Source organism: Talpa europaea (genome assembly GCF_964194135.1).
Source record: "Talpa europaea genome assembly, chromosome: 6".
Lineage (NCBI taxonomy): Eukaryota > Metazoa > Chordata > Mammalia > Eulipotyphla > Talpidae > Talpa > Talpa europaea.
The window spans coordinates 61762959-61835047 of NC_140072.1; the positions used below are offsets into that span (position 1 = coordinate 61762959).

Genomic DNA, 72089 nt, shown 5'->3' on the forward strand with positions numbered 1-72089 from the left:
CAAAAAGCAACTGGAAGTGGAATCTGAACTGTGGAAAAAAGAAATGAAAAGGATCTGAGTTTTCTTTTCTGGAGATTGGAAGACAGATTTTGATTTCTGAATTAGGTGGCGAGGCTGGCAGAGATTATTTCAGCACACTGGTTAAATACTTAACATTATTTTCATACCTGAAACATTTTTCATAATCCTTTAACTTCTAAAGGATTTTTTTAGTAGTTGTGAATTATGATAATGAATAATTTTAGTGAAAATGGTTTTAGGTGTTTCAATTATAAGGAATGTGTTAAGAATGAAGCCTGTGTACCTATCATGAAGATACTAGTTAAAACCAGTAGGAAGAATGGTATTAGTCTATTTGGATCAACTGTAGTTATTTAATGCAGAAGGAATTTATAGTAATTATTTTGTTTTTAAGTTTTTTAAAAAATGGCTCTGTAGTGAGCCATTGAAATCCTGACTCAAGATTTAATCAGTCTTCAAAAATTTGCTCTTCTGTCTGGATCTGGTAGAGTCAAGGAATATTTTAACTTTATTTTTTTGGCAGTATTGTGCTTTGAAAAAACCTTTTAAGAATTTGAAAGTAAAAGTAAGTGAATCAGTTCTATTATCTGTCTGACGGTGTAATTTCTTTAATAACCATAGCCTTACTTTCATATAATTTTTAACTAGAATTTTTTGATAAAAAAGAAGTAAAAATCAACTAAAACTAAAAGGGAGTAGTCTTATTGTTGGTTGTCTTGATGACTTGGAGTTGTTGGTGGTAGTGTTTTGAAAAAATTAGGAAAGTTTAAAGAAGAAAAGTACCATTGTTTTGGGGCCTCCCTGGTGGCTAAGGGCTTAAGTAGCAGAACTTTGAAGCAATCCACAGCTACTGCAGCACGAGTTTGATCCCTGGCTAGGGAGGTGACCCACATGGCGCTCCTCCTGCTTCCCCCCAGCTGTGTATTTCAGTGGATCTGCCTGTTCTGTACCCCACTCTGTCTCTGGTGAATCTGCTCACCCTCCTGTACTTCTGGCCTACACCCCAGCTCTTGTATGCATAAATAAATAAATCTTTAAAAAAATAAAGTAACCGTTGTTTTCATTATCTAGAATATGATTTCTTAATGTCTGGAGAATCACATATGCACTCCTTTGGATAATTGTTTCCAGTTGCTATCTAGAATCTCTACAAAATACATATTAAGAGTTTTACATGAATGATCTTGTTAGGATTATTTAAAATATCTGAAATTTCACATTTATAATTTCCTCATTTCACCCTAATTAAGTTTAAAATGGAAGAATACTCGCAGTTCATTACTGCTTCATCAAATAAAATTTAAAGTTTTTTTAAGTGTCTCAAAGATGGAAGAGGAGCTTCGAGTTCAAGTTTTCTCTTGCTAACTATTTAGTTGGCTTTAAGGAAAATTTTGCCTTCTGAGTAATTTTATTTCCTAGATGTTTCAGGTTTTTTTTTTTATTTTTTAAAGATTTATTTATTTATTTATTTATTTATACAAGCACTGGGTACAGTCAGAAGCGTGGGAGGGTGAGAGAATTCACCAGAGCCAGAGCGGGGAGCAGAGCAGGCAGAAGGACCGAAGTACACTGCTGAGGGGAGCGGGTGGCAGGAAGAGGTCTGCGCGCCATGTGGGACCCTCCTCTGGTGGCCAGGGAGCAGCCGGGGATCGAACCGGCGCTGCAGAGGCTGCGGGCAGCTTCGCAACCCAGCGCTCAACCGCTGCGCCACCGGGGAGGCCCGTTTTTTTTTAAGTTTTGAATAATTTACCTGTGTGCTAACATCTTGTTATCTTCACTTACTAGTAGTAATCCTTTTGGCTGTGTGTTTTTCTCTCCTTGGCAACTTTTGGCTACTTATATATGGTGGTTTTACTGTTTGCGGTTCATTTTTGGTAGTTAAGAATAGCTACTTTTGGGCCTCCCTGGTGGTGTAAGAGGTTAAGCACCACACTATGAAGCAGTCCCCAGCCTCTGCAACAGGAGTTTGATCCCTGGTGGGCCAAGGAGAAACCCACATGGCGCAGCAGACCTCTCCTGTCTCGCCCGCTGCTCCCCTCAGCAGTGTACTTCAGTCTGCCAAAAAAAAAAAAAAAAAAAAAAATTGACTGCTTTTGCTAATGTCATCTATTCTTGTTTCCAAACATGAAAATGTTGTGGTTAAATAAAATGCTCTTTAAAGTTTTGAGTTTTTTTTTTTTTTTAAAGATTTACCAAAAACTGAAATTTGAGTATTTTAAGAGGAAGAAAATTGGAAAATGGGTGTGGATGCCATGCATGAAATATTTTAGATGTATAGCTTATCAGCTTTTACCAAACTCTTTGTCTGATGTTTTGGAGTTTTCAATAAGAGATGTAGGCAAAATGTCCACTTCTTTTCTTACAGGGAGAAGGAAGTGGTCAAACTATTCCTCTGTTGGCTAGTAGAAGGTGGGACCTGAGGTTGCTGTTTTGATGTCTGGAGTGGAATTTAGCAAAGGAAACTTAGGTCTTGACTTTTCTTTGGATCCTCCCTGTGACTATTTCATGTTATAAAAGGTTAATGATGGAATGATCTTTGGGGAAAAAGTCTTGAGACTAGAAGGAGCCAGTGAACAAATGTTTGTTAGCATTTTGGCTGGCTTGAGCATGTGAAGAAATAGGGTACAGAAAAAGTAGGAAATAAAGTTTTCCTTGGTGCTTTTGTGGCTCTGTATGTCAGAACACACCTGCTCTATGAAATCTGTGGTCATGGTAGGTTTCAATTAAGTTTTCTCTCTCCATGCTTATAGATTTCTAATTCTGACAAAGTTACGTTGTCTGTCTCTGTGCCCTGTGTGCTTTGGCTCACAAAGAGCGACCACTCTTTGAAAGCATCATTTTTTAAATAACAGCTTCTGTGAGTACCACTTGGCTAAGATCTTTATACAGGGCACTATTACGTATTTGTACCTCACACTATTGAGTTTTACAAATGAGGTTGAGTGAATTATATAATTGGAGTTTCATAATAACATTGATGGTTTAACTTTTCTGAATCTCTTCCCTTTGTATAACAGTTGTACTTAAGTGGAATTATTCTTTCTCCTTTCCACTCTGCTTATAGGTATTTTCAGAAACTTGATTTAGAACAGTTATCCTTAATCCATTTCTGATCATGTACTGCTGTGAGCATTTGATGAACCCATGGGGCTTTGTGCCCTGTGTGCATATACACACTCATAATATTTTGCGTAAAGTTGCAAACTGTCCACACTCCCTGAGCCTGTTTATGAACCTGAAATTAAGAATACCTGATGTAGGGGATTGAAAACAGAAGAGAATGTTTATTACTGTTCTTTAAAAATGGGGGCACCTGAGAATGAGAATGACAGCTTAATTTTAAATTTGGTATCCTAATTTGTTTTAAAGTGTGAGATTTGTTTTGGTCATTTAGTCTGTGCTTTTTTTTTTTTTTAATTGGTTAACTTTCCTTTCTCATTTTTAGTATATTAATTGTTTTCAAGAGTCTTGAAACAAAGGTACACTGAGTTCATGGAACATTAGCATTCACATTAAGAACAGTAACTCATCTCCTTGGTGTCTTTACTACCTTAAAATCCATATGGATGTCGTTAAGATAAATACCCAGCAAAGTCTAATATAGTCAAAGTGGATTAAGTGGAATTTATAGAAAAGGTTGAATAGTCAGATTTATAAAAGGACATTTGAAGCAACTTGTGAAATGTACACTGTGAATGATTATTTAGTGCTTTATTTGCAGGTTGGTGTCTTAACACCTATCCTGATGAAGAACAATTGTATTCTTCACTTACTAAAAAGTTAATAAAGTTTGAACTCCAAAATAAGTATTTTTACCATGCCCTTTTAAGCTGGACTTACTTATTTACTACTAACACACTTTAATGTAAGCAGTGAATCATGCTTGTCTTTGTATTTAGTCTGGTCCTTTGTGCTAGTTCATGTATGGTTTGATTCATTTTGATAGGTTTTATTTATAAAGACATTTTTATCATCTTAGTATATAAAATATCTCATTGACGGATGTGGTGTGATAAAAAGAACATAGCATTTGAAGTTGTAAACCCTGGGTTTAAGTTCATATTGTCATTTCCTCATACAAGCAGTTCATTCTTTTTTGAGCCAGTTTATCTATAGAATCTGATTGGTAACTTCTCAGTTCTGAGTGAACTGTACAATGCTAAGCAGATATTATTTGACATATATGTTCTAGTTAAAGATGCTAAGATATGTAAATGATTTGTCTTCAATTTTTTTTTTTAAGATTTATTTATTTATTTATTTATACAAGCACTGGGTACAGTCAGAAGCGCGGGAGGGTGAGAGAATTCACCAGAGCCAGAACGGGGAACAGAACAGGCAGAGTGACGAAATACACTGCTGAGGGGAGCAGCGGGTGTGGCAGGAGCCATCTGCAAGCCATGTGGGACCCTAGCTGGCGGCCGGGGATCGAACCGGTGCTGCAGAGGCTGCGGGCAGCTTTGTAGCCCAGCGCTGAACTGCTGTGCCACCAGGGGAGGCCCTGTCATCAATTTTAATGTTTTCATCATACATTTATTTCTGTCCTCTAACGTTTTTTTTCACTATAGGTTTTTTCATTGTTCCAATGAATGTACTGATGTACACACACACATACATTTAATATCACCTCAAAGAAAGCTTGGTAAGGAAACAGCCAATAGTTGAAGGTTTTTGTGGTTTTTTTTTTTTTTAATTATAAAACATGAACTTTGCTCCCGGTGCTTACCGATTAGTTAAGATAACTTAGGCTCAGACAAGCATAATCAGTAGAACAGTATCAGCACAAATTAAATCTTGTGATACTTTTAAAGAACAGGATGGCATAATAATGCAGAAGATTTGGAGGCGGAACCTATGATTTCTGTTATTAATAGAATGTTTACTTATGTTTGATTTAGCTATAGAGAACAGAACACCCAGGAAGTTCTCCAGAACCCTGGATACTAGCCTTGTGGTAGGGTCAACAGCTAACAGTTTGACTTCCCATTACCAACCAGAAATTTTATTTATGTACACTATTTCTCTTGATTCTTTGAAGAAATAATGTCCTAGCTTTACAGAAGAGACAGGCAAAGAAGAGTTAAATGACTTGCCTAAAAGCATTCAGAGTAAGCAGCAGAATTAGAATTTTTAACTCAGGAGCCTGTGATATTAGTCCAGCTATACTGCTGCCAGTCTACCATGGTTAATTTCTGGGAATTTAAAATTTAAATCAATTAATTAGGCCACTAACCTTTTTTGTTGTCAATTACCTTTAAAATTCATAATCAGAGAGGTCTTTTTTTAAAATATTGAGAAGGATTTTAAAGATATGTTGAATAGGCCTTTGATGTTTTCCTTCTCTTTTGTTAGACTGATCCTTAAAGCTTTTTTAGGCTTGCGGTTAATTATTGTCTTGTCTCCATTTTCAGTTTTTCTACCTTCATGACTATTCTTGAATATTTATATTTAGAAATCATGACCTTAGGAGTCATGAATATCTTTTTTTGTAAGTAAAGCAAAGAATTGCTGGAGAGGACACACTTGCTGCAGACTTTGTTACTATTTTATTTGTTCCTGACTTTGGGAGTTGTGACTAGTGGAACCATAATTTTTATAAATATTACCTGGTTACTTTTAAACTTCTACTTTAGATAATACTGGTGAGCTCCTGTGGTACTTTGACACCCATCATCTGATCAGAAGATTTGGATAAATAGCTTCAAACTTTTAGTACATAACTCTTGAATATTCTCAGTAAGCTACCTCTTAGTTTGGGGGGTGGGGGGAAGGAAAAATAGTAATTGCCACTTAGTGTGCTCCTGTACTGTGCCAGACACTGCTAGTTGTTTTAGAGGCATTATTTCTCATCCTGACAAGGAGTCTAATTAGGTGGTAAAGGTTAATAATTGAATACTTTGCCTAAACATCTTATAGGTAGTGTGCCATGGTACTTGAATTCAAATGCAGGTCTTTCTAGCTCTAAAACCCATGAAGACTTTGAAAGGTAAAGAAATAAGGGACATTTACATCCCTTCCCTAGTGTTTTCCATCAAATATTAGTTATATATGTTGCAAGACTATTCTTTTGTCCTCTTGTATGACTTACTACTTCCTTCAGCACTACCAAAGTTTTCCTTATTTTCAGAAGTCCAGCTTTGAATTTTTGGAACACTGTTCTAAACAACTAAAATGGAACTTAGAAAAAATTAACCCATTTTCTCTAAATAGCAAAGGAAAACCAGCAGTTTTAGGAACTGATTATGGGAAGTTTTTTTAAAACTGCTTCGTTATTTCCTTAAATTTGGAGGAAAGGCTTTTGCCCTCTCACATTCGTGGTAATTATTGTTTGACTGTTTATTTTGACCAGCAAGCTGTTTCTGTCCATAGCTGAGGTTTATTTATTTTTGTAAATTTAATTTTTAAAGGGAAACGTTCTCTATTAAAGTTAAACAACAGAAAAGAAGCATACTACATAAAGATTCTCATCTCTTTTTTCCAGTCTGATAGTCAATTTTGAATTGTGTTCTGTGGAATTAAAGTGAATGAAGAAAGGTTGATGCCAGACACAACTACTACAACCCAAATTTTATTTATCATTCTATATCCCAAAAAATAGTGTGTAGTTTAATAATTAGTGATTTTGTTTTAAATTTGATATGTGAGCTTAGTTTTAACCTGTTTTAAGTATGGCATTTATAAAAAGGTAAAGTAAAATGATTCCTGTCATTCAAGTGAATTTGTTTTCAAGACAAAAGAGAACAAATTTCATTTCCATTGAACTTTGTAAAATAAAATAGCAGGCTTTTACCAAGGTTCACTTATATTATAGTTGACATTATGAGAGTTGTATTTTGTGGGTGATGTTTGGATAAAAATGACTAATACAGTCTGTGCTGTTTTACTTTTGACTTTTTCCCGCCTTGGTATATGTTTCTAAATGGTGGAATCTTGAAAGTTGTCAACATGTTAATGTCAGTCAACTTTATCTTGAAAATATTCACATCTGAAAATCCAAATTTTATTTCATAAAGAAGAAAAAAGTGTGTGTTCTCATTTAATCCAGAAGATTGACTTCATGTACTTGTTGCTGTGTAATAGGATTATGCCAGTGTTGTCTGCGTGCAGTCTTATCCATCTACCTATTTAGAAATTGTTTTTGTTGTGATAGACATACTGAATGAATGTATGATGGTTGTAAGTCATTGAATAAACTCTCATTAAACATTTTTCCTCCCCTCAATTTTTTTTTGATTGAACAGGTAATACATATTTATGCTAGATGGTTTTTAAAACGTGTAAAGAATATATCAATCAATTGTAATCCTACAATTTAGAAGTGGCTGTTTTTCTCCAAATCTTATGTGTATGCAACTTGTTTAAAAATAAAAATGGGTTATACTAAACAAGATGTTCTATAATATTTTCACATAGCGGTATTTTACTTAAGTCTCCTTGAGATTTTAGAATTCCCAGTAGGTTTTAGATTCATCTCCTACTTTCTGTATGCAGTTTGATAACTTTATGAAAGTGAAAATATTATACCTCAATAGAATTTTGAACCAAAATCTCTTGTACTAACTTATTTATTTATTTAAAGATTTATTTATGCATGCAATAACTGGGGTACAGGCCAGAGGTGTGGGGGGGGGTGAGAGGATTCACCAGAGACAGAGTGGGGAATAGAACAGGCAGCCTGACTGAAATACACTGCTGAGGGCAGCAGTGGGCGAGTCAGGAGAGTCTGTTGCACCGTGTGGGTAGCTCCCTGGCCCGCTGGGGATCAAACTCGTGCTGCAGAGGCTGTGGATAGCTTCACAGTGCTGTGCTTGAACCCCTTGTGCCACCAGGGAGGCCCAGTAACTTTTTTAAAAGGACATTGTTTTCTGCTTTCACAAGTCATGTTTTAAAAAGGTATAGAAAATGTTAGTATTAGAATACATAGGTATGAAGATTATGTTCAGATTATAAATAATGGGAATAGAAAATCTCCATGTAACTAAAATGACCATGAAGATTTATAGGAGAAACTAAGAACCAGAGTAATTTTTCAATTGAAATTATCTTTGAACCCCACCATCCAATTAGAAAAGCCTGTTAATTTATCTAACTTTACCCCTTTTCATCCAGCCTTAATCTTCTATCAGTCTTAGTTTATCTCTCACTGAATTTTCTCTAAATTAAAATGTAATACCTGCTTATGGTATTAAAAATTCAAGCTGTTGAAAAGAATTTTCTCTGATATTAACAATACTTTGCCTCAGTTAAGGTTTTATTTTACAGTGTCCAGCATGATTTATGATTTGATTTAATTTGAGATAAGAGTATTTTTCTCAAATTTAAAAAATATCAGGAGCTAGCATTTCAAAGAGATTGATGCTTGTATCCCTTTTGTTAATGTCCTAGGTTTTTTTTAACTTTTTTTTACATGAGACTTTTAAAAAATATTTATTTATTTATTTATGCATACAAGAGCTGGGGTACAGACCAGAGATGCGGGGGCGTGAGAGGATTCACCAGAGACCGAATGGGGAAGAGAACGGGCAGATTGACTGAAGTACACTGCTGAGGGGAGCATATGGGCGAGTCATGAGAGATCTGCTGTACCATGTGTGTTGCTCCCTGGCTGGCTGGGGTCTGAACTCATGCTGCAGAGGCTGTGGACTGCCTCATAGTGTGGTGCCCAACCCCCTGTACCACCAGGGAGGCCCTTTTTTTAACTTTTTTATCTTGATATAGATTTAGATTTACAGAGGAGTAAAATTAGTAAATTCCTGCATACCATTCACCCAAGTAATATTAGCATCTTACTTGGTGTATAGTTACTAAAATGAAGAAAGTTTTCCTCTTGCATGCTATTAGAAGCCAGTCTTTAACAACCCACATTCAAGGAAAGGGAGTCAAAAATTAGGGTCCATATATGGGAGGGAGTGGTGTTCAATGACTTTCTAGGCATATGTTAAAACCAATACAATATCCATATTTTGGGGGTCATACTTTGAGTTCATGCAAATATCCTGTTTCTCCTAAAAGCTTCACATACTAATTTTAGCTTTCATTGGTGATCTACTGGTGATTTTCACTATCTTTCATTCCCTCTACATGTGTTAATTAGAATATTTCTGTAAGGAATATTTGTCTCCTCACATTTATTTATTGACTCATGGATATTTATCTTATTCTTTGGGTTGTAATTCAGTAATCCAGTACATGGTTATTTATTTCATGGCTCACATTGTTCTGTCTGTACATTAAGAGAACTTTCAGGTTTACTGTGCCCATTTCAGGTTGACGTACATGTCCTTTAACATACGCCATGTCCCCATCCATCTTTTCCCTCTTGTATTTTGCTCAAAATATTAATCAAGGTTGTCAAGTATTTTTTAACTGTAACTCATAAAGAAACTTGAAAATGGCAAAGTTTAAAATGTTTTCTGATCTCTTAGCATCCTTTGTAAAAGGCACAATGTTAGATTTTGGATATGCAGATGATGTCATTTTACCTTCGCACTCACAGATATGTCAAGTACTGGAGGGAAGTGGGGGGCCTCCCTGGTGGTGCAGGGGTTAAAGACAGCCCTGTCATGCTGTCGCACTGCAGGATCAGCACCAAATTCAATCCTCACCAAGGAGGTGACCCATATGGTGAGGCAGACCTCTCATGTTCTCCTGTCTCGCCTGCTGTTCCCCTCAGCAGTGTACTTCAGTAAATCTGTCCTGCTCCCCACTTTCTCTGGTGAATCCTCTCACCCCCTCACCCCCCACACCGCTGGCCTGTACCCCAGTTCTTGTATGCATAAATAAATCTTTTTTAAAAAAAAGAGGGGAGTGGAGATAGATTCCAGACTACTTAGGGGGCAGAAATATTAAATATTTTAGTAAATTAGGCATGAAAAAGACTAGAGGAAGCTCTGATTTGAGTACAGGGGTTAGGATTTACTGGAATACTATAATAAAAGAAGAGGGGATTACCACTGTAACTAGATTTCTGTACTAGCATAATCCATTTTTTCCCACTTAAAATAATAATATAGCTATTACAGACTTTATTCCAATTCTTAGGAAATAAAGGAAAACTACATTTAAAATTTTACCATTTGCTAAATTACTCCTTGAGTCTTTGTAGCAAAAATCTGACCTTGTACTTTTTAATTTTAGATTTGCATATTTTTAAGATTTTTATTGTTTTATAAATTAGCGAAGAAATATCTTTTTTTTTTTTAAAAGATTTATTTATACAAGCACTGGGTACAGTCAGAAGTGTGGGAGGGTGAGAGAATTCACCAGAGAGCAGGGAGCAGAACAGGCAGACGGACAAAGTACACTGCTGAGGGGAGCAGCGGGCAGCAGGAGAGGTTTGCACGCCATGTGGGACCCTCGCCCTGTGGCCGGGGATCGAACCTGCACTGCAGAGGCTGCAGGCAGCCTCGCAGCCCAGCGCTCAACCGCTGCGCCACCAGGGAGGCCCTGAAGAAATATCTTTAAGCAATCAGAACTCCTGAACATTTGCTATATTACTAGTTTATTAATAAACTCACACAATATAGGTAATTTAAAATGCTCCAGTGCAAGTAACATGCTGTTGATAATACTCTGAAATATGTGTGTTCAATAAGGGGAAGCTTGTGAATTTGATTTTGTTTACTGTTCTCTGTTATAAGCAGTGGTTCTCTCATTGCAGAGGAGTGCTCAACTGTTTATATTACTTATGACTAAGAATCTTAAAGGATCAGAAACTCAAAATAATGTTTTCAAATGCTGCTGTTCTTAAAACTAAAGAGTGTGATATTTGAAAAAGATGATTTTTTTAAAATTTGACTTTCTTGAAACCATAATGTAATTGTAACACAATTGGGAAGCATTCTTATTTTTACCAGCCTATGGTTACTCTGAAACAGAGAATTTGATCTTTAAGGTAATGAATGATACCTTGGACAACATCTGTGGCCCAGTGATGTCCTTGATTGTAACAGTCCTGAACAACTGATTGAAGGGATGTTTAGTATTGGGTGCTTACTTGTTTATAGGCGCTGTTCTCAGGGAGATTGGTAAATTCAGTCCATCTGTTGTGCTAGAATTTATGAAAGCAAAGTAACTATATCAGTGGTGTGATTATTCTTGCTAACTGAAATGTAAATTCTTGTACTTGCTGCAAGTGTTAAGTATTCGTAAGAATTTGTTTGGTCTGATTAAGGAGGAAATTATCAGTAGTACTAAAGTCAGTCAGCAATTATACAGCTTAATAAAAGTTGTATTAGCTGTCAATCATTTATTAAAGGTAAATTTTTAATCATTATCCCCCTGCCCCTCTTTTTCTTTAAGATTTCAAACTGGAGATGATACAATTAGTTCATCCTGTACTTCAAGCGCTTCAATTACTTGTTTAAAATCTTTTTATTTTCTTCTGTGACCTTCATTTTGCAGCTGACTGGCACTTTCTCTTTTAATTGTTTCCTTCAGGTATAAGTGACAATAAATGTGTTGTGGAGAGTTGGTAAAACCAAAAAGATGAGTTTCAGATAATATAATTGCCCCCCAGTAACCATGGGGTGTTGGTTCCAGGACACACACTGATTGTAAAATTCACAAATGTTTGAGTCCCTTATATGAAAGGGTATACATAGTACTTGCACATAATCTATGTACATCGTCTCATATACTTTAAATCATATCTAACTTATATCTAATATAATGTAAATAGCTATATATGTTATAATGTAAATAGCTATACTATATTGTAATGTAAAAAGCTATATACTATATTGTTTGAGGGAATAATGACAAGGAAAAAACCCTCTGTGCACGTTCAGATGGTTCACCTATGCGACTGTCATAGGCCTAACTACCTAATATTTTCTGTCCGTGGTAGTTGAGTCCATGAATGTGGAATTTACCTGATAAGGAGGCCAACTGTACATCATCATTGCGTAAAACTAGGTAGCAAACTAGTGAATATTCACAGAGATAATCACTTCTAAAAGTTACACATCTTGCTTATATGTAAATGATAATTATCTGAATATAAATTTAAATCGGGTAGAATTGGGTTTTACCTTAAATAGGTAGCATGTTCTAAAAAAAAACCACAGAAAATTGAAAATTAAATATATTTGTGTATGTATATGTAACTTCTAAAAAAGCAATCTGTAAATGCTGGTTTTTTTGTTCTTTTGAAATTCCTTAAAAGAGCATACATAATAGAACAGGTCAGATATGGGTAGGCTCTATGAGTGATTCCTTTGAATATGGGGCAGACGTTCTCTTATCTCCATGTATATGAAGGAATCCCTAGGGATGATTTGTGTTAGACCAGGCAATAGTAAATGTACATAAACAGCGCCTCATTTGCAATTTTTTTAAAAAAGATTTATTTATTTTTATACAAGAGCTGGGGTACAGGCCGGATGCGTGGGAGGGTGAAAGGATTCACCGGAGACAGAGTGGGGAACAGAACAGGCAGACTGAAAAAATACACTGCTGAGGGGAGCAGTGGGCGCGACAGGAGAGGTCTGCCGTGCCATGTGGGATTCTCGCTGGCTGGTCGGGATAGAACCTGTGCAGCAGATGCTGCGGACAGCTTTACAGTGCGGCGTTCAACCGCCTGCACCACCAGGGTGACCCCGTCGTTTTCAATATTTTCTGAAGAATGCTTTAATATAAGCTTTTATAGAGTGTTGTTAAAGTTGTGCTTTTGCATAAATAACCTTTAGTTTTATCCATCTTTAATATCTTTAGAGTATAGACTTGCAGAAGTTAAATGATCCTTTTTTACAGGAGAGATTTCCAGGTAGATGCTTGGAAAATAATCAAAAGAAAGTCCCTTCTTTGCTATAAAATACTGATTTACTCTTAGAATTTGAAGGATAGGTTTGTTTTGTTGGCAAGAACAATGAAACAACTCCCTGTATTCTAATACAGCAGAGGAGTGGGATGATGTAGCATAATTCTCGGACTTTTCAGGAATGCACATCATTTACGTTTCCTTTCTTCCTTTTCCTGGAAGTGGAAATTGACTGATCTCAGAGATCATGGGTGGCACTGCCTATTTTACATAAATAAGTCTGTTAGTGATTCATTGGAAGGATTTCTGTTCTTGGTTTATAGCTTTGGATTCTGTTAAGTCATGTGAGTTTTTCAGGAGTTGTAGTCTGCCATTGAGCTATTATTCTTGGTTATATTTCTCTTATTATGGAACATAAAATGCAATATACTTACTAATAAGATTTTCTTTTTTTTTTTTTTTGCAGTGATTATTTATTCAAGTTACTTCTGATTGGCGACTCTGGAGTTGGAAAGTCTTGCCTCCTTCTTAGGTTTGCAGTAAGTTGAAATGCCGTTAAAGAAATTAATGCTGTGCTTGTTTTCTAGGTAGACAGAAGATTAAATAGTTTTTGTTTGTTTTAAGATTTATTTATTCATGCATACAAGAACAGTAGTATAGGCCAGATGTGCGGGAGGGTGAGAGGATTCACCAAAGACAGAGTGGGGAACAGAACAGGCAGATTCACTGAAATACACTGCTGAGGGCGAGACAGGAGAAGCCTGCTGCGCCATGTGGATATCTCCCTGGCTGGCCGGGATTGAACCCGCGCTGTAGAGGCTGTGGACAGCTTCACAGCGCTGAGCTCAACGGTCTGCGCCACCAGGGAGGCCCTAAATAATTTTTAGTTCTTCCAGAATTTATATATTTAAAGTCTCCAAGTGTATATCCCCTATGATATCTTGGGCTGTTAAAGAGAAGAAATGCTGTGTTCTTAAAAGAAATTCAGCAAGTGTCTAATGAATGCTCTTGGTAGAGGTCAAAGTGTGTTTCATTGCAACCTAGGTAGTGAGCAAGGGAAAAATAATTGGTCAGTATTAAAGGTGATTTGATGGAAGGGAATCAAGTAAAACTTTAGTAATATAAAAAGAAAACCTTTAATAAAACTTTTGGACAATGGTCTGGTGTTCTATATGTTGAAATTTACAAACAAATTTTCAACCTAATGACTAGACCCCGCAGCCTTCTTCATAGTCATCACCTGCACATACATTTACTGTAGTTGTCCTCACTGTCTAGATACTGATTCTTGGAGTATGGACCAAAGAACCCTGGGAATTATCAGGATCCTCTCAAAGGATTCTTGAGATCAAAATTATTATTTTAATACTGTTAGTATTTCTTGAGTAAATAACTGCATAGTAATAGTAGTAAGACAAAGGAAAGACATTTGCCTTCCATTTCCAGAAGCAGTGGTGGGGGCCCTCCCTGGTGGCCTAGGGGTTAAGTCTCAGCGCTATCACCGCTATGGCCTGATTTCCATCCTGGCCAGGGAGCTAAACCACATATGGCGCAACAGACCTTTCCTGTCCTGCCCACTGCTTCCCTTAGCAGTGTGTTTCAGCATATCTGCCTGTTCTGCTCTGCATTCTGTCTCTAGTGAATCCTCTTACCCCCTGCACCTCTGCCCTACACCCCTGTTCTTCTATGCAAAAATAAATTTAAAAATTTAAAAAAAGAAAAGGCAAAGGTGGGTAAAACTGGTGCACATTATGACAAGGTGGTGCCAATCCCCAAATTGTACCCATAGATAGTCCTGTTATTCACCTCATGGGTGGATGTAAAGCCATTTCATTTAAGAATGTCTTTGATGAAACAGTAAAAATGATTGTTTAGAATATTGATCCTTTAGTATTCTTTTAAAAATATTTTGTGTGAAGAAGTGATTGTGCATAAAGCATGTATACTGGATACTAGGGTATGTTGGCTGTCTTGAGGAAATGAAAAGTGCTTATATAGTTTTGTGTTGTCAGTTGAACACTATTTTTTTTTTTTTTTCCAAAGAACAACTGACAAACTATAGTTATGTAGAATTAGGTGTTTAACAGATTTTTTTCCCAAGTGAATTTCCATGTCAAGGAAAATAGCTGCCTATCATAAAATTCAGACTTTCAAGGGAAAATTAGAATTTTAGAAAACTTAATTCACCATTGCAAGCTTGACAGCATCTCAAATAATTAATACAACTTTTTTGATGAGATGAGTGATACTAACGAATGACATTTGAAAATATTATGTAATATATAATGTCATTAATGTAATTAAAAATGAAATGATTTGTATTAGAATAAAACTTCGGTAACTTTAATCTTATGAGAAGCTTTTCTAATACGGAAAAAATTCAGGAAAGGAAATTTTTAACTTTTTAACTGCATTAAAATTAATGTTAAGCACATAAAATGTTAGAAAACAGATGGTACTGGGGCTCTTCCTGGTGGCATAGAGGTTGAAGTCTCAGCACTATCAAGCTGTCACTAGCCACTGTGGCCTGAGTTCTATCCCTGGCCAGGGAGCTGACCCACAATGAAATATTCGTCACCAAAAAAGGTAACTCGTGCCATTTGTGGCAATGTGAATGGAGCTGGAGTGGGTAATGCTAAGTGAAATAAGCCAGAAGGAGAAAGATAAACATTGGATGGTATCACTGACATGTGGAATATAGAGGAATTAAGAGTCAGATAAAGACAAACTTAAAATTAACCCTTGACAACGGTCTACAGAATTAAAGCATCCAGCAGGGGAAGGGAATAGGGAAAGGTTAAGAACAGAGAGACGGAAGCATGAGGGACTATGGTATCCGACTATGAGTAATTTAGTGATGGGCACACTGTGGTGGTAATACCTGACCGGGAGTATCCAAATATCACTTCAATTAAAAAAAAAAATGAATTCATAGGGCCTTTTTGTTGGTGCAAGGGGTTAAGTCTCAGCACAGTGAAGCTATCCGCCTCCACTGAAGCATGAGTTCAATCCGATCCCCGGACAGGGAGCTGACCCACATGGTGCAGCAGACCTCTCCTGTCATGCCCACTGCTCCTCTCAGTGTATTTCAGTAGATCTGCCTGTTCTGCTTCCTGCTCTGTCTCTGGTGAATCCTCTCTCCTCCTCCCCTGCCTCCAACACCTCCTGCCTATACCCCAGTTCTTGGATGCATAAATAAAATAAATCTTAAAAAAAATGAATAGCTTAATTAAGAAAATACAACTTATTTTCTATCAGAGAGAGAGAGAGAGAGTGCACGCGTGTGCAAGCAGTGACTCAATACAGGCATACCTGCGATACTGAGGGTTTGATTCCAGACACAATAAAATGAATGTTGCAGAAAAGTGAGTCACATGAAGGTTTTGGTTTCCCAGTACATGTAAAAGTTCTGTTTACACTATACTGTAGTCTAGTGAGTGTATCTAACAAGCCAGTATACATACCTTAATTAAATGTGGCAAATACAAGGGGAGCACATGCTGTGAAAAATGATACCAATAGATTTAGGGATCAGGAAGAAGACTGATTATAATAAAGTAAAAATCAAAATCAACAAGCAGCTATAAACCAGAGACACACTACAGGTTGGGGGGTGAAGGGAGTAGGATCAAAACAAGGTTGGTTGGAATTGTACGGGGACTATAACCAAGATGAAAATGCACACATTGTACAAAAGTGAATAATGATGTAAAAAATATATAAAATTAAAAAACCAAAAATTAAAAAAAAGTGCAATAAAAAAAAGCATGAAGCATTATTTGTGGCTGAAATGAGAAAAATTTCTTGTGTTCTTGAAATACAATATAGGTCCTTCATTTAAGTATATTTCCTTTAATTCACAAAATATCAGGTTTCTTTTACATGACGATTTAGTTATTTTACATGAATTTCGTCATCATAGAGTGGGAACTCTCCAGTACTATAATAGAGCGAGTGATGAGCACTTACAATCATAAAAATACAAGTTAGGCAAATATTTAGTGCTTGGATTTTAAAATTGATAGAGAGGCACACACGGAGAAATAGATTTGATCAACACAGGGTTGCCACAGACCTTCAGTTTTTTGAAAAATGCAGTGCCTGTGAAGTACAGTAAAATGAAGCCAGTAAAATGAGGTATGCTATATATAAAGTGCCCTTATTGAGGGGCCTCCCTGGTGGCACAAGGGGTTAAGACAGCACTGTGAAGCTATCCACAGCCACTGCAGTACAAGTTCTATCCCCTGCCAGCGAGGTGACCCACATGGAACAGCAGACCTTTCCTGTCTCGCCTGCTGCTCCCCTCAGCAGTGTATTTCGTCAGTCTGACTGTTCTGTTCCCCACTCTGTCTCTGGTGAATCCTCTCACCCCCGGCACCTCTGGCTTGTACCCCAGGTCTTGTATGCATAAATAAATAAATTTAAAAAAAATAAAGTACCCTTACTGGAAGGATCTTTGATTCGAAATGAACAGGTGTGCGTTGGTTTCTGTCAGAAAGCTGTGCACATAGGTAAAGAATCTCCTCAAGAGTTGTTTTAGAAATCCATACTTACTATTCTTCTCAGAAAATACTTGGCTAAGAGAACATATTCCATTAAAGCTAAGAGTTTTCTTTCAGAGTTTAACTAGAAAACCAAACCAGGAAAAGAGAAAAATACATGAGCGGGCAGTTTACAAAAGAAGATACACAAATTGCCAATAGATATGAAGAAATGTTTGATTTTGTTTGTAGTGAAAGGCCTTTAAGGCAGATATGAAAATTAATAATAATTCCTAGTATTACACCAGTGATTGGTACGGCCTGAGCTAAGTTTTTATTTCAAAGAAAATCTTCTCTGGGTAGTCTTTTGGTCTAAGTCACAGTTTTTGATACTGCCTGCACATTAGAATCAGCTGGGAGACATTTGTTTAATAAAACACCTATTCCTGGGCCTCTCTGGTTGCTCAGTGGGTTGAGTGCACAATGTGAAGCTGTCTGCAGCGCTGGTTCAATTCCCAGCTGGCCAGGGAGAGGCCCACATGGTATGGCACACCTCTCCTGCCGCCCACTGCTCCCCTCAGCAGTGTACTTCGGTCCTTCTGCCTGTTCTGCTCCCTGCTCTGGCTCTCACCCTCCCACACCTCTGGCCTATACCCTAGTGCTTGTATAAATAAATAAATCTTTTTTAAAAAATAAAACACCAATTCCTGAACCCTCAATAGCAATGAACTGCAAAAACTGTAATAATAAAAAAAAAAATATTTAATAGGCTGTGTGGGAGCACAAAGAGAAGATTTGCTTGACTGTTGGCCAAGAAGTTGAAGAATGTTAAAGGAACCTATGGCTGTGTTCCTTTTAATTCTTTTTTCCCTGTTTATTTTGGAGTATTGTAATACAGATTCCAACCCTGTCATTATGACAGAACCATTGTCGGCTTAGAAAATATCCCATATTGTCTCAGAAGTGCCATATTACAGTTGGTTTGAATCAGGATTCAGTCATGGTCCACATATTCCATCTGGTCACATATTTCATCTGGTGGTTTTGCTGCTTAGTTTCTTTTCTTTTTTTTTTTTTTTAAGATTTATTTATTTATACATACAAGAACAGGTTCACAGGCCAGAGGTGCGGGCAGTTAGAGGATCCACCAGAGACAGAGTGGGGAACAGAACAGGCAGACTGACTGAAACACACTGCTGAGGGGAGCAGCAGGCAAGTCAGGAGAGATCTGCTGTGCCATATAGGTTGCTTCTTGGCTGGCTGGGGGATTGAACTCGTGCTACAGAGGCTGCGGATAGCTTCATAGGTTGCGTCTCAACCCCTTGCACCACTAGGGAGGGCCTGCTTAGTTTCTTAATCTAATGTTTTTCAGCCTTTCTCCTTTACATTTATGCATTTTTCATCTTTTTTGTGTGTGTGTGGAGATTGAGGCAGTTGTCCTCTAGATTATCCAGCATTTTTGATCTGGCACTTTACTTCTGAGTGTCTGTTTTTATCTCATGTTGTAATTGGAAGTAATCCCTAGGGTTGTGCTATCCTAATGGGTAGCTACTAGCCCCATGTGGCTATCTAAATTTAAATTAATTAAAGTTGAATAAATTAAAATTTCATTTTCTTATTTTCACCAGTAGCTAGTGACTACTATTTTGACTAACTCATAGATCCTTTCCATCAACAAAGAGCATTCTGTTGACAATACTAGTCCCATCTTTGTTAGCAGAATATTTCCGAGGTGGTGCTTTGTGCTTGCTAAGAGTGTTATCGCTCCACATTTTTCACCAACATTTTCACTTAAAACATTTGGTTTCCATTCTGAGTAAAATATTGTAACAGATACTTGAGAAAAACAAGGGTAACTTTATAAGTTTAACATGGGGTTAAAGATTGTTCATATAAAAACTTGGGCATAATGATCATGGTACATTTTTCATAATAGCCAAAAAGAAAGAACCCAAATAAATGTCCATCAACTGATTAATGGGCAAACAAAATGTGGTATATTAATACAATGTGCTATTATTTGGCCATAAAAAGAAATAAGTACTGTTACTTGATGTAACATGGATGAACCTTGGTAACATGTTAACTGAAAGAAGCCAGAAACTCAAAAGGCTGCATATTTTATGATTCGATTTACATGAAATATTCCAAAGAGGCAAATCCATAGGGACATGAAGTGGAAAAGTGATTTCCAGGGTTTAGGGGGAGAGAAGGAAAATGTAGTGACTGCTGCTGGGTACAGGGTTCCCTTTGGGGGTGATGAAAACTTTCTGAAGTTAGTAGTTGCACATATTGTGAATATACTAAAAACCACCAGATTGTACTTTAAAAAATTTTTTTAAAAAATAATTTTTATTTATTTATTTATGCATACAAGAACTGGGATACAGGCCAGAGGTGGTCGGGGGGGGGGGGGTTGGTTGTGAGAATTCACCAGTGACAGAGAGGGGAACAGAACAGGCAGATCTACTGAAATGCACTGCTGAGGGGAGCAGCGGGCGAGACAGGAGAGGTCTGCTGCACCATGTGAGTAGCTCTCTGGCTGGGGATCAAACTTGTGCTGCAGTGGCTGTGGACAGCTTCATAGGTTGTATCTTAACCCCTTGTGCCACCAGGGAGGCCCACATCAAAAAAAAATTTTTTTTTTAAAGATTTATTTATTTTTATACAAGAACCCCGGGGTATAGGCCAGATGTGCAGGAGGGTGAGAGGATTCACTGGAGACAAAGCGGGGAACAGAACAGGCAGACTGAAGAAATAACACTGCTGAGAGGAACAGTGCACGAGACAGGAAAGGTCAGCTTCACCATGTGGGATTCTTGCCGGCCAGCCGGGATTGAACCCACGCTGCAGAGGCTGTGGACAGCTTCACAGTGTGGCACTCAACTGCCTGCGTAAAAAAATTTTTTTAAAGATTTATTTATGCATACAAGAGCTGGGGTGTAGGCCAGAGGTGTGTGGGTAGGGGTGGGGGATTAGAAGATTCACCAGAGATTGAGTAGGGAGCAGAACAGGCAGATTGACTAAAATACACTGCTGAGGGGAGCAGCGGGTGAGATAGGAGAGGTCTGCTGTGTCATGTGGGTTGTTAGCTCCCTAGCCTGGGATTGAACTTGTGCTGCAGTGGCTACTGAAAGCTTCATAGCACTGAGACTTAACCCCTAGGCCACCAAGGAGGCCCCCTGCACTTTTTTTAAAATGGTGACTTTTATGTGAATTACATCTCAATTTTTAAAAGTTATAACTAGGAAATAAAGTTGTTTTCTAAAATAGAACATTCAGGGGCCTCCTTGGTGTGGCGCAAGGGGTTAGGACGCAACCTATGGCACTATCTGCAGCCACTGCAGCACGAGTTCAATCCCCGGCCAGGGAGGTGACCCACATGGCGCAGCAGACCTCTCCTGACTCAGCCCCTGATCCCCTCAGCATTATGTTTCGGTTGATCTGTCTGTTCTGTTCCCCACTCTGTCTCTGGTGAATCCTCTCACCCACCCCACCCCCACACCTCTGGCCTGTACCCCAGTTCTTGTATACATAAATAAATCTTTTAAAAAAATAATCATCCAGAAGAGGAGAGTGATGTGGTCATTACATTGCGAATAAATTGGATGGGGGTGACAGGAGAGTAAGGTTCACTGACTGGCAAATAGAAAAATCATATCATTGAAAGTATAAAACCTTTTTCTAAATGATATTTGTAAAGTATTTGTCAGAAGACTGGAAAATTTAAAGAACAGCTATTGAAAATATCTTAAGGAACTACTATTAAGTAGTGCTTTGTAATCAAAACATGAATTAAGTATTGGAGTAGGATGGAATTGGCTTTTGGCTTTTTCAACATGTTATATGCCTTGTAAACTTTATCAACTTTGTAGATAAAAGTAAGCATTGTATTTTCTTATTTACTCTATTGAACACTAATCATTAATATTTTACCCCCTTAGGATGATACTTACACAGAAAGCTACATCAGCACAATTGGGGTGGATTTCAAAATAAGAACTATAGAGTTAGATGGGAAAACAATCAAGCTTCAGATAGTAAGTATTTTTTGGAAATTATTTTGGTAAATTTAGAATGTTATTTTTAATATGTGAAAATTAAATTTGACATATCTTAATCGTGCATCTATAACAGAATAAGAATTGTTTAAAAGATTTCTCTAAGATTACCCTCCTCATTGAATTTTCATAAAGACAATATGTGTATTGAGTCAAACCTGAACATAGTTTTTCTTGTACTTTTATCAGTGAGTGTGTAAACTGACATTTACCTTGTCCTATAGCAGAAATATATTGGTCATTTACTGTTGTTTTTTACTGTGTTGAATACTCTGAAACATTAAAAGAAACCTAGAAGTTCTTTATATGTGGCTTAGTTGAAGAGTATTTACCTACTACTTTTGTATTTATAAAATAGTATGTATCAACTCTGTAGAAACAGAATTTTGTTGGAAAGAAACTTAACTTTTCTAACATGTTTATTTTATAGCTTAGTAAATGGATGCTATGAGATTTAATGACTTGCCCCCCTTCCATCTTTATATCCCTAGACCCAAATTAAAAATCGGTAATTGTACTAGTTCAGTTATACCACTTTATTTTTATTTTTTAACCATATATACTTATTTATATATATATACACACACACACATATATATATATATAAAACATCATTCTTCCTTTTTGTACTATGTTTGCTTTCTCTCCTCTCAGATGTAGTCCCCGTAAAATTCCCACCACCAGTTCACCCATGCATCACAACCATAGACCCTTGTGCTCTTCCCTCCCATTTTGATCCCTCTCCTCCCTCCTCCCTTGCAAAATGTCTCTGATTTATAGTTGGCCTGTTAATTTTGTTTTTTAATTTATTGTAATTATTTTTCCCCCCGATCCCTTATTTGGTTCTCCTACATTCCTCCTGTAAGTAAAACCATCCGATATTTTTCTTTTTCACTGAGGATAATCCCTTGTAGCTCCATCCATGTTGCTGTGAATGGCATGAGTTTATCTTTTCAGTTGTATCACTTGAATATGGATCTGGGTATTACTGGTGTGGATGTATCTATGGTCTTTAAAAAAATTAATTTGAATGTGTTTTAAAGTAGGTTATTAGTATGAGGCAACATAGGAAATCGGTGACTATTATTTTTATGACCCTAACAATACTGAAGTGGAAGGAGTTTTGGATTTGAAGTCAAAAAACTTGGGTTTATTGTCTGATTCTGGTATTTACTAGACAATTGTGGGTTTAAATAATGTCAGCCTTTTTCCTGCTACTCAGTTTCTTAAGCAAAGTAAGTGTGGTGATACTTGATTTACTTACTTATAAGGTAGTTGTGAGAAGCAAATCTAGTAGCTCTGTGTATGTCTGTATAATAATGTATGTGAACGTTCTTTGTAAACTTTTTTGGGCAGTATACAAATGTTACTTATGATACCACATTCCCAGGTGAATTAATGTTTTTTCAATTGTTCCTTTTATTTACATGACCCTAGTGAGTAAAAGTAAGGTACATTACAAGTGAATAGTATTACCTGATACTCCAAATTAGAATTTACAAAGATAAATTTAGAGATAATTGTAATTCTTTCAGTGAACAGATTTCCTTCCATATTGATTTTTGCCATTATATTCAGAGTGCTAACTTTGTACGTTGCAACAGAGAATATTTCAAAAAGATGTGCCCAGGCCTCTAAATAATGTGAAATGAGTGTTATGTATGATCATTGGTCTCCATAAGATTTGGGGTGTATATCTCTGAAACATACATATATTGTTACAGCTTTCCTGAGGCAGAAGGGATCTTACAGGTCACTCATTCAGTCTTTCCTTCATCTTCAGTAGGAATTTTCTATCCTTATCTGCCTCTTTATGAGCAATTTTGAGATGCTCACCATTTTGAAAGTGGCAAGCTCCATTTATAAATAAATAACTTCTAATTGTTAATTCTTTATATTGAACTGACGCCAGTTTCCTTTAACTTCTGTGTCCATGAGAGCCGCCTGAACAAGATTAAATTCTTTCCCATAGGCAGCCTGCCTTTTAGATTCATGTTATCACAACCGTCTACACCTTTGAAGTCAGCATTTCTGGAAGCATGTTTTCAGAACCTTTTATAATTTAGGTTCCTCTTGAATTTTGTATGTGCCTTTTGATTAGAGTGTGATTCCTAAAATCAAATATAAGATTTAGTCCAGCCTGTGTGGATTAGTGAGGTAAATCTTCACCTGGTTTGGACTCTGTATTTCTTTCCTACCACCCCACTTTTCCAGTCAGTCCATTCAAGAACATAAAAAGAAAGCTTCAATTTACTATATTTTGCTGTTTCAATAAGTCATATTACCTAAGTTAAGTTTGTGATTTGTTGGCTAAAAATAAAGTCTTGTCTTAGTCTTTTTTCAAATCTAAATGCAAAATTTTATTTTTTAAACCCATTTACATTTCATCTTGTTTGGCTTGTGTCATCCTTTTAAGTTATCTTAGGTCTTTTAAAATGATTGTGTTGATCTATATTTTCTTTTAGCTTTTCCTTTCAAGTTACCATCTTGGTCTTTATCAGAGTTGGCAATCACAAAATGAAAGATATAAAATATTCAGTAAGGCAGTGCAGGGAATGGAGTCCAGTCCCATGCCATGAAGGCCTCTTTCTGTGATCTTTCTTCATTCATGAAGTATTTATGGAAATGCTTATATTATACCCAGTACTCAAAGAGATTTGAGGTTACAGAGATAAATGAAACATAGCCTTTCTGGAGATCCCATTTCAGTCGGAGAGACAAACAGGAGAATTAGTTATCCTGTGATTATGACAGGTAATGAGTATTAAAAACATAGGATAATCAATAGCAGAGGAAGGTACTATTTGCATGTAGAATCAGGAGAGCTTTCATAGCAAAGAGACCCAGCTATTTTACTTTTGGGATGCTATTGCTCAGCTACAGTTTGTTAACAGGTATTCAGAAACTATTTTTTCTTTTTCTCATATTACTTTGTGAAAGGGATTAGTGGGCGGAGAAGAGAAAGGAAATACTACTTTATTGAGCAGTTTCTATAATCAAGTACAGTACTTCTAGCATTTGACAAACACTAGTTCATTTAAGGTAGTTCTATAAGATCTGATACATAGGATTTATAAATGAAAAAGTTATTAGATGACTCTCCTTAGAGTTAAATAACCTGGAACATAGATAGGATGTTTTGAAGTCAGTTTGGTTTCATTCTAAAGCTCATGCTTCTCTAAGGATATCCTGAAAGACTTTCCTTACTAAGACTGCAGATTTAAATATTTCTCATCTTTCAGTCTAGCACTTCAGAGAAAAAAGGGAAGCCATAGCGACTTAATTTTAATGATTCATTTTACCTTATTTGCTTCATTTTCCCCTGTAGTATGTTAATGTTAGTCATTATGAAATTCTACTTCAAAAAATACTTTTGTGTACATTGCCACTCTACTGTATCATCTCCCATTATAACATCTAATATAATTGTGGTCTGTACTCAATTTCCCCAAAATTACGACTTCTTTTTAACAGCTATATTGGTTAAGAAAAAAGTTATTTCACACAGTGAAATAACTGAGTGCTCCTGAACCCTTTTTTTTTTTTTTTTTTGGCCACTTAAGGTGTTAGCAGGGAATCACTGTCAGTTCAGTTATATACCAAAACTACAATTCCTTCTCTGTAGAGACTGTTACATCTTCATTTCCATTCCCCGCCCCCCAAACCATTATGTACATTTTATTTCTCCCATCAAGAGGTTACTTTTTATCAGTATCTTTTAGTACTGTAGGTGGCTATTCTATACCAATGCTTTTTTTAAGGAGACCCCTGTCTAGGAGCAATTTAAACATAATTATCATTGCCCTTGATAAAACCAAGGCTTTAAAAATCCAACAATTCTGTTTTCCTCTTGATATTTTTAATACTTTTGATAAACCCTTTATAAAAGCATTAGCTTGAGTATGGTAAACTGCTCTCAAAATGATTACAGCGCTCTCTTGACCGGTAGTTATCCGAATTAGGTTCTTTCACTGCTTTCAGTGATGGTGATGGTGATGCTAAAATGTGCTAGCAGATAATTTTGTCTTATGTAGGAGTGTACTGTGTTAAAGAGGTGTTAGGCAGTAGCTTTCCTACTCGTCAGCCCATCTTTGCATTCACACTGAATGACTTGCACGTTGCAAAGGGTGCAGGGAATATGAAAAGTATGACAATAGCGCCTCATCACAGAGCTTGTAATTTTGTGTCACTGCCACAAGCTAAACCCTAGGCACTGCCTTCTTTTCTGGACGTTCAGGCATTGGCAGTTAGTATGCACTGTAGTGTAGTACAAACATCAGTTAATGTTTCCATATCAAATCCTGATAATCTCCTTAACTGTGAAAACTAAGTAGTTATTCCTCCTCTTTCCATAATTCTTATTTTAATGAAATTGTTTGGGTTTCTTGATTATTTCTAATAGTGGGACACAGCAGGCCAAGAAAGATTTCGAACAATCACCTCCAGTTATTACAGAGGAGCTCATGGGATCATAGTTGTGTATGATGTGACAGATCAGGTAAGTTTCTGGAGAAAATTATGTTATGGAAACAAAAAGTAGAAGTTATTAGTTGAATATCTTTCTTTTACTTTGCATATGTCATCAGTGTTCTTTGCGTAGCAGAAAATTTCGTTCACCACTATATAAATGAATCACATTAAAAACATGTTTTAAAGCAGTCCTTTTAAAACAGGTACTTTATTTTTTCTTCCCTCCATCATTTGAATACTCATGGATTGTTGAACCAAAACTTCCTACTTTCCTTTAGTAAATACATAGAAAATTAAAAATTGACATTACATATGCTTTTAGTGGACTCTGGTTATATTTATTATCAACTAAATAATTGATCATTTTGGCAAATTTTTAGGGAATTGTGGAATTGTTTGGTTTATACTATGTTCTTGGTGTTATGTAGTAATGGGAATTTGCCCAGTAATTAGACCGATAAGAATTGACAAAAGTGAGATTAGGGTTCTCTGCCTACGGAGGATATGGTTCAGAAATGGGATGAGCTTAAGGAAGATTTTAAGATTACAGTGAATATCTTAAGATTAACTGTTGAGAGAAGGCAGGGAGAATTGTGGGAAGAATGTGGTACAAGAACCAAAATTGGTTTTGGATCAGAAAGTTAGGAAATTGGGCCTCCCTGGTGGCAGAGGCAGTTGAGCGCCGCACTGTAAGGCTGTCCGCAGCCTCTGCAGCGTGGGTTTGATCCTGGCCTGCCAGTGAGAATCCCACCAAAGCAGACCTCTCCTCTCAGTGTGTTTTGTCAATCTGCTTGTTCTGTTCCCCGCTCTGTCTCTAGTGAATCCTCTTAACCCTCCTGTGTATTTGGCGTGTACCCCGGTTCTTGTATAAATAAATATATTTCAGGGTCTTTTTTTTTTTAAACTTCAAAAAATTAGAATTTGTCTTGTAGCAAATGTTAACCTCACCTCAACTGTGAAATTATAGCTTAATGGATTACTAGAATCACAGATTTAGATGACTGCCACTGAAGTACTGTGAGATACAGGAGGAAAAAAATGCTAACCTCAAAAATCTCAATTCATTACCATGAAATATTTAAAAATGAAAAGTTTTTCCTGTTACTATGACTCTGAAAAACAAACTTCCCTATTTTGGACTCATTTAATAATTTTTTAATTAAGATTATTTATTCAAGAACCGGGTACAGGCCAGATGTGCGGGAGGGTGAGAAGGATTCACCAGACACACAGAACAGGCAGAATGACCAAAATACACTGCTGAGGGGAGCAGTGGGCGAGACAGGAGAGGTCTGCTGTGTCATGTGGGTTGCTCCCTGGCCCGCAAGGATCGAACCAGCACTGCAAAGGCTGCGGGCAGCTTCATGGTGCTGCGCTCAACCACCTGTGCCACCAAGGAGGCCCCTATTTAATAACCGTTTGACCTCTCTAATAGTAACACTTGGGAGGGTATCTTAAAAGTTTTATCAAATTTCAAAAACCAGGCTTTTGTAGTGCATTTAAAGTGCATTCCAGAACAATTAATTTGCCTTGCCCGTAGTTTAATGTTGAACTCACAGAGTATTTTCATCCTCAAGCTTTCAAATTTTAATTTCTCCATTTAGATATGTATAATTTATCGGTTCACTTCTATCACAGCACTGCAGCTATTATTTTGTAGCCAGTTGTCTGACTAGTTCTTCGTAGGTCCAGAAAGGCATTTCTCTTTATCACTTGTTTTACTGGAGTTGCGTCCAGAACTGTATTACCATTCTTAAAAACATCTGTCTTCTTAGGAGTCCTTCAATAATGTTAAACAGTGGCTGCAGGAAATAGATCGTTATGCCAGTGAAAATGTCAACAAGTTGTTGGTAGGGAACAAATGTGATCTGACCACGAAGAAAGTAGTAGACTACACAACAGCAAAGGTATGTTTAAAGTTTGATTTTCAAACTGAACTTGGTGGATAGTTTAATTTGAATTACACGTGGGTATGGAGAAGTGGGTACAATGGCCACAACTGCTTTAGCTTTTAAAGTGATTACTAGAATATTCTGGTGACAGTTCATGTCATCTGTCTGAATCCAGTGGACTTAGTCCTTACTTACTCTCCATTTCAGATGATAGAAATGTACTAAATATAAGAATTTTTTCCAGTGTTAATTTTGCCTTATTTATTCTCTTAGGAATTTGCTGATTCCCTTGGGATTCCATTTTTGGAAACCAGTGCTAAGAACGCAACGAATGTAGAACAGTCTTTCATGACAATGGCAGCTGAGATTAAAAAGAGAATGGGTCCTGGAGCAACAGCTGGTGGTGCAGAGAAGTCCAATGTTAAAATTCAGAGCACTCCAGTCAAGCAGTCAGGTGGAGGTTGCTGCTAAAATCTGCCTCTGTCCTTTTCTCACAGCAATGAATTTGCAATCTGAACCCAAGTGAAAAAAACAAAATTGCCTGAATTGTACTGTATGTAGCTGCACTACAACAGATTCTTACCGTCTCCACAAAGGTCAGAGATTGTAAATGGTCAATACTGACTTTTTTTTTATTCCCTTGACTCAAGACAGCTAACTTCATTTTCAGAACTGTTTTAAACCTTTGTGTGCTGGTTTATAAAATAATGTGTGTAATCCTCGTTGCTTTCCTGATACCAGACTGTTTCCCGTGGTTGGTTAGAATATATTTTGTTTTGATGTTTATATTGGCATGTTTAGATGTCAGGTTTAGTCTTCTGAAGATGAAGTTCAGCCATTTTGTATCAAACAGCACAACCTGTGTCTGTCACTTTCCATGCATAAAGTTTAGTGAGATGTTATATGTAAGATCTGATTTGCTAGTTCTTCCTTGTAGAGTTATAAAAGGAAAGATTACACTATCTGATTAATAGTTTCTTCATACTCTGCATTTACTTTGTGGCTCCAGAATATTGTAATTTGTTGCACACTATGTAACAAAACAACTGAAGATATGTTTAATAAATATTGTACTTATTGGAAGTAATATCAAACTGTATGGTGATAAGTATTGTTTTAATTCTTATGGTTAAGGGAAATAGAGCCTTGCATTATATTCAAAATAGCCATTTGTGTGTGCAACCAGGGCACTGTAGACCTATCTTAGAGCAGCGATCAATATGCTTTCCAGATAATATCCTCAATAAATGACTGAGGAAAGCCTGGCTTCTGTGTAGGGATTTAACCAAGCTTAGTGGTTCAGGGACATTAAATTGTATGGAAGACAAGTTTAAAGCATATGCTGTCTAGCCTGTTATCTCAGTCCTTCTCTAAAACTATTTGAAGTGGCTTCGATTAATATTTTGTAAATTCCCTAAATGACAAATGATCAGACTAACACATGGGCTAATACCGTTTCTTCCATACTGAGTCAGATGTCAACTATTTTATCCTCCACATTGTTAAACTTAGGTTGGAGGAGAGTTAAAAGCACTGAAATATAGAAAGCAGGAAATTTATTATCTGATTGCCCTAATTTTAGTAATTATAGCCCTAAAAATTAACCAAAAACACAAATGCTGGCTAGGAAAGATAAATGAAAGAATTATTTATTTCAGTGGAATTTTGCACATGTGAAAACGTTGTTAAATGGGACTTTAAAGATCCTAGGGGTTGTTTTTATTGTGGGAAACAAAAACCCTTTGCTGACACTGGCATCTGATGGTGACAGAAGTCAAAGATTGTTTCCTTGGGATTGAAGGTATAGCAGCCAAAACATTTTTTTCTTATGGGCTTGGGGTGTGGCTGTTGGCAACACATTTTATGGTGGCATCTTTAATTCAATGATAAAATTTAAACAAAAAACAAGCCAAAAATTATAGGTTTCTTTATTTTCACTAAACAGGCAATTGAAATACATGGTACAAAAATAAGTGGTAAGATTATTGTAAAATGAAATGGACAGAATATTAAACTTAATTTTCCATCTATGAGAATTTCACAATAAAAATCATAGTTTACTTTGTATTATAGACGTGCTTGTTGGATCTATTCATCCTCACATAAGGCAACTGGAAAATTCCTGAAGTTACTAACTTGGGTGAAATTTTTCAATGCTTTAAAAAGGGGTAAAGCATTCAGAAAACTATTTTCTAAAGAGATGACAACAAATGTTAGACAATGTGATGCCATGCACTTCAGTTTTAAACAGCAAGTTGTTCAAACGCTCAGCTTATTCTTGGTGAGTGAGCAGAAGACATTAAACATATTTACATATTTCACTTTGGAAATTCTAGTCTTCTTTTCCCCATAACAGTTAAGACAGTCAAACTTGGACTTTAACCACAAGATATTTCAGCATGCTTCACTATTTGCTTTTATGAATATGCTAATACATGGAGTTTCGAGGAAAAAAAAATTCCCATTTCTACCCCCATTTCAAAGTACAAACATTTCAAGCCACTATGGGCCTTACTAATCAATTAAATTTAATAAAGTGATCGTTTATATATTTTCAGTGTAAGCTGAAACTAGCTTACATAAATGAAGAGTGTTCTATGCCTAAGCAGTCACAATATCTGGAAAATCCTTGCAGAATGATAACCATTCTGGTCTGAGCAGTAACTTTCTATCTGACTTTAGATAAAATTTCCCTTACCATACATGTTGCCATTGCAACAAACCTTCCTTTATGTTCCCATTTAAGTCTATATTGACATTGTCTCCTGTTTGCAGATGAGCTCAGACATGGAGCTACAACAAGAATTCAGGTCTCGAATCTGCCAATCCAGCTTTTAGTACTGCCATTACCCTGTGGACTTAAGTTCTACTAATTTAAAGGAACTACTAGGAAATTTTACAACAGGTAAAGTTGGGATTTCAAAACCACTGTTGTGTCTGTAAGCCATTATTGTCCTTAGGCTGGTGTTAACCATAGTGCTAGGCTATTTGAAACTAACCCAGGCACACTTACTTTCCTCATGGAAATGCTGCTGGTGACTGCTTCTTAGGCAGAAAAGAATTTCAGCTTGAGTTTTAAGGGCTATCTTAAACTCTTAAAGCACTGCTGAATACTAAATTAACACGGTGTTGATATTTTCCAGTGACATTCACAGCCAGGTCCAGAGTTAGCACCTTTCAGTTGCATTTTATTTCAAAGGAGATGAACAAAAGTAACTCAGATAATCTCTAAGAATAATTTCTTAGGAGACAAGGTACTCCCAAATAAAATATTCCACAAAAATTCCTGTCAGTTTAAGGTAACTGCAATTATTAACACATCAAAGAGGTGAAATATATCAATTTAAGAACCGGTAACACTAGACATTATTTGCCCTTTTAACCAATTCTAGGCTCTTAAGGATAGTCTACATATTTATTAGAAGGTTGTTGCATCTTTTAAAAATCTCACTATGTATGAAACCAAGGTTAATATGGAGTTGGCAAAATCACAGTAAGACTTCTGTTGATGAGGTGGATGAGATGGTATAAAGATTATGTGGCTCAGACCATGAAACTAAAACCTTCTTTTAAACAAGTAATTTTGTATTAAAGTTTTGTTTTAAGGGAAGGGAGTAAGTCTGCACATTGGGATGATGTTCCAGTGTCACCTCTTTGAGTTCAAGATGACTTGTTCATTTCTTTATAAAAGATTTTCTTTCTTAAGCACCCTCCTCAAATGAGAATCTGACCAGAATCTGAAAAGATCTATATTATCTTACCTACAAGTGTGAAGAAGTCTTTCCTTTAACTCCTTAGTCTACTGTAATACTAAAGATGGGGAGGGAGTAGAGAATGTGCTTTCCTCCTTCCAAGCTCACACATGGCCCAGTAGAACTTTGAAGTGCTGTTTTAGTCATTTGCATCCGTGATAAGCAACCATCTTCCTTGACCTTTGTTTACTCTTCCAAGGATGAGTATGAATGAAAGATATTTGAGCACTCGAATGCTCAATGACAGTTCTCCAAATCCCTGCCAGTTTCTTTTTTTAAGATAGTAGTTATGTAGGCAGATGGTGTCCTAAGGCTCTGAAGATGACAAGATATCCTAACAGCCCAAAACAATTACAGAGTTCAGAACATGCTCTTATATTTAGAGGTTTAAAAATCTCTTAAATCTTCAGCAAGAGATTATAAACTTAAGCTTCATATTATGAAAAGACCCAAAGTTCCAGGCCAACCACTGACTTTCTTTCAGTCTCTTGGATCCTGCACTTGCCTGAGAATGCCAAGTAAAGGTTTCTCCTGCTACCTCAAAGTTAGAACATTCCTATTGGTATGATTTGGCAGGTTACTTTTTGGGTCTGGGGACACTATGACCATTATATGAAATTTTTTTCTGCATTCCATTATCCAAAAAACAACCTGCCTCCTCATAGCTGAATAAGAACTATCTACTTCCTGACAGCAGTGGAGATCTGTATTTGGTACCTTCTTTCTCATACTAGCCTTCTTTAAATGACCTATGCAGATGGACTAGTTTGGGAGAGCTGTCTGCTCTTTTTACTAGCTAAAAGGGGAGAAAAGACCTGTCAGTCTCATTGGTATTTTATCAAAACTGCAAAACCACATGTTCTTTGAAGAGAAGCACCAAAAGGAAGACCTTAGTTTGGAAGGATCATTTTAAATAAAAATAGTAATTCAATAGCCCCTACTCAAGGGAATAGAAAGACACTTTAAATCTAATACATTTTAGAGTTAAATTTCCCCCTTGATTTCAGTGTTAAATGGCTCTTACAAGGACTTCCTGAAAGTTTCCCACCAACCAGGTTAGGGTTGGACAGTTATACCTCTGTCTGAGAAGATGCCTGAAAGAGAAAGAGAAGTATATGTTACAGGCAGAAGCTGCAATGGAAGAATCAACAACAGCAACCACCTGCATTCATTTTACAACTACACTGATTGTGATGCAAACACAGGGACTCCCTGCTTTTGTATAGCTGGACTTTTTATCCTTTGCCATCCTTTGTCTACAGTTAACTCCCTCTAAAAAATCCTAGTTAAAGCACTACATTAGTTGAGGGAAAGGAATTTTCGGAGAAAGCACGGTTCACCTGTGGAATCAAAAAAATATTGGGCTCCTCTTTCCTGTCATTCCATTTTGACTTTCCTCAGAGATCAAAGGAGTCTTCTAAGTCTCCAAGGCATATTGCCCCATCTAGCTACCTAGCCATTTGGTTTTCTGTTGGCACTTGGTGCTGTCAAGATGAAATCCCAAATAAGTTGGGTGAGGAGCCCGCTGAGCAAAGTAGCTTGGTGATGTCTTTGCACTGCAGTATGCATGTGCAGAAACAAAATGTAGGGGCTTTTGCTGCTATTGTCCTTGGGTGCAGGGGTGGTGGTATTGGGAAGTCTTGCAGTGAGCCTTCATTACCACAGGAAGACACCACCACCCCCCCCAACACCCCCCACCCCCACCGCACTGTCATCCTGTCAATGACAGCAACTACTATCTTAATGTTTCTCAGTACCAGGGGCTTCTCCCAGTATCTTGTTTACTTTAGTAGCCTTTAGCTCAACCAGCTTCTAAAATAAGCAACTAATAGAGCAGAAGCTCTACACCATGCTCTAGCACTAGGACCCAAGGACGGATTTTCTTCTCTTGGGTTTTCCTACTTACCAGGCAAAAGCCCTTCACATCAGTGCTCCTGGGTGCCACCGGTGTGTTGTGGGGTAAGGGGACAGCCAGCCAGCAGGTCCAGAGAGGCTAGGATAGAGTCATACAGGCGATCCGCATGGCTCTCGAGCTCGCTGGGCTGCTTTGCGATCCTCCCAAGGACATCCTTTAACACTTACAAGTGAGATTCAAAGCAATTAGGCCAAAAAAAAACCATGCAAGCATATCTTCCAGAGAACATACAGGGGTGTAGCATTTTACACAAAATAGAAACAGTAGTTTTGGAACATCTGCCTTTTTTAAACAGTGATTCTTTGGGGGTTTCTACCACACTGGAGAATCTATGTTGCTAACTTCTGATTAAAGCTGAGAATTCACTGATTGCCAGTTCGGAATGCAGTGAAAATATGCTTCCACATTCACAGACGAAACCACAGACGTGGTTCTTTGGTGCCTGCTATCATCTGATTTTAAAGATGCACACCAGATCCTGTGGGGCAGATGGCTGAAATGAAACGGAACATGCCAGTATTAGGATGCTGAGTCCTGCTACCACATCCCATCAACTTCTGCTGGCATGTGAATGGATGACCCAGTAATATTTCAGAATGCCAGTGGAACTTTTTTTGAGTCCTAAATAAGCACGCTTGTTTTTTCCCTCTGAAAAATTTTACTTCCTTTGTTAAGCAGAGGCTGCTTTAGTTTCCTGTGCCTTTATCAGCTGTGTTAAAAACTCTCCCTAGTATCCTGCCACAGTTGCAATATCTGTCAGCAGCGGAAGGAAAAGGGGAAGCTGTGTATCTGCAGAGGATGCTGACGGATGGAAAGGAGAAAGCGCAAAGGGTGGCTGTTCTGAGCTCAGCTCCTATGAAGCCCCATCAGTGCGGCGTCATTAGAAGAACAAAGTGCCGTCCTGACAACTCACTAGAGCTGGCAAGGCCCTGCAGAGGGATGAGTCAGTGCAGTAAAGCTAGGTAACTGGGCTGGGTTCCCCCTCCACGTTCACCAGACCTTTGCTCAGTCCTGTGTGTTGCTGGTGGACCTTTTTTTTAAAAAAACACAAAAAACAAAAACTTTTATTTTAGAATGTTATAGAATGGTGGGACCAAGTAGAAAGAAAGCTGGGAACAGGTATGAAATCATCTTTCCCAGTGAGACTTTCATATTTTAACAGACTACACACATACAGGGGCCTGGTTCAACTTAACGCCAATAGGTTTGATTGATCTGATCCAGTACAAAGGTTTGAACTGCACAGGTCCAGCAAGGGCAATACTGACTGTAAACCTTGCACCCTGTATGCTTAGATGTTTTCTTGAAGCCTGGGATGTTTACATTTTCCTAAACTGGGAACCCATCCTACAAAATGGGCTCAAGCTTAGTTTACACACCACTGCCATCCTGTCCCTTCCCTTCTTTCTTGGGTCTCTCCCTTTAGGACAGACTGCTCTCAAGTCATGAAATGAATTCCTCCCCAAAGCAGGTAACCAGAGGCGTTCAATCTATGCTAAAAAGGGAGGGGACCCCCGAGGTCTCCCCACTATGAATACCATAGCCAAAACAAACAATAAAACCAGTAAGCTGGATTAAAACCAGCAGTTCCCAGGACACCAGAGAAAGATAAAAACAGAAGCAAGAGTATCATTCTTAGAGGCTGGATGCCTAACTTCTGCCTGGCTTAGCTTTATGACAGTGTTTGTAGGGGCAGTGAAATGAGGACTTGGCACATGATCACGGGCAGCTGGGGGAGGGGGGGCGGGGGAGGGCAAGTGGGAAGGCTCTTACACTGGCTCCTTACAGTGACAACAGTGACAATGTGCATCCCGGGACCTGCTAATGAGAGAGACTGAATGCTGGCTTGATTCACCGCCTTAATAAGCATCTCACCTGGGGTATTATCCAACAGGCACTGAAGAAGAATCTCCCCTTTCTGTAAGACACTCTCTGTCAGGGACTCGTGTTCATCTATGTCTTTCTTAAATTGCTTGAAGCACATATGAAAAAGAAAAAAGTTAATAATCATTTTGTAAATTATTCAAAGTGAACCCATGCAGGCTTCATCAGTGGGTGTCAAGTAGTATAATTACTTTCTTCTCATTTTAACCCTCATTCTGTCCTGTGCCTCAACTTCCAGGCTAGTTAGACACAACTATCTTGCTTAATAGAGCTGAGGTATGTACTACAAGTTACCCCTCCTAACCTGGAAGATAAACCAGTCTCCAGAATTTCCCAAGTAAATGGCAACAGCTTAACTTTACCCTCTATGAGCCCAAGATTAAAACAGTGTCAATCCTTTTTTCTGTTTACATTTTGACAGAAGAGGGTTTTTTCCCCCCTTGCCTGAGTGGGGTTCAGGAACATTTCGGGGTCAGGGTTTTTCCTCTTTGTGCCACCCTTTACAGGGGTCTTTAAACTCACAGGACTTTGGCATTTCAAAACAGCCTTCTATTCTCATGGACCTGCTGAGAACTACAAGAAATCTGGTAACCGGACCATATTCCTCCATCCATGTCCTTCCTTAATATCCTGCTCAGTGCAAACTACTCGATAACTTAGACCTCATGAAGACTGGGGAAGTTGTCTCCTGAGCTGCTGATTTGTTTTCCACTTGCAGATACTGACCTTGTTTTATGCTTCTTTAGCTGCCAAGAAATGTAAAATCAAATTCATAACCATCTTTAGGACAGGTATAGAGCTTGGAAATTTCCATTTTGAAGTAATAATTTAACTCCTGAACTTAGTATATTCTTGTCTTCAATTTTCCTTTGCCCTAATATGTATGCTTACTTTATTACGCTGCCACAAACCCATTGTGTTAAGATGAAGGTATGAGACAGTCACAGTTAAAATTGTGAACATATTTTATGTTAGGTATCTAAGTAGCATTTGAGGTAGCTCCTATCTATGACCCATGTACCATTCATTCTACATGGGGAGGAGTTAACAGCGTGACCCCACTTTGTGACATGGTCATGCGGGAGATACAAGAGCTAGGCTTCACTGACATGCAAGGGTAACTTGCAGCTAAGATCTCTGTTCTATAAAGCCAGATATTTGCTTCTAAGTAGTTTGGAAGTTGAGGCACAGGACAGAATGGGGGAACACCGTTATTCTACTTGGTACCAACCCAGTGGGGCTGAGGTACCCTGGAGATACCATGAAAGTATTTCTAGCAAGGGCAGTTTTCTTTCCCTTCTGTGGTACTGCCCCAAGCTTCCTGGGGTGGCTGCACAGCTGTGTGTATGCACTCAGGGGCTGCACACACAGGTTTTAACACTTAGCCTTCCTGTCCTCAAGCAAACATGGCAAGGAACTCATGGCAACCTCTCCAGACTGCAGGACTCTGCATTCCCATTAGAGTAAGGCTGCTGGTCCACTGACTGCTGGGATGAGGTCCCTCCTTTAATTTTAGTGGGTCCCAAGTTAGAAAACAAAGGCTCTTCCTCTTGCTGGATGTGGTAGCTCTTGAGTTGGCTCAAACCGGGGTGGTGCAGTAAAGCTCTGACTCAAGCATGTGTAAATCATGCCCTCTTTTAAAAGATGTGGTCAGGTTAATAAAGTGGCAGAAATGCAAAAACCTGTCCTAGAAAACTTTCTAGACTAGTATTAAGCTTTGATCACAAATGTCATCTCTGCTTCTTCATAAGAGATTAGAAGGACTTGGCCAACCAGACATTCTAGAAGTCAGCCAGGAATACAGCATAATTACATAATATAACATCTGATTCAGAACACTTCTGAAAATGAAGGGGGAGACCTACTAATAATTCTGGAATAGGACAAACTACCCCCCTAAATACACCCCACCTAAAATCAAGTTAATCAGAACCCAGCACAAAGAGATTTTTAAAATAAAACCTTGGGTCTCCCTGGTGGCCTAGGTGGCCTCACTGCTACCATTGCAGAGGCCCACCATGATGGCCTGAGTTCTATCTCTGGCCAGCGAGCTGACCCACATGGCACAGCAGACCTCTCCTGTCTTATCCGCTGCTCCTCAGCAGTGTATTTCAGTAGATCTGCTTGTTCTGCGCCCCATTCTATCTTTGGTGAAACCTCTCACCGCCCCCCACCCCAGATCTTTGGCTACACCCCCAGTTCTTCTACACAAAAATAAATAAAACCTTAAAAAAAATCGTAATGAAAAACAGGTGAAACTCTTAAAAAACACTGATAAGCAAACTGATATATTTTTGTCTGTTCATGGAGTCAGTACAATTCATTTCAAATTCTTAAATAGTGCTTGTTGTCCAGTAGACCATTCTATGAAGATGTACTCTTCAATTTGGTAGCCACCAGACAAATGTGACTGAATACTTGCAGTGCAGTTAGTGCAACTAAAAAATCTGAATTTCTTAAATTTTACTTAAATAACCAGGTGACAAGTCTAGTGATTGTATTTATCAATCCATGAGAAACTTGCGAATTACTCTTATGTAGTTGTAACTGAAGATAAGTATGTTTTCTCTGAACTCTATTTGGCCTGAGAAGTAACACACAATTTTAGTTTTCAGCATGAAAACTTTGAAAAAGGCCTCTGACTAGATTTTAGATAAAACAGTTGAGCTACAACCTAGAACATCAGTTATTTGGGAGTTAACTTTGTAATCAAGTAATTTAGTCATGAGTGAAGTGCCAAAAGCCAGGACCATGTATTACCCGGTAAAGCTGCAGAGAAGACTTGAGACCAGTAAGACTGGACTTGAGTGGAGTCAAGTGGTCGGTAATGTCAGCCACATTATAAAGCCAGAGGATTAGCTCTTCAAGTTGACAGCAAAAAGTCTGTTGGAAAAAGAACACATTACTGCTTGCATGCTCCTTTACATTTTCAAAAGGCTAAAATTTATCCAGGGAATTCTGGGAAGTAGACTGTGCATCTTCCCAGCACTCTCTAGTTTGAGGCCTGAGTCTCGTCTCTTCCCTCTGCTTGTTTCTACCCTATATGACTCTCAACCTCTGCCAGGACAATACGAAGAGCCCCATTTTGGTTCTTTCTCTCCTTGACAGGAGAGAAAACATATTTTTGATGTAAAATCAAAAGCACCAGCTGAGAAAAACCACCCCTGCTCATGGGACTAGAGCAACTAAGGGACAGAAGGAAAAGCTCAGAGGCATGCCTGCCACAGAAACTAACTCATGGGTCAGCACCACTATAAAGTTGCTCCTGGAAAAACCATGGACATACAATAAATGTCCATTACAGTGACTAACCTAAACCAGCTGCTTGTCCATTCCACCAGCCAGAGTTAGGCCCCACCCTAGGAAGGCTGTGTATACAAGAACTGGGGTACAGGCCAGAGGTGCAGGTTGTGAAAGGATTCACCAGAGACAGAGTGGGGAACAGAACAAGCAGGCAGACTGAAATGCACTGCTGAGGGGAGCAGCGGGCAAGGCAGGAGAGGTGTGCTGGGCCATATGGGTAGCTCCCTGGCCGGCCGGGGATTGAACTCATGCTGCAGAGGCTGCGAATAGCTTCAGTTTTTTTAACCCTTTGCGCCATCAGGGAGGCCTGCAATCTTTTATGACAAAGGAGGGCACATGCTAACATCTGCTTATCGTCTCCGTAAGACAAAATAACCTGCAGGGAATCACAGCGTAGGTGAAAGCATTCCTGGAATGCCAGATGTCTGTGTCTGGCTCACAGACACAGCCCTCTGGCTGTGTGGATGCGGTGTCTGCGTACTCACCTGGGAGGTAGGCACAGGGACTCTCTGAATATGAGGGGAATCCTATTCCTCAACCACCTTGTGTCAGTCCTCAAAATGGATTATTTCATGTAATCCACACAACACCCCAAAGAGGCATGGCTCCATGTTTCACAAATAAGCACATGCAGAGACTGAGCCAAAACTCCAAAGACAACATCTGACTCTGAATACAATATGCCTGAAACTGACTACATAATTCCAGAGTATTAAGTCTCCAGATATTTGCAGGTGACAGACAAGAGTAGGCTTGGTGGCCAAGAGGTCTAGGAAATGGCAGGCACATCCACTACTCCAGGTGCTATAGTTACAGCACTTTATCAAACTGTAGCTCTAAGGAATCCCATTGTTAGAAAGCCACTTACCTCTGTTAAGCCCTTAAAAGCCTCCAAGCACAGCCCTTTTGTAAAAGCACCTCTTAATCCTCAAGGTCAAAGCCTTGGGAAGCAGCCTGGGATAGTGGTTGAAAGTTCTCAATCTCTAGCCCTTACAAACTGTGGGTGGGCTGGTTACCTATCCTTTAGCTGCCTTTTTCTCCAAATGAGTGTACTCCTGATTGGGTAGAAATGTGAGGGTCAAACAAGATACAGTACAGTGCCTGACACATAAAAAGTGCTTGATATCACTAAGTTAGCGGCAAAGCCTCAAATGTTGGTTTACCTTCACACACTGCACGAGAGATTCTTTCCCCTGCTCTCTTCCAGCACCTGGTTCCGAGAATGCCTGCTGGCCTGACATAGCTGGCAAGGAGGAGCGTGTTCTCAGTGGTCTAGAGGAAATCCCCAGGGCCTGACTGTTCACTTGACTCCCATCCCCTGCCGAGTCCCCTGCATGGACTAAAGAGTGTGGCAAACGGGGATTCTGGTTGTCAGGGTCCCTGGACACTCTGAGTGTTGCCCCAGGGCGAAGCTGGCTTTGATTGGAGTCCGATGGGAGGGAAGCTGGCCCATCACTGTCTGATATATCCGGGGAGCTCTGCCCTTCAGCAGCCCCAGAGGGAAGGGTCACTGAGGTAGGAATGGAACCTAGATATGAAATCAAACTAGAAACTTGCGTGAGTCGTGTGGGCAGGGCAAGATACTCCTCGTCACTTTCCATCTCTTCTTCTGATTTCCATCCAGATTTTGTGCAGACAGAGGGCCGGACACACTGGCTGGCCCCTTTCTCTCTTCCTGGTCTGGATGACAGCCACCCTCTGTTCCATTTCCTCAGCTGAGGAGAGCCCACCTCAAGATGCTTGTCCATAGGCAGCCAGTCTTTCACACCCCTCAGGGCTGGCTCTCTGCTCTCCCAAGAGGTGTCCCTACTGTCTGAGGCTCTGGGGGTAGAGGCAAGCTGTCCATGAGATGCCAAGACCCTGCCGCCCTGCTTCTGAGATACTCTTGAGGGCCACTGCTTAAGACCCGGCTCTCTAGGTGCAGAGAATGGCAGAGTAGTAGCCTCTGCTGGTGGGCAACTGTGGGAGACATTACTGGGTGACTTTAGGGTGCTTGCTGGGGAGACAGAGAAGCTATCTAGGTCCACACCTGAGTCCTGAAGGACAGGATCAGTGAGCACGTGGCTGTTAAGGTGCTTTGGGAGCTGAGGCCTGGGCCTCAGTGGGTAAGTATAGTCCAGCAGGTCTTCGTACTCTTTGTTTGGGTTCCAGAGGGGGGAGTGGCGGTCAGGAGAAGGGGGCAGGGAATCTGGCAGAACACAGGCCCAGTACTCAGCCTGGAAGGAGAGGTGCCTCCTGCCCAACCCTGGAACATCATCCTTAGAGGACACAGGCTGTGGTGACCACTGGAGCGGAGGCCCTGGTCCCACCACCGAGGGAGCCGACTGGGGAACAACCAACTCTGAGGAGGAGGAGACCTTGGCAAAGGAGCAACCTTGAGGTTCCGCCTGCCCTTGGTGACACTGGAGACTGCTGCCCGGGGATGAGGCAGAGATGCTGCAGCTGGAAAACTGAGGTGCAGCAACACCTGGGCTCACCACAGACCTCCACCTCGATGTGAAAGGGAAACAAGAGATGCAAGCCTGTTGGCTGAGATCAAGCACTTGTGGCGACTCTACTGGGGATGGGTCATCTTCTATATCAGCATCATGTCCTGGGCTAAGAGCTGTAGCTCTGGGAACAGCAAGAGTCTGAGGTAGCTCTTCTGAAGCAGAAGTCCTGGTCTCTTCCATCTGCAATGATTAGAAAAAGCACTCAGATGAAAAAAGACAAGCAAAATTTCTTTTTGGGATGACAAGTTTTCTTTGGAGGCCCGGATGGTAATCAGGAGAGTTCCTGAACTGAAATCAAGAATCAGACAGAGACTATGCTGCTAGTGACCAGTTCTGGCTCAGCCAGCTTCCTTGCTGCCCTCAGTCCTTTAAAAAGTTCTTCATCCACAGACACGTAATTAGTGAGTTAGCAGAATCAGTTATGCTGAGGCTGGAACACATTCCTAGCCTCTAAGAAGGGGGTTCTGGGCAGATAAAATCTCAGTCAATCTGATGCTGACAGGAGATACATCCAAACCCAGCAGGCAAGCAACCCACCAGGCCTTAACGCTGCTTAGCTCACATGCCAGTGGTTATGGGAATACTGACAAAATAAGCCATCATTGCAGCCTCTGCACTTTGAATTTTTAACCTGCCTGATGAAGAACTCAACCCAGGGGGCAGCGGGTGGTGGTGGTGTGGGTGGGTGGGAAGAGGGCAGGAGCATAGGGGTTGGGCACAGATTTTGGGACCAGACAGACCTCACTCCAACCCTCTCTTCCAGGTGTGACTCTGAATTTCAATTCCCTCATCTGTAAAATGGGAAGAGTAGCAGAACCATTTCCCCAGGACACAAGGCACACGGTGAGAGCACCAGGTCCATACACAGGAAACAACCTATCTGGGTGTGTGTTTGGTTGCCACTGCCTCCCAGAGCCTCAGACTCACCAGTGCCCTGAGGCTCCCATTGCCCCTGGCTCCCAGGCAGGTGGGCCAGCCTCGTTCTCTCCCAGTCATGCTCAAAGCCTGCACAGAATGAGTGGGGGTGGGGGTGGGGGAGAGCATGCAGTCAGGGCCAGGGTGACACTGAGGAGATCAAAACCGTTCCCATGAAAGGTCTCAGCAAGCAGAACACAACAGAATGTCACGACTGGGAGGGAGAGATCATTCAGGTCACCTTTCCAATTATACTGCAGGCCTGATTTTGTGATTTGCTTGAGGTCACATGCCAGGCAGGACTCTGTTTCATGTAACTCCTACTAGGCAAGGCTGCTTTGCAGTCTGGGAGGCCCAGGAAAATCCCCTTGCCCAGAAACAGAGCTGCCCACCAAGGGTCTGCCAGGTTTCCTAGAGTCCACAGTCCTGGATCTTCCCCAAATCTCCTCAGGGTCCCTCTGGAGCCTTTAAATCACCAACAGGACATGACTCCCCTGTCTGAGCTCCCCTTGCTAATTCTCTGGCTCATAGCCACAGTTCCGTACTCCTCAAAAGGTCAACTGTCACACTGTTGAGCAGGAGATGCTATGGACAGAGCCCCTGCCAGACCCAAGGCCCAATTTTCCAGGTGAACCTGCAGAAAAGAAATCACACCCAGGCTCCCCCAGCTAGCACAGTGACCAGGGAAACATGAAGGGTGGTGATAAAATGCTGGAACACACTCCTACAGGACAGCTCAGGCACATATACAAGCCCATTTGTTCCTGTACCTACCTGGTTTCCCACACAGTGCGGGTCTCCAGTCCCCATGCCAGTAGGAGGAAGCAGGCAACCAAGAGCAGGCTTAGACCCACCAGCTACTGGTTCCTTGCAGAAGTTTTCACCCTGTGGCTGGCAGGCTCCATAGGGGCCTCCAAGGCCGGCCCCACTGCAGGAGGCAGGTACATGTGGCTCCTCTGCCCCCCACGCAGGGAAGGCAGGCCCTCCCTCAGCTTCCAGGCGGGGCAGCTGCTCCCTGCTCACAGGGTCTGGGGTGTCCACCTCCTGCTCCTCGCAGCTCCAGCTCCTGTAGGATGGGGCCTTTGTGTCCTTGGACGCTTCCACCGCCACCTCTACCTTTTCTTCCCCCAGGGCCATTAAGATGTCCCTAGATCAGGGCCCTCCTGAAATTTTCAGTCTCCTATAAAACAAGAAAGAGAGAAAGATCAATTTTCTTGCCTGTGCCTCCAGGAAACCTTGTTTTTAATGAATAAGACAAACATTGGGAGTGGGGAACAAAAGAAACAAATGGTGGCTATTTCCTCAGAGGAAAAAAAATAGAAGCCAGTCTTTCCCTGGTCCCAAACCCTTCCAAAGGAGATGCAGAAACACACCACATTGGGGCCTCCCTGGTGGCGCAGCGGTTGAGCGCTGGGCTGTGAAGGTGCCCACAGCCTCTGCAGTGCCGGTTCGATCCCCAGCCGCCGGGGAGGGTACCACATGGCCCGCAGACCTCTCCTGCCGCACCTACTGCTCCCCTCAGCAGTGTACTTTGTCAGTCTGCCTGTTCTGCTCCCCACTCTGGCTCTGGTGAATCCTCTCACCCTCCCATGCTTCTGACTGTACCCAGTGCTTGTATAAATAAATAAATAAATCTTAAAAAACAAAACAAAACAAAACACCATATTGTCCTGTTTTTAAGTGGCTGGTACCAACCCCAGCAGTAGGCACCCAGAAGGGTCAAATGCAGCGCCAAATAGGAGTCAAGGTATGGTCCTGCTTAAGTCACTACCCCTTTGGCCTAGCCCCTATTCCTGGCCTACCACTCCCCCTATCCCCCCAAAAAAACCCACAGCCCTGCAACCCATCCCACTCTGCTCTAGGGAACACAGGCCCAAGACTCTGCTGAGCCCAGGATATTACCCCAGTGCCTGGTGAAGGAAGACCCTCTCACAGATACCACCCCAAGAGATGGAGCAGGTGGGTGCTACTCATTCCAACAATGGCCCTGACTCCCAAAGAAAGAGATTCAGTAACTCTCTTTGTGGCAGCTGGGATTATGCTTAACTTGATAACCAAGAGGAATCATGGAAATTCAGCTGGGTAACAACGGTAAGGGTCATGTAACATGTGTGCATGTGGCAGTGAGAGTCAGGTAGCTGGCACACAGGCTCGAAAGAACCAGGGTGAACACTCAGGGAGGGAAGAAGAAATACTCAGGATCTGGATCTGAAAATGAGATCATTCTATTAAGTTTCAGGGACAAGGGGGGATCCACCCCCTCAGCCTAAGTGTGCAGGCCAGGGAGCACAGGTGTATGGGGCTGCAAGAGGACAACTTGGAAGTGCAAGCAAAGGAACGCCAGCCAGAAGTGCACATGGCCAACCTCAAAGCTTAAACCTGGGCAGGACTAGCCTTGATTCCTCAGAGACCAGGAGGCAGAGTGGTGTGGCAAGAGAAGGTGCTGTGTTGGGAGGGAAGCCCGAGAAGGTACAGGAGGCCATCAATGTGGCTCATCAGCTTGGCTCACATGTTGGGAAATACAACTAGGTGAGAGTATGAATCCTGAAACTGGTGTACAGAAAACTGGAAGGTTCTCTCCTGCTCCAAGCCAACCGAGAAGAACATACACCACACACATTTGCATAACCACCATGTGGGGCAAGCGTTCATCAGAAAGCCATGTTTTAGACAGGTAATATGCCAAAAAATGCACTGTGGTTGAAGTATCCCTGCATGCCTGGCCCACTCCTCACTAAAATGAGCCTGGTGAACCAAGGGTCACCTACTGCCAGCAGTGTTATGGGTGTGTGTGACACATCAGTGTTCATAGGTCACCTGACAAGTAACAGGAGTCCACCAGAGGGAGAAAAAGCAATCAGTTTTTCATATAAACCAAGTAAAATATTTACTACTAGATATTCCCACTTAAGAGGTAAGGGATCTTACTAATTATGTGTATGTCTTTCATGCCGTGACAGAGACTAGCACAAGCATTTCTCATCGCGCTTTTACATAAAGTAGCAAACTGTACAGCACACATTGTTCAGAACCTTGCATTTCTTTCTTTTTTTAAAACAAAATATAGTTTTCTCTTACTTTTTTAAATCACTGCCCAGTACTGTGTTCCATTATAAGGATGCTTTCTAGTTTATTCCACCAGTTCCTTATTAGTGGGTATTTGGGGACAGTTCCACATTTTTTACTACCACAAACAATGCTGAGCTGAGCACACACATCACTTAAATGCATGCACACTCTGTCACAACTGTGGGGGTGCACAGCAGAGGCACCCACACATTACTTCTGCCACATGACCAAGTGACACCCCTCAGGGTGGCATCAGTGTACACTCCCACTAGCAGCACAGGAGAGTTCCAGTGGGAGGCAGGCCCTCTTATCCTCACATTTCACAGAGGGGCGACCAAGGCTCAGGAAGATTCAAATTTGGGCCTGTGGGACTCCAGAACGCAAGCTGATATGAGCCAATTAGCGAATGAGTTACAAACAGAAAGCACCTAAGAGAAGATAGTGGTAGAGGGACAAAGAAGTATGACCAAGTCCTGCTGAGACAAATTTTCATGGAGCCACATCCTTTTGGCACATGGAGAAACATTACAGGCTAATTGTGTTTCCAAAACTATGAGAATAAGCTCAGCCATGGGCTAGATAAATTAGGGTCAAGGCTGCATCTAGCCCTGTGTCCCCAATTTGTAATTCTTGTACCATTCTGGAAAACCGAATGGCCAGAGTAGGGCTCTTCCTTCCCCTAAAGGGTGTGGTTTACAGGGAGCGGGAAATAAGATGCTGCTGAGGCAACAGAGGGCGCAAACAAATGAGCTGTGTATTTGTATTGATGATGTATTTTAATTTGTTTAGTCTGCATTTCATTATTCAAAAAAGAAGGTATTCATTTATCTTGAGGGGTGGTGGTAAGTGGTGAGCTAGAATTATAAGCTATTCACATTTATGAGGATATACCTCTAGGCAACTTTCAAGTATACACACAAACCTGATCTAGGTTAACAGTGTTGCCAGAGACCTTTCAGCAGCGAAGGAGGTCTGAGATTCTGTCATTTGCACAGAAGGGGTACTACTGAAAAAAGGGAGAAGAGGTGGTTATTTTCTCATGCTGAGTAAGCAGTCCCTTCATAATCTTAGTTATAAATCTGCCTCAAAAAATCATGTACTTTTCTCTGTGTTACACAAACTTACTACAAGAATTAAGACAGATGAATGTGAAAGTCTTCAAATAAGTCCTGAGGAGTGAAATTTCTGTTGCTGCTGTTTAGGTGCAAACAACTAAGGCCTGATGGGGCCAGGACTCCTAAAATATGACTCTGGAAGGCTGTGGCCCAAGGACATTTTTGCTGGCTGCAAGCATTTTTGCTGTCTCCAGAACCAGAGAGAGCAAGCAGTTCTTTTTGAAACTAAAGGTGTTTTTGCTCAAGATGAAACAAATTCTAACAAGGTAGGTGTGCTTACGAGAGAGAAAGAACAGCACAGCGACTCCTGGCGGCCGAACGAATAAAACTAGCGTCATCTGAGGAAGTCAGTGACTTGGTTCATGCCAAATTTTTTTTTTTAATTTTTTTAATAAATTTTATTTTTATATTCCCCATACAATTGCAGCCCCCCCCCATTCTGACCCCAATCCCTCCCCTCCCGCCCCCGCCCCCCTAAAAGTGTCTCTGGTTCATAGTTTTTTGTTGATTTTGATTTTCACTAGCAATCTTCCTGCTAACATCATTGGACACAGAATTCATGTGATACTGTACCCCTCAAGGATTTAAACTTATTGAAAAACCAATAAAAGTGAATTTTTTCTCTTGTAAAAAAAAAAAAGGAAATAATTCCATGAGAGTTGATTCCAAAATATATGTGAGACACTACAGAATACCAAAAAAGCAAGATATCAATTAAGAAATAATCCAGGAAAACTCCTTCCAATAACAACTGCTGAAAGTAAACCACTTTTAAAACAGCAGTCAAGCTGTTTTAAATGAATGATGAAGAAAACATTGTCATAGTGAATGCACCTGTTTGACATTCGTAGGGTTCAACTCTGCATTTGACAGGTGAGCCTCTCCAACACTGCACAAAGGTCCAATCCTCATTTCCAGATTCTAGATTTTACACATCACTCTTTCCGACTCTGGTGGGGAAAGGGTGGATATAGGGAATTCTCCTTGGACCCCTCCAAACAAAGAGCTTACATTTGGTCACAGCATCCAATGGACTGATTGCTCAGACTATGAAAATGAATGGCTATGTTGAACAACCAACGCAGTCTCCTGGGTCAGCAGCTTTAAACAACCTGCCACTCTTATGTTGGACCTCCCTGCTCTCAGATTACACATTTTACAGTGTTCCTGGAAGCCAACAGCTCCCTGGTGGGTAGAGGACTCAGAGCACAGATAATGCACAATGAATTCAACCCATTTATCTGAGAAAGTCTGCACGCGTGAGAACCACCCTGTCCTTGGCCAAACCAAGAGACAAGTCATATAAGCTTTGGGATATTCAAGAGACTACCTGGACTTTACTATTAAAATTTTCCATTTGTTTTCAGGGCCTGTGGATGCCTTATGACCTGATGGGTATAATTAGGAGTAATGAAGGCTTGACTTACTCTTGCCCTACAGCAAAAATATGCCCCCGTATTTCGGATGTGGTAATACTAACTCCTAAGCCTGGACATGTGATCCTTCTTGGCATCTGCAGCACCACCCTCGCGCAGTCCCACCACAGCTGCCAGGGTTCCTTCCACTCCCTCCTCTCCAAGATGGGAGAAAGGACTGGGAATAGTGGGGGGGGGGGGGGGGAGGCAGAGGGAACAGGGGGAGGAGATGTTCCTATCTTAACCAATTTATTCAAATACACAAATGATTCAACTAGTCACTCCTCTGACCCCAAAAGGACTTCCCTCCAGACTCTTTAAATAAGAGCACCCGAAACAATCTGATTTATACCAACGGTGCCTGGGACACTCTATTCTGACATGGCCAATCACTGTACCCAGTGCACAGAGAGCCACTGGTACCAGACACATAGGGCAGGTGCTGCTGACAGAGCAAGCCCTGACAGTTCAGAGGCCAAAGCCTTGGAATTCCTTGTTTTCACAGGAGGCCACAGGTCTAAGTGGTAAAAGCCATGTGCACCCAGGGGCAGAATCTGGTCAGAGAATCAGACAAAATGGCTCTCAGTGGCACTCTTTCTCAAAGAGTATCAAACTGCCCACAAGCAAAGGGGAATGGGGTGGGGTAGGGCCAAAGACTGTCAGGCTAGTGGGAGGCTTCTGGGGGAACTAAGTTTATGGAGAATAGAGCTTAAAGGCAGCAGCCAATTCAGGCATGGGAGGCAGGGTGAAAGGGGGTATAGATGTATGGGGGGGGCAACAAAAGGGGTACTCACAAGACCAGAGGCCTGCCTCAAAGCAGAGATAGGGTGCCAAGAATGCTGTGGCTGGAGGCTAGAGACTCAGAGGCCAATGCCCAAGAGCAAGTGATCTTCCACCTGTTCCTTCCCTGGCTACAGGAGGCCCCAGAGCCCCTTAGTCTTCCACATTGGCCCTGACTTTTCAGTTGGGACAGGTCACCTTGAGTGCTGTGTCTCCCTCCTCTGCAGGTGAAAGCAAAATGAAAAAGAAATAGGTTCAAACCTACAGGGGTGTATAATCACATGTTTCAGGCTTGGTAATAGGCTGATGTCACTCCCAGGTTCCTTGGATACAGCAGTCGCTCTCCTTTCCCTGCCACAACTGCTTCCCTAAGTTTTGCTTAGAGTCACAGAAGTCCCACAGGGCCCCAGGAGGAGCCACTGTGTCCCTCCGTATCAACATGGTGGGAGGGCTGAGGCAGGGTCTCATGGCAAGGCTAGTCTTCTAACTCATGGTGACAAGTTTTCAGGTGGCCTGCAGAGATGCAACTGCCACATCTACAAGGAGCTTAGCCAAGCTTCCAGCCACCTCCTGCCCTCAGCCCCAACTTATCCAGTTTCCTCTGCAGTCAGCAAAGCAGCCCCATCCAACAAAGCTCAAAGTATGAGGATGCTGAGGACTGAACACGTCAATCAATTGTACCCTGTATTCTCACCAAAGAGCAAAGTAGAAAAACAGCTCTCCGGGAACAAAAATTGCTTTCACTGTTTGAGGTCACATGGTTGTGGTTCCACAAGTCCTTGCTTTTAGTGTTCTGGCAATTTTCTGTGAGGCTATCAGGCTATACATGTAAGACCGGTAAGAACCTGATTTCCTCTAGAGATGCTATTAGGAATGTCATTCACTAAACCAAAGCATCCTTCTTGGAGGACCCATGGGAAAATAATTCTCTGGAATCAGTAATAGAAAGTTATTCCACTGGTTTTTTTACTACCTTTAAGGTGATGGCAAAACCAACAAAAATTTTCCTCTCTGCTTTGGTTGCAAGGAAGCTCAGGCTAAAATCTGCAATCTCACCAAAGTAAAAAAAGGTACACGAGAGGCTTACCATGTGTACTAATCATGCTCTTGACTTCCTCTTCTCTTTAAGTCTATCCATGCTAATTGTTTTATTAGAAATTTTGTTAAACAGAGTTATCTTGGAAAGATTTCTCAAATCATTTTTTTAATTAAACTTTCTGATTTTCTTACATCATTCATTTTTGTACAATATTTGATTTCTCCCCTCAAGTGTAGTCCCCACATATTTCCCATTACCATATCAATAATGAAAGGTCACCAAATTCCCTTGTGCTCTTCCCGTCCCTGTTTTGATCCCACTCCCTCCCCTGCTGTATGCCTCAGATCTATAGTTAGATTTTTAATCTATAGTTAGAAATTGTTAAGACTAGAATAAGACAAATTTTCAAAAGCTCAGAAATCTAACAATTTACCTCAATACCATAGGAAACAAAAGTTGTTTACCAGTACTTTTTCTAAAAAGCAAACACAGATACTTATGTTAGTACCCATCTACTCAACGTGTGCTACAAGCAGCAGCACTGTATCACCTTAGAGCTTTCTGGAAATGCAGATTCTCAGGCCCTGCCCCAGAACCCTGGAATTAGAATCTGCATTTTACCAAGTGCTTATCAGTCACTGGGAGAGCACTATGTTTCAGAAACACCAGGTTAATCAGGAAGCCTGTTTCAGTACCCTGGGAAAAAAAAACAACTATACGGCTTTACAGCCTCTCATTGAGTGCCCATCTTTAAGCCAGGCACACAGAAGCAAAGTTATGGCCTTTGTCCTGAAGGCCATTGCAACAGGACACTACAAAGAGCTCACACTTTGCAGCAGGTTTTTAATGGCTAATTATAGAACAAGCAGTACTACTCCCTTAAAGGGATTTGTTGTGGCTACACTAAAAGCAGCAGCAGAGGCCAGAATCCCGTGATAGTTATAAGTAAGAAGAGCAAAGGAACTTGTTTTGGAGACTCCAAATAATATAAGAGAAACCAACATGCTTAGGGGACCTACAGTTGAAAGGGACTATACATCTTAGCCTGTTTACTGTGACCAGAAAATGGTACAGGAAAACCTGGAAGTGAGGCAATATCCCGTAGGGGTTCTATCTGCCACCTGTAGGTCTGGCAACCAGGTCAAACGCCAATAGGAGGACTTCTTTTTACAATGTTTGTGAACAACTCTAAAGACGGATATTTCTTCAGGAAAACAGATTTAAGTTATAAGGAGAGAAAAGCCACCCAAAGTTCACCTACACAAGCTCTGCCTCTCTAGCAGAACCAACCATCTTGATTTTTTTGTCAGCCATATCAACCCCATGTGCTTCATTCCTCTACTCTTACATGACGATTTCAAGTAACAGTCCATAGTAAGAGTACACTAATCACTACTACATTACCTGCCTATACTGATGTCTGACACTTAATCTCTAGGGGGTGCCCAGGCTCTAAATGCATAAAGTTAATCTCTTACTTTTACTGTGTGTGGAGAGTGAATCAGGAATGGCTAAGGGTTTATTAAATATAGGAACAGATAAAAATCAAAAGGGAGGGAGACTCAAACAGGCCCAGTACCACACAAATATTTAATGTTAGTGAATCTGTTCAAGTATCTTTTTATTTTTAGTCTAACAATTGTTTATAGCTACTGAAATATTTTTTCAGGAATTATGCTAAGCACTTTTTTTTTTAAAGATTTATTTATTTATGCATGCAAGAACTGGGGTACAGGCCAGAATTGGGAGTGTGTGTGAGAGGATTCACCATAGATAAAGTGGGGAACAGAACAGACAGATTGACTGAAATACATTGCTGAGGGGAACAGCAGGTGAGACAGGAGAGGTCTGTTGTGCCATGTGGGTAGCTCCCTGGCTGGCAGGGGATCAAACTCATGCTGCAGAGGCTGTGGACAGCTTCGCAGAGGCTGTGGACAGCTTCACAGTGCTGTGTTGTTAACCCCTTGCATCACCAGGGAGGCCCTGCAAAGCACTTTAAATTAACATTTTAATGCTCAGAACCAATGGAATAGTTACTGCTCTAACTCCATGTTACAGATGAGGACACTGAAGCACAGAGAAGTTAAATGGCTTCTCTTGAGTTTGTAACATGGCAAAGTTAGTCTGATTTTACTTGAGAGCCAGAACTCAACTGTTTCTCTAACTGTAAGAATAACTAGATCTAGGAGGGAAAATAATCCAAGTTTTTGTTTTGTCAACTTTGGCTACCTTACTCATTTTTGCTTCCTTCAATCAGTGAGTGCCTTCGATGTTTCAAGCACTGGGCTAGGGACTGTGAAAACCACAACGCATAGTTTGCTACATAAAAACAGATTATTAGTTGGGGGTTTGGGGAAGGTGCTTTAAAAAGTTTTCTGGAAGTAGAATTGAGTTCTTTGCAGAGTTCCTCAACTGTGGTCTAGAACGGACCCAAGGATGAAAATAGTGACCTCTACTTTTAATCAAATCCTAGGCAGACTGACCCAATACACTCCTGCATTTTAACAACATCCTTCATACGCTAAGTCTAGGAACTATTAGGGTCTCCATGAACGCTGCCTATCTGCGTGCCCGCCCCTCCCCCCGAGTTCCCAGTGAGGTCCAATCTGGCACTGGCAGGTTTCCTCTCATTTTTATTACAAACACTGGAAGGAACCCAACCAAATAATTATGAAGGCCCTGAAACAGGTTTTGAACGTGTACCCCCAGGCTGCCAGGAACTGTTCCAGGGACGACAGCTGGAAAGGGTGGCCCTTCTAGGCAAAAAGACATCTTGCTCTCTCCCTCCTCGGCACCCGGGGGCTGCTGCACTCAAAGCGACAAAAAGCCTCTCTGGTTTCCATCTTTCAGGTGGGAATGACTCCGAATTAGCGACAGGGTCTCTGGACTGGCGCGATGAGGGCCGGCGCGAGCCCCTCACTGTCGGGGGCACCGAGGTTCCGCCGAGGACCCGGGGTGAACAGGGCAGGCCGGCGGCGGGGGCGCTCCCCGGGGCCCGGGAGAGGCACAGCTGCTCGGGCCGCGGGATGCGTGACGCGCTCCCCGGGCCGGGCCTCGCGGCGCCCAGGAAACTCCAACCGCTGCTCCCGCCTCCGCGCCCCCGCTCCCAGGCCGCGACCCGCACCCGCCACTCGGCCTGTAAGATGGAGCAAGGCTCGAGCGCCCCAGCCCAGGACGCCGTCGTGCCCCCGCCGGCGGGGGACGCGAGGCCCCGCCGCCCGCGCCGCCCCGGCCCGCAGCCCGGAGCCCTCAACCAAGGGGGGCCGGCGCGCGCGGGCGGCGCCGCTCCAGCCGGCGCCACGAACTCCCGCCACCACGCCCGGGCCTACCGTGCCGCGAACGCCTCGAGCGCGTCGACCCGGCCGGTGCGGCGCCCGCGTTCCCGACAGCCCCACGCGGCGGCCCCGGCGGGGGTCCAGAGCGGCGGCCCCGAGCGGCGACCGCGGCCTCCACTGCCCGCCCCAAGCGCTCGGGGCGTGGCCCAGCGCCGGCCACGCCCCTCGGGGCCGCCACGCCCCCGCGCGAGGGCGCCGTTAGGGTGACATGGCCAATCCCAGTTCTTAGTCCAGTGGCTCGACCTATAGTGACCCGAGCCTGCAAGGAGAGCCCACCCCCTGCGCTGTCTTGACCAATGGGAGGCGAATCCTCGCCAGCGCTGTCCCCGCCTTCCGCGCTCCGCTGGGGTTACCCCGTTGCGGGCGAGCGGGGTCGTGCCAGGGCGCGTCGTCCCGGGGCGGCGCGGGGGCGTAGCGGCCGGGGGTTGGTCGGTACTGGGGGTCCCTCTTTCTCTGCGTGTCGATCGCACCCTGAATCATAAATTCATCCTGCTCTGTGTGCGCGGCAGTGCTCTGTGTGCGCTGCGGGGGGCGGGCCGCAGTCTCTGCATTTGCATTCGCGTGTAAACAGACGGGGCGCGAGGCCGGGACGCGGCTTGGCGCTGCGTTTCCCGCGCGTCCGAGGGCCGGGTCCCCGGGCTGGTGGCTGGGGACGGCCGCAGGGGGTAGGTGGAATTTAAGCAGCTTCTGAAAGGCTGTGAGGCGTGTGTGTGACACTGGAGACTGCGCTTTCCGTGCCATTTCCCAGCTCTGGTGTGATAGTTGGCATTCACTCAGTGTTCAAGTTTTAGGTAGGACTGAAACAGAAATGATGCGGTGAAAAGGACATCGCTCTCTTCCTGTCCCACCCTCTAGACCCTCTAGATTACACAACCTGTTTTCTTACATTCCAAGGAAAAAAGAAAAATTCTAAGAAGGCATCGAAATTGCTGGACACCAAAACAAGCTGACGCCAACCTGAATCTCCCCCAAATTCTCCAAATGCCTGCGCCACAAGAATAGACATAGTAAGTCTTGCCCACTTCCCCCCTTCTGCCTTGTAAGTCTGCATAAATGCCTCTGCCAAATAGCAGGGCAGTGGTCTTTCAGATATGAGTCAGCTGTCCTCCACAATCGACGTACTTTCCTTCTCAAATTCTGTTCCCTTTTGCTGGCGAAGGAAAACCAAGACTGGCTTTCAACGTCAGGGCCTTTGACTTGTCCTATGTCATGTACCTGCATTATAGCTGACAGTAGGCAAGGAGAGTTCTGTTTTCTACTGGACCTGTTTACTTCTAGTGTGGGAGTAGGGGACCAATCTCTTTCCAAGATTTAGACTTGGGGACTTCTTTTACATTAGAATATTGAGATGCTGGGTGGCCAAAAGGAACTCCACTGTAGTCCATCTGCTCGGCCACCCAATGCAATCATCAAAAACACACTCAACTCCCGAAAGGACAGGCCAAATTCTCATCAGTTATTGTATATGGCCGTAAGTCCAACATCTATAGATAATGGTCCATTCTTCCTCCAAGGTTCGTCATCATCTTATTCCAAAGTTGCACTGTGTAGACTAATTTCTTTTTTTTTTAAAAATATTTTAAAGAAAGGAATTGTAATTTTTAATTAAATCTTTTTTTTTAAATGTATTTTTATTTATTTATACAAGCACTGGGTACAGTCAGAAGCGCGGGAGGGTGAGAGAATTCACCAGAGCCAGAGCGGGGAGCAGAGCAGGCAGAAGGACCGAAGTACACTGCTGAGGGGAGCAGCGGGCGGCAGGAGAGGTCTGTGCGCCATGTGGGACCCTCCTCTGGTGGCCGGGGAGCAGCCAGGGATCGAACCAGCGCTGCAGAGGCCGCGGGCAGCTTCGCAACCCAGTGCTCAACCGCTGTGCCACCGGGGAGGCCCTGTGTAGACTAATTTCTAAAGTTAATCATCAGCATACTTTAAATATGGATAATACCAAGAGTTTGTTATTTTTTAACACCATTGCATTGTGAGTACTTTTTTTTTTTTTTTTTGCGGAAAAAACTGGGTGTAGGCCAGAGGTGTGGAGGCAGTGAGAGGATTCACCAGAGACAGATCTGGCAGATTCACTGAAATATACTGCTACGGGGAGGTTTGGATACCATATGTGGGTTAGCTCCCTGGCTGAGGTTCAAATTTAGGCGGTGCTGGTGATAGCTCTGAGACTTAACCCCTAGGCCACCAGGGAGGCCCTAGGCCAAGAGTTTAATAACAGATTTTGAAAAACATTTATTAAACCACTGAGGGGCCTCCCTGGTGGCGCAAGGGGTTAAGACACTTAACTATGAAGCTATTCGCAGCCACTGCAGCATGAGTTCAATCCCTGGCCAGGGAGTTACCCACATGGTGCAGCAGATTTCTTCTGACTTTCCCGCTGCTCCCCTCAGCAGTGTATTTCAGTAGATCTCCTGTTCTGCTCCCCACTCTGTCTCTGGTGAATCCTGTCATCCCCCTCCCACCCCACACTTCTGGCCTGTACGCTAGTTCTTGTATGCATAAATAATAAATAAATCTTTTTTTTTTTTTTGAAGCAAGAGACATAAAGACAAAGAGCCAACACACGTATCCTCAGTGTTCTTATCCAGGGTACTTGCAGCTCAATCTGGACATGAGCGTGTGGGTTTCCCCATATCAACAAGTGATTCTCAGGTACCAGCAGGGAGTTTGACAATTTAACACAATTCTGACACTATCTACTCAGAGATAGCATCAGATTCCATGATGAAAGGGCTCAGCCTCTCAAAAACAACCTGTATTTCAGATACTGGTCACAAGCCTGGGCAGTTACCTGTGCTGTTGACCAACCAGCTGCAGCTTTGAGGTTCCCACAGCCTCCTCCTCAGACTTCTGGGTAAAGAGCCCAGAATTTTACCTTCTGATCAATTGGCTATAAATCAAAGTCCTGTGACCTCCCTCCTCAGGTTCAATTAGTTTGCTAAAATGTCTCACAAAAATCAGGAAACACATTTATTCACTAAATCAATAATTTCTTTCAAAGAATTAATAGAAGGTTAAAGGTTCAGAAACAGCGGGAAGAGATGCACATAGGGTAAGCTGTGGGGAAAGGACAAGGTGCTTCCACAATCTGTCCAAGCACGCCGTTCTCTCCAATTCTCCATCTGTTCACCAAATGGAAACTCTCTACAGGCCTTCCTCTGGATTTTTATGAGGGCTTGTAGGGTCAGTGGAAAAACTTTTCTCAGTTTCTCAGGCTGTTTTTTGCTGTGACCTCCAGCACAGGTAGCCTAATAGATAACATGTAACCTGGAGATGTAGTCCACATTTGCAGAAGGCAGGAAATAATATGTAACATTGGTGTATACTTAATATATGTGAACACATATTTCTTTTAACTAGGCTTAAACTTGGCCCCGTGCTAGCTTTGTCTATAAATCATATAAAAGCTAGTAGTGTTACAGGGCAGGGAGAGGGGCACCCCAGAGCCCCCAAATCTGCCTGCTCTAAATAGGTTCTGCCATCCACCTTATCAAGACAAAACATACCCTAGTGCCTAAGACCTTTCATCGGAAGAAACTTTAATACAATTAGTGTGTAACAGAGAAAAGACAAAGAATATAATTTCCAAATCAAGCACCCAAAGTTACCCATCTCCTTATGGATAAATGCCCAGCCAAACAGTGTTGGCACAAAATAAGGCCCAAAAGCCTGTGACAAGTACTTTCCGGCAGAGACCCATAGGAAAGGGTCAAAAACAGCCAGACAAGTCTGGGAGGAAGAGAGCAAAATCAAAATCAAGATAAAAGCTTCCATTGTCGACCTTTCCTCGGGTCTCTCACCCACATCTGTTTCACCAGTCTAAGACCAAAAAGCAAGCGTATTTTCTTCACATGTCTCTCTGCTCCATGTGCTTACTTCAGGTCTCCTTCTTGCTCTTTGTAAGGGCAAGACAGGACACAGTGCAGGTTTTCTGATCCCATGCAGACTGGGTAAAGGAGGAGTCAGAGTCCTCAGTGGTTTTTTGCACTTTTATTGGGGTTCACCAGGCATATGGCAGGCAGGGGTGCTGGGGGGCCGGGAGGCTGGCAGGCCTCCCAGCCCCCAGCAAATCCTCACTCTATCTGGGCTCTCTGGAGTTCATTCTGCTGCTTCTCGGCGTCTCTTTCTGCTTCGGCTTCTACTGCTTCTGCTTTGGCTTCTACTGCTTCTGCTTTGGCTTCTGCTGCTGCTTCGGCTTCTACTGCTGCTGCTGGCGTCCCCCTGTGACGCCGCCCTTAAAAGCACAGTCTTAGCTCAGCTGAATCCCATCTACCTATGCCCACACCCTATTCCAGGTGCCCGCCATCAGGCATGCATTCAGGACAAGGATCCATCATCTATCCTGATGGCGGAAGGGCAGAAAAGCCTGACATTTTCTTTCCCCTACACTCTTCTTCCTCCTTCCTCCTCCAAGTTTCCTCTCCAGGTTCTTTCCTCCCTCCTTAGATCTATCCTTCCTTGGGTGGTGTGGGGAACCTGGAATCTCTCCTTTTCCTGGGGACCACCCTCTTACAGTAGGTCTCCTACAGGGGGGCACTTGCTGATCACATATGGGGTACCGGGCCACTACCGCAGCTGGAGCCTCTGTGGGGGCAGGGGAGCTTCCGCTGCTGGACACTTTTGCCTTTGCTATGTGTGTGTCTCCTGTTGCTGTAATAAAGGCTTGTTTCTGGGCCCTGCATTTGGGCTTCGTGACCTACTTTCTCATCTTTCTCATCTCAAGAACGAGGCAAACCTGTAGCTAAGACCTAACAGGGCTTCATTACATAGGTATGGGTAACTCATTGGCCATTGAATTTGATCTTTATCCCCTTTTCCTCCCCAGAGGGAGCAAAGGTACCCTTTGGGAAAAGTAGACTCACTATTATTAACCTTAGATAAATGCACAGGACACTGATGGCCACAGAGCTTCCCAAAGTAGGATATATTTTTAATAGGAATGTGGGATTTCCCCCTCTCCCCTCCTCAAGAGGGTAGCTGACTCTGTTTACTTTCCTCAGAGGAGGTCTGTGGCCAACTGAAAGAAGTTGCCTGCAAAATACTTCCTTTCCTGGCTTTGTTTTCAAAAGTATCACCCGTCTGGGGTGATTTAGTGTCCTGGTGGGAGAGGAGACAGGAAGTAGCTTTGAGGAAGCAGACCTGGGAGGATTTCCCCCCAGTTAAAAGATTTCCTCAGGCATGGTGTAAGGTAAGTAGTCTAGTTAAAAAATAATTATAATAAATCAAAAAACAAAATTAATAGGCAACTATTAATCAGAGACACTCTGCAGGGAAGGAGGAGGGAGAGGGATCAAAACAGGGGAGGGAATGTGTTCCTACACAAGGGACTGCTATGGTGATGGTGCACGGGTGAATTGTTAATGGGAGTTTGTTTTTTTTTAATAAAGCTTTGTGGATTTTTTTTTTTAAAGATTTACTTATTTATTTATATAAGCACTGGGTACAGTCAGAAGCGTGGGAGGGTGAGAGGATTCACCAGAGCCAGAGTGGGGAACATAACAGGCAGACTGATAAAATACACTGCTGAGGGGAGCAGCGGGTGGGCAGGAGAGGTCTGTGCGCCATGTGGACCCTTGCTGGGGGCCAGGGATGTAACTGGAGCTGCAGAGGCTGCAGGCAGCTTCGCAGCTCAGCACTCAACCACTGCGCAACAAGGGGAGGCCCTGCTGATGGGAGTGTTGCAGGGACTACACCTAAAACGAGAAAGTGTGCATTGTATAAAAAGGAAAAATGATGTAAAATACATATCAACTAAAATTAATAATAAAAAAAGATTTCCTCAGGCTAGAGTTGAAATCCAGGATCCGGCTCCTTGGCAATATCCCAGGGAGGGGACCCAGCCTCAGAAAGGAACAGTGTGGGGTTCCCCGCCTCACTTGACATCTTTATGTCCTGAGGGTGCTGTGTAAGCTAGTAGGCTGCAGAATTGAGGTAGCCAAATGAACTGGGCCATGGAGACTTGGCAGGGACCAAGGGTGACCCCAAGATGCAAGGTCTTTTGAGGATCTCCCAAGAATGATCTGAGGCAGAATTTCCTGTTCATTTGGAGCTGAAATTAGCTTTATTTAAATGATTTATTGCATAATGGATTTTTTTTTAAGTAGTAGGGATGTTACCAGGCAGGGGAGGGGCATCCCCAAACCCCCAAGCCTGCCTGCTCTATGTAGGTCCTGCCATTGATGCTGTTACAAATGACTGGTCTCTCAGTAAGAATTAATAAGTTTGGGCCTCCCTGGTGGCGCAAGGGGTTAACACACAACCTATGAAGCTGTCCCTGCTCTGTCTCTGGTGAATTCTCTTGCCCTCCTGCGCCTCTGTCCTGTACCCTAGTTCTTGTATAAATGAATAAATCTTAAAAAAAAAAAAGTTATTGAAGCTCTGAGCCCATTTGCCTAGATTTTATGAAATGGCCTTTTGTCAGTCTCCAGGGAATAAATGTGAATAAAGCACGTGGCCTGTTGTGACTTTGAATAAATTAAATAAAACTATTAACACTGATAGAAAAGGATGTAGAGACTTGGAGAATACAGAGTGTGTTTGAGATAACTGTGTTTAAGATGTCTTATCTCCAGATACTTTTCTTTTTTAAGAGACCTGCAGCCCTGTGGAGCAGCCTCTGGGGGGCAGTGGTGCAGTTCTCAAGGGTGACCGCAAGGTAGAGCCGCCGATTTTGTTGCAAAAAGACTGTTGACACTGACTTGGAATGGGAACTGGGAAACATTCACCGCGCATCTTCTCCCTGTGGGTCTGCACCTTACAGAAGCACCCTGAATTGTGTGGTGGAGCCTGCAGCTTAGTGGAGGGCAGTAGGTCTCTCCTTATACCAGCATAGGGTTTTAGAGCTTGACCAGATCAGGGAAGTTTTCCATCCAGGATGGTCCCTGATGGATCTCACCAAGCACAAATCAACAGCAAAACTGGGTTCCCAGGAGCTGGACTACTTTCCTATTTCTGAAAGTGCTGTTAGAAAAAGGGGAACATTTAACAGAACTCAAGCGCGTCCCTGGGGTGTTTTACTAAAGCTCTTCCCCAACCACCATTTTTGAAAAATTTTAGGACATTTGTAACAGGGTGGTACCCAGGAAAAAGGGCTGTTTCCAGATTCCCTGCCCCACCCAAAGGAGGGTGGAGCTGAGGAGGGAGAAGGAGCTGAGAGGAGTCTGAGAGGAAAGGAGGCAGGATGGAAAGCAAGAAGGAGACCTGGAGGAGGCACATGGAACAGAGAGACATGTGAAGAAACTGTGCTTGCTTCTTTGTCCTGGACTAGTTGAAACAGATGTGGGTGAGAGACCTGTGGGGAGGTTAACGATGGCTTTTATCTTGATTTTGATTTTGCTCTACTCCTCTCAGACTTGTCTGGCTGTTTCTGACCCTTTTCTATATGGGTCCCCACTGGAAGGTGCTGGGCCAATCCTGTTTGGGTGGACTTTACCCACAAGGGGATGGGTAACTTTAATACCAATTGTATTAAATTTCCTTTCCATTAAAGGTCTTATATGTTGTCTTGATGTGGCAGATGGCAGAGCCTATTTTAAGCAGGCAGGTTTGGGGGTTCTGGGGTGCCCCTCTCCCTGCTCTGTAACACATTGACACAGTTTAAAAGAATAAATCTGGTTGCAATTATACGGGGAATATAAAAATGAAATTTATTATTTAAAAATAATAATAAAAAAAATAAAAGAATAAATCTTACTGAAGGGACAGATTTTACCTGCAGAAAATTTTGGGGAAGAGTAAACTTCTATCTAGAGAAAATAGGTGCCTTAGTAAGAGGAATTACACTGTTATTGGCATTATTAATCTATAACTATATGTTGAACAAATAGGACTTACAAGTTATATTCCAAACAACTTTATATTCCAGGGCCTCTGCAGCACACATTTCATCTCCGGCCTGCCAGGGAGCTACCCACATGGCGCAGCAGACCTCTTCTGTCTCACCTGCTACTCCCCTTAGCAGTGTATTTCAGTCAGTCTGCCTGTTCTGTTCCCCACTCTGTCTCTGGTGAATCCTCTCATTCCCCGCTCCCCACACCTCTGACTTGTACCCCAGTTCTTTTTTTTTAATTTTTTTATTATTTTTTTAAAGAAATATTTTATTTATTTATACATGCACTGGATATAGTCAGAAGAAGGTGAGAGAATTCACCAGAGCCAGAGCGGGGAGCAGAACAGGCAGATGGACGAAGTACACTGCTGAGGGGAGCAGCGGGCACGGCAGGAGAGGTCTGCACACCGTGTGGGACCCTCACTGGCGGCTGGGGATCGAACCAGTGCTGCAGATGCTGTGGGCAGCTTCGCAGCCCAGCGCTAAACCGCTGTGCCACTGGGGAGGCCCTGTACCCCAGTTCTTGTATGCATAAATAAATAAATCTTAAAAAAAAAAAGAACAGTATGCTGGACCTGGCTGTGCTCCCTCTTTCTATTCTGCCTGTGGCAGTGTCACCTTGTCTTCACACCCTTTCCCCTCTGCTTTTCCCTCTTCCCATGTCCCTATTCCTCTCCACACTGCTCAATGCCCTTGAAGGCTGACCTGGGTGACATTAGTGGCTCCCTTGCCAGTAGGGAGCACCAGCAAGAACTCTAGATGCCAGGGTATTTAATTAAATTTCTGTCTTTCATGGAGCATACCACAGATTGCCTTCCTTCCTCACTAGTAAGGTGACAGTTTTCGTCTCTATCTCTACATTCCAGCAACTACTGTCTAGCTGGTCATGGCTACAAGATCTTTTATGTTCCTAGACTTTTCCTGCAACATACTCACCTTTGTAAACAGTCCTCACTTGCTCTGTTTGATGGTACCATCTGTCTCCTGCCAATCTTGACTGATTACAAGGGGGTTTCCCCTTCCAAAATGGCAGAAGCAGCGCCAAAGCACACATCTTCATACCACACTGCTCAAGGGAAGGGAGAGGTTCTTGCTCAATTGTTTCAGTAAAAGAAAGGGAAAGTCCCAAATTTCCTGGTACTCTTTGGCTTCAGTGTACTGCTTGCCAGTCCTTAGTCCGTCTCTGGGGTCGGGGTGGTGTTGGTGGGGCTGGGAATGTGCTGATTGACCCAAATTAATGAGACTTCTTGCTGCTGAGGCTGGGGTCATTTCCACCCAAAACACATGACTGAAATGGATGAATGATTGTCTCAAAATAAAATTGCAGTGCAATAGTCCCAAATGGAAGGAGGGCACAGGGTACACCCCCCACACCCATGCCATCTCTTCATTTGAAAACTGTGATGATTTTTTTTTTTATAGAGGCATGCTTTTATTTATTTATTTGTTTTTTTTTTTTTTGTTTATACATGCACTGGGTACAGTCAGAAGCACGGGAGGGTGGGAGAATTCACCAGAGCCAGAGCGGGGAGCAGAGCAGGCAGAAGGACCGAAGTACACTGCTGAGGGGAGCAGCGGGCGGCAGGAGAGGTCTGCGCGCCATGTGGGACCCTCCGCCGGTGGCCGGGGAGCAGCTGGGGATCGAACCGGCGCTGCAGAGGCCGCGAGCAGCTTCGCAACCCAGCGCTCAACCGCTGCTCCACCGGGGAGGCCCCCTGTGATGATTTTTATATGTCAACATTATTGGCCAAGAGCATGCCCAGTAAGGTGCATCTCTGGGTGTATTGCTCAATTAAACTACCCCAAGATGTCAGATTTGGTCTCCTCAAGACACCCCACTTTGGCAGGTTGATTACTGAGAACATTTTGAAGACTCTGGAGGCTGAGAAGCTCTTGTGGTTTCCCTAATCTGTTTGCTCCACCCATAATCAAAGATGTGATTACTAATCCAGCTAATGACCTTGGAGGAATGTAATGTGGGGGTATCATCAAGGTATGGGTTTATCAGAAGCTATGTCCTCTCTCTGAGAAACTTATCTTTCCTCTCAGAGTAAAGATGGGGTCATCCCTTCCTCGTCCTGTGAAGTCCCTTCCTCTCTCCTCAGCACCCTACTCCCTATTACCTCAACCTTTGGTTGCTTTTTCTACAACTGAAAATTGGACCTGCATAATGTTGTAGCTCCCCTTACCAAGTTGACTTTCCCTTTTCCAGACTGTCTGCTGGTATGGTTACTTAAGCAGCAGAGAAGATTGCAGAGGAGTTAGGGGGGTTTCCCTTGTATCCTGAGGTATCTGTGAGGGCGGTTCTGGAAGAGATTAGCATTTGAATTGGTAGGTAGAGCAAGGAGATGGGCCTGACACTGTGGGTGGGCATGGTCCAATCATCCAAGGGCCTGAATAGAACAAGATGTGGAGGATTCACTCTCTGCTTGAGCTGGAGTCCCTTTCTACCTGCTAGGATATCAGCTCTGCTGCTTCTCAGATTTGTGGGCTGGTTTGCGGGGCTCTCCAGTTTGCCATGGTGGGTTGTAGGATCTCTGCCTTCATGACCATGAGCCAATTTCTATAATCTCCTGAATATGGTGGGGTGTGTGTGTGTGTGTGAGAGAGTGTGCAGTAATACAGTGTGTTTAGATATGGATATATGCTACTGGTTCTGTTTCTCTGGAGAACTCTGACTAAAAGCCTGTCCTTACTTCTCCTTAGTGGACATGATTCAAAGGTCACCATGACAGGTGTGGCCACTGCTGTCACAGAACTTACAGTGTAGTTGTGGAGATAATTAAGATACACACACACACACAAAAAAAAAAAAACTAAACAAAACTATACATTATATTAAGCGCCAGTGTTAGTGTGCAGAATGAAGGACACTCAGGTCCCCCAAACCTGCATTCTCTAAAACAGTTCGGCGCACTGCTGCATACAGAGAAAGCATACTCTTGGTGCCTAAGATCATCAATGGCCAAGAACTTTAATAGGATTAGTGTGCATAGAAAGAGATAAGGAAAAAGGACAATAGTTTCCCAAAATTACCCACCCCCTTGTGTGTATATGCTCAGCCAAACAGGTTTGGCCCCAAATGGGGCCATGGAGGCCCAAATGCTTTCCACAAGTCTAAGGCACCTTCTGGGGCGAACCATAGGAAAGGGGCAGGAGGGGCCAGACAAGTCTGAAATGAAGGGAGCAAAATTAAAATACAAATGAAGCAACTCTCCTGCCCACCTGTGACTAAGCAGGTGCCTTTCTTTTTCTCCTTTTCCTAAAATCTGTCCTTTTAAAATGTTAAAAAAAAAAAAATCACAAATCATTTGCAACCTCTGCAGCATGAGTTCAATCCCCGGTCGGCCAGGGAGCTACCCACATTGTGCAGCAGACCTCTCCTGCCTTACCTGCTGCCCCCAGCAGTGTATTTCAGTAGATCTGCCTGTTCTGCTCCCCACTCTGTCTTTGGTGAATCCTCTCACCCTCCACACCTCTGGCCTGTACCCCAGCTCTTGTATGCATAAATAAATAAATCTTAAAAAAAAAATCACAAATCAAAGTAACGCCTGCCATTGTCAGCCTTCCCATATGTCTCTCACCCACTTCTCTTCCAAGTATGTCGACTCCACACGTCTCCTTCCATGTCCCCCAATTCCCTGGTGCAAGTCCAAAGCTGAGAAGCAAGTGGGACTTCTTGACATGTTTCTATGCTCCATGTGCCTCCTCCATGACCTTTCTCCAAGTCTCCTCCAGCTTCCCCCGCCTCCATCAGCTCCACCCTTTATTGGGTGAGGGGGCAGGGAACATGGAACCTGCCACTTCTATGGAGATTACACTGTTTTGCCAGGAAGGGAATGAATAAGTTGCTGGGAGAAGAAAAATACAGATGACCTGCTTAAGATCCTGTGGTCAGGAAAGCTCCTCTGAGGAGGTGACTTTAAGGTGAGTCTGGAAAGATATGGAGGAACCAAGGGCAGAGGGGAGGTGGGAATTCTAGGCTGGATCCCAGTAAGTGCCAGCTGCATGAGGAGCCAACAAGAGGCCAGTGTGGCTGGGGGGGGGGGGCAGGGCAAAATATGGTAAGGTTATATGGTTTTTTTTTTTTTAAAGATTTATTTATTGATTGATTTATACATACATATATACAAGCACTGGGTACAGTCAGAAGCGCGAGAGGGTGAGAGAATTCACCAGAGCCAGAGGGGGGAACAGAACAGGCAGACTGACGAAATATACTGCTGAGGGGAGCAGCGGGCGGCAGGAGAGGTCTGCGCGCCATGTGGGACCCTCCTCCAGTGGCCGGGGAGTAGCCGGGGATGGAACCAGCGCTGCAGAGGCTGCGGGCAGCTCCGCAACCCAGCGCCCAACCGCTGCGCCACCGGGGAGGCCCAGGTTATATGGTTTTAAAAGGGAGGTAATAAAATATGCAAGAAGACAGAACTAAAGAAACTTTACAATAAAAAAAAAAAAAAGGAACGTGGCAGGGTTTATTTACATATACACACAGATCTTGCAAACCCTAGTCTGACGTGATAAGGCGTCTCTTACCTTCTGGAGAAGGGATTTATTTTCTGTTATTAGGCAAAGCTTCATTCTTGGATCTGTTGTTTCTCAATTGCCTTCAATTAAAAAATAACCCTCGTGGCACTTTGAGTCATCCAGGGCTGCTCATTCTTTTTCCTGACAAGATGGAGTGGGTGTCTTCCAAGCCACTAGCTATTCATTCCCCTTGTCTTGAACCTGTCCCGTTCATGTTGGGGTGGAGGCCCATTATAGCTGATGGCAGAGACTCTGCTGTAAGGAAAAAACCAAACAAACAAAGCAACAACAAAATAGGGAAAGAGATGGAGCATCAGCAGATGCTGGGATTTATAATCCCAGATGACTTTTGTGATGTTACTCTGACTTTGATTTCTCATTGATTCCAAGTTACCTCATTATTTATATAGTTAATCTACATGTAGCTGGATTTTTATATGCTAGAATCACTTTTTCAAATGGCTTTCAAGTTACTTTATGTGTCTATTTAAATTTGCTGCCTGACTCGTAAGTCTCTGTCCTCACAGAAACTTCTCCATGAGTCCTTGCTTACAATTAGGTAGGGCTACTGAGAATTCTGGGACACTGCTGTTTATGCTTCACTGCATAAGTGTTTTTTCTATCTCTATGTCTAAGTAGACACCAAAAAAAAAAAAAAAGAGCATAATGTACACAATGTAGGCATAAAATTTACCCATTTCTTCTTTCTAGCTTAAAAGATTATTTGCTGCTTTTCAGCTGGGTGACTTTGGACAAATTTACTAGCCTTCAATTTCTCATTTCAAAAATGCAGTTAAAATGGTGCCAACCTCACTGGGCTGTTCTGAGGATTAGATGAGATAATCCACATAAACCACTTAGCATAGTGCCTGGCACATCAGTTGGCCCAGGGCTCCATCACAGTTGGCAGCTGCCTACACCAGGAAGGAAGCTTGTCTAAATGCTACTGTGGAGTGATCTCCTGGGTGTATTATGAGGTGAGAAAACAAGGTAGAGGAAAGTGATTAGAGTGTGCAACCAAATTAAATATACACTAAACTGTATATTTAAAAACCAAATCATGAAAGAATAACCAATAAAATTAAAAATGGTTACCTATAAGGGAGGGAAGGTGCTCAGCACAGACCTCCCAACAGTCTCAGAGCTCTCTGTCCCCCTCCCCGCAAGATGTGCCATTTTGGCATGTGGATTATTTTGAGCTGACATCAGTTCAGGCCCCAGAGGCCAAGGAGAAGCTTTTTCCCTTTGCTAATCAGAGAAGCTCCATTAGCAGTTACCTAGAAGAATGAAGATTGGGGGTATTAACCAGATGTAGGATTATCTGTCGAAACTATCTGTCTATTTGAGAAATCTGTCTACACCTGAGAGAAAGACTGAGTCATCCCCCTCTTCAACATGTGAAGTCCCCTCCTCTCTCCTGGAAGCCCCAGACCCCCACCCTTTCCTCAGTATAGGATATAAGGCTCTTTTATCTGACTGAAAATTAATCCTTATGCTTCCCCATCCCGTGTAGATTCCCCATGTATACATTATTAAGTTGTTATTTTTCTGCTGTCAACCCCTTTTGTTACAGGGCAGGCCCAGGCCCCACAAACCTGTTTGCTCTAAATAGGTTCTGTCATCCACTGCATCAACACAAGACGTATGAGACTTTAATGGGAAGGAACTTTAATACAATTAGGAAACAATACAAGAAAGGCAAAAAATAGTTTCTAAATCAAGCACCCAAAGTTACACGTCCCCTAGTGGGTAAAAGCCCATCCAAGCAGGATTGGCCCAGAACAAGGCCCCAAAGCCTGCCACAAATCTAAAGCATCTTCCAGTGGGGACTCACAGAAAAACATCAGAAACAACCAGACAAGTCTGGAGGGAAAAGAGCAAAACCAAAATCAAGACAAAAACTGTCATTGTCACCTCCCCATGGGTCTCTCACCCACATCTGTGTCAACCAATCCATGACCAAAAGGCAAGCACAGTTTTTTCACATGTCTCTTAGCTCCATGTGCCCCCTCCAGGTCTCCTTCTGGCTCTCCATTCTGCTTCCTTCCTCAGTCTCTTCGCAGCTTCTTCTCTCCCTGCTCAGCTCCACCCTCCCTTGAGAGAAGGAAAGACTGCCAGAGAAGCCCAGAGTGAAGACTTGCCGGGGACTTGCCTCTTGGCCTCCTGGCCCCCCAGCACCCCTATGTGCCGTGTACCTGGTTGCTGCACTAATGGTAAATATCAGTAAAAGCCTGAGAAAGCCACCAAGGGCTCCAGGACTCTCCTTTACCGGTCTGGTCTGCTCAGATCGTAAAGAAAGCCTGCTCTGTGCCCTCCTGGCACTACAGTGGGTCATCTCCCTGGCTGGGGATCGAACTTGTGCTGCAGTGGCTGCGGGTAGCTTCATAGTGCTGCGTCTTAACCCCTTGTGCCACTAGGTAGGCCCCGCCATTATATAATTAAAACACGATAAACACATCTCAAAATATCATTCCCTACTAGAAACAATTAAAAGTAATTGGAGAAATTATTGCTCCAGAATACATAATATGAGATGAACCTGTAACAGGTGGCCCCCAGGAAAAGGGGAGGTTCCATTTTCCCTGTCCCATCAAAGGAAGGGTGGAGCTGAGCAGGGAGAGAGAAGCTGGAGGGGAGATTGGGAGAAGGAGGAAGGATGAGGAGCCAGAAGGAGACCTGAAGGAGGCACATGGAGCGGAGAGACATGTGAAGAAACTGCGCTTGCTTTTTGGTCTTGAATTGGTGAAACAGATGTGGGTGAGAGACCCAAGGAAAGGTTGACAATGGCAGCGTTTATCTTGATTTTGATTTTCCTCTTTTCCTCCCAGACTTATCTGGCTGTTTCTGCCCCTTTTCCATGGTGTAGGGTAAGGAAAAATGTCAGGCTTTTCTGCCCTCCCTCCATCAGGATAGATGATGGATCCTTGCGGTCCTGAATGCATGCCTAATGGCGGGCACCTGGAGTAGGGTGTGGGCATAGGTAGATGGGATTCACCTGGGCTGAGACTGGGCTTTTTTTTAAGGGCGGCGTCACAGGGACGCCAGTAGAAGCCAAGAAGCGGCAGAACGAACGGAAGAGCAGAGAAGCAGAGAGAACGCCAGAGAGCCCAGAGAGAGTAAGGATTTGCTGGGGGCTGGGAGGACTGCCAGCCTCCCGGCCCCCCAGCACCCCTGCCTGCCACGTACCCGCTGAATCCCAATAAAAGACCTGCAAAAAACCACTGAGGACTCTGACTCCGCCTTTACCTGGTCTGCATGGGATCAGAAAACCTGCTCAGTGACCATTCCTGCCCCTACACATGGGTCCCCACCAGGAGGTGCCTTAGACTTGTGGCAAGCTTTCTGGCCTCAGTGGCCCTGCTTTGGGCCAACCCTGTTTGGCTGGGCATTTACCCAGGAGGGGATGGGCAACTTTGGGTGATTGATTTGGAAGCTATATTCTCCCCCCTTTCTTTGTTGCACACTAATTGTATTAAGGTTCCTTTCCACTGAAGGTCTTATACACGAGTACATTTTGTCTTGATGCGGCAGATGGCAGAACTTATTTGGAATGGACAGGCTTGGGGGTTCTGAGGTGCCCATCTCCCTGCCCCGTAACAGATTTGATGTTATTATGCTTACTTTTGTGTATGCTTAAATTTTTCCATAAATAATTTTTTTTAAAAAATATTTATTTATGCATACATAACTGGGGTACAGGCCAGAGGTGTAGAGAGTGGGAGGATTCACCAGAGACAGAGTGGGGAGCAGAACAGGCAGATCTACTGAAATACACTGCTGGGGGGAGCAGTGGGTGAGGCAGGAGAGGTCTGCTGCACCATGTGGGTAGCTCCCTGCCCGAACTTGTGCCTCAGCGGCGGCAGATACCTTCATAGGTGAAATCTTAACCCTTGCACTACCAGGGAGGTCCATAAAAGTTGTTTTTTTTTTTTTTAAGGGAAAGAACTTGAGGTAATGATAACAATGAAAAGTTAGCAATTATTCTCTCTATTCTCAGCCCCACATCTCCAGCATAGCCCACTAATATAAAAAGATCCAAACACTAGCTGTCTATTCGACCAGTGAAGATTCAATTTTCAAATTCTTCCTTAACAGAACTTTCAGGCACATTTGCAGTGACATCCTACTCATTCTTATGGAAGTAAGATCACAGATCTAAGTAATGATTCTGAGAACTAAGGGACTAAAAGTGACCGCCTTAAGTTAAATGCTAATTATGTTGATTAAACTTTTCCTAAAATGTCCTATACCACTCCCTGTCATTGGAAATTGGGTTACCAACGATTTAACTTTTAATTTTTTTATGACTCAGTCATTGTAGGAACCTCAGGCACTTCGCTGGTTGAAATTCAGCCCAGGAGCCTGTTAATTATCTGGGGTTATTAGTGCTAATTCAAAAGCTTGCAGACTTTTATTCTTTCCTAGTGGCAGTCTTCCTGTTTTATCCCTTGCTGCAGTCAGCTTGTCAGCTTCTCTGCTTCACTCCTCTCCTCCCCATTTTGTAATCTGCTCTCTGCTATTCCTTTTACATTCCTCATTGCAGCTTACTAGGGGGCCCTGTACACAGCACCCAATAACCATTACTCAACTTGGATTAAGCCTGAGAAGAATGGAAGGTTGCCAGAAGAAATCAAATAATTAAGCTTATTAAATCATTAACCTTAATTTTAGATACATCACTTAGGTTGCTGAGTGTAGTTTGAAACTCATACCTGAGTTCCAAGTGGCTGAGTTTGCCAGAAATCTGGCTGCTGAATTAAGTGGTTCTATTATATATTAAAATGTATTTTTGCAGCCACACATAATTGCTGTTAATTTGAACCACAGGAAGAACAAAAGTAGTAAATTGATAAAGAAGTTCTATTTCTACTTCTAATATGAGGAATAGTCCTTGATTTCCTTAAGTAGAAGAACCATGTCTTCGTTGTAGCTACCAGTGGATGAAAGCTACCTGTGAATTTCCAGGCTACTTGTTGAAATTTTCATGAAGGAAAATGAGTATTTTCACTAAAACAAAGAATTAGGCAAATTGAGTGGAAGGAAAAAACAATTCAGAATCTTAATTTAATTGGTCCTTCCTACTAACATTTATGAAACACAGTTAAGTATTCAATGTCAATAGGCTCTTGGAAACTGTGACTTTAAGCTTATACAACAAAACCAATTTTACCACAGCGTTGTTGGTATAAAGAACAAATTCCTATGACATACTTCTGGTCACAAAAACATCACTAAACTTCCAAATAAAGAGGGCCTCCCTGGTGGTGCAAGGGGTTAAGATGCAACCTATTAAGCTGTCCACAGCCTCTGCTGCATGAGTTCAATACCAGGCCGGCCAGGGAGCTACCCACATGGTGCAGCAGACCTCTCCTGTCTTGCCTGCTGCTCCCCTCAGCAGTGCATTTCGGTCAATCTGCCTGTTCTATTCCCCACTCCATCTCTGGTGAATCCTCTCACCCTCCACACCTCTGGCCTGTACCCCAGTTCTGTATACATAAATAAATAAATCTTTTTAAAAAAGAGCCAAAACACTTCTAATATTAATCGATTTGTATTCATTCATCCATCCATTCATTCTTTCCAGTTCAGGGTCTCGGTGCATGGAGCCAATCTCAGAAATGGGCGAATGCAGGACCACGCCTGGACTGGCCATCCTCTATCCCCGGGATATCCTCCATCCCAGGGACACTCCACACATACCCACTCACTCACACAGGGAAAATTTAGACCAACAAACCTACCATGCAGACCTCTGGGAGGAAACCAAATGTAGGGTAAGGTAAAAAAGTATCAGGCTTTTCTGCCCTCCCAATATTAGGATGGATGACGGAATCCTGCAGTCCTGAATGCGTGCCTGATGGCAGGCACCTGGAGTAGGGTGTGGGCATGCGTAAGTGGGCACACCTGAGCTGAGAGACTGAGCTTATAAGGGCGGCGTTACAGGGACACCAGTAGAGCAGAGAAGCGAGAGAATGAGAGCGAAAGAGAAGCAGAGACCGCCAGAGAACCCAGAAAGAGTGAAGACTTGCTGGAGGCTGGGAGGCCTGCCAGTAAAATCCCAATAAAAGCCTGCAAAAGCCACCGAGGGCTCCAGGACTCTCCTCCTTTACCCCGTCTGCTTGGGTCATAGAGAACCTGCACTGTGCCCTTCCTGCCCTTACACCAAAGAACTAGACAAACCCAGGCCGACTTGGGGTGAAGGTGTGAACTCAGGCAGACAGTGGCACCAGCAGGGGTGTCTTTTTTCCCTCCTCAAGGTTGTAACTAAATTATGTCCATCAAAACAGCGTAGTTAGAGGCTGTAGGGTAAAGAAAATGTCAGGCTTTTCTGCCCTTCCGCCATCAGGATAGATGATGGATCCTTGTCCTGAATGCATGCCTGATGGCGGGCACCTGGAATAGGGTGTGGGCATAGGTAGATGGGATTCAGCTGAGCTAAGACTGTGCTTTTAAGGGCAGCGTCACGGGGGGACGCCAGCAGCCCCAGCCAGCAGCAGCAGAACCTGAAGGAGAAGCCGATGCAGAAGCAGAGAACGCCAGAGAGCCCAGATAGAGTAAAGACTTGCTGGGGGCTGGGAGGCCTGCCAGCCTCCCAGCCAGCACCCCTGCCTGCCATATGCCTGGTGAACCCCAATAAAAGACCTGCAAAAACCCATTAAGGACTCTGACTCCTTTACCCGGTCTGCATGGGATCAGAAAACCTGCACTGTGCCCAGTCCGGCCTTTACAGAGGCCCTGCCGTGTAACATGTGCAACCTTAAAATGCACTTAATTAGCTCTCATGAAATATAGCTTTGCTCAGGCACAAAACCTTAGTCATCCTAGATTCCTCCTGGTGGGTCCTTAAATCCTTCTGGCACCAACTTCCAAAGCTGCCCAGAACCCAGTTTTCTCAGCACCTCCACACTGTTACTCCCCAATCCAAATCCCCACTTTTTTTTAAAGATTTATTTATGCATACAAAAGCTGGGGTACAGGCAAGAGGTGTGGGGGGTGAGAGGATTCACCAGAGACAGAGTGGGGAGCAGAACA

The 72089-nt window shown here is 42.4% G+C and overlaps 2 protein-coding genes across 3 annotated transcripts; one reads left to right on the plus strand and one right to left on the minus strand.

The window, feature by feature from the left end:
* Positions 1-9466: 9466 nt before the first annotated feature.
* On the plus strand, positions 9467-28156 carry RAB1A (RAB1A, member RAS oncogene family; the record flags this gene model as incomplete). Its single annotated transcript, XM_084234849.1, has 7 exons — positions 9467-9539; positions 11461-11494; positions 13248-13320; positions 21207-21302; positions 25726-25821; positions 27569-27700; positions 27959-28156. The coding sequence occupies 7 exons, from the start codon at positions 9467-9469 to the stop codon at positions 28154-28156; spliced, it is 702 nt and encodes a 233-aa protein (XP_084090975.1).
* Positions 28157-33362: 5206 nt separating this feature from the next.
* Positions 33363-43083, minus strand: CEP68 (centrosomal protein 68; the record flags this gene model as incomplete). 2 transcript variants are annotated; one of them, XM_084235938.1, is made up of 5 exons in its annotated part: positions 33363-33514; positions 35228-35324; positions 37997-38119; positions 39703-41211; positions 42721-43083. In XM_084235938.1, 5 exons carry the CDS (start codon positions 43081-43083, stop codon positions 33363-33365), a joined length of 2244 nt encoding a protein of 747 aa, XP_084092064.1. The 2 variants fall into 2 exon arrangements, with proteins under 2 accessions (XP_084092064.1, XP_084092063.1); XM_084235937.1 differs by having other exon boundaries at positions 42697-43083.
* Positions 43084-72089: the final 29006 nt, after the last annotated feature.